This window comes from Aphelocoma coerulescens, chromosome 9, assembly GCF_041296385.1.
Source record: "Aphelocoma coerulescens isolate FSJ_1873_10779 chromosome 9, UR_Acoe_1.0, whole genome shotgun sequence".
Lineage (NCBI taxonomy): Eukaryota > Metazoa > Chordata > Aves > Passeriformes > Corvidae > Aphelocoma > Aphelocoma coerulescens.
Window position 1 is genome coordinate 25,758,037 of NC_091023.1, and position 52,784 is coordinate 25,810,820.

The 52,784-nt window shown below is 48.9% G+C and overlaps 1 protein-coding gene across 5 annotated transcripts; it reads right to left on the minus strand.

Annotated features, from left to right (window-relative positions):
* Nucleotides 1–1,274: 1,274 nt before the first annotated feature.
* Nucleotides 1,275–37,607, minus strand: LEKR1 (leucine, glutamate and lysine rich 1). 5 transcript variants are annotated; one of them, XM_069024675.1, is made up of 12 exons: nucleotides 37,448–37,607; nucleotides 28,777–28,991; nucleotides 24,659–24,778; nucleotides 24,117–24,292; nucleotides 22,333–22,518; nucleotides 12,171–12,252; nucleotides 10,583–10,660; nucleotides 10,141–10,344; nucleotides 8,900–8,993; nucleotides 6,013–6,165; nucleotides 4,758–5,057; nucleotides 1,275–3,502 (listed from the first exon to the last, which is right to left on the minus strand). In XM_069024675.1, the coding sequence occupies exons 1-12, from the start codon at nucleotides 37,493–37,495 to the stop codon at nucleotides 3,203–3,205; spliced, it is 1,956 nt and encodes a 651-aa protein (XP_068880776.1). In that variant the 5' UTR covers nucleotides 37,496–37,607; the 3' UTR covers nucleotides 1,275–3,202. The 5 variants fall into 5 exon arrangements, with proteins under 5 accessions (XP_068880776.1, XP_068880777.1, XP_068880778.1 ...); XM_069024676.1 differs by lacking the exon at nucleotides 37,448–37,607 and adding an exon at nucleotides 37,350–37,402; XM_069024677.1 differs by lacking the exon at nucleotides 37,448–37,607 and adding an exon at nucleotides 34,729–35,647.
* Between the last annotated feature and the right edge of the window lie 15,177 nt (nucleotides 37,608–52,784).

Genomic DNA, 52,784 nt, shown 5'->3' on the forward strand with positions numbered 1-52,784 from the left:
CCTGGGGGGATGCTTCACCCCCACTTTCTGCTGCCAGTGAAGTGGTGTTCAGCTGCCCTGGATGTGGGAAAAGGGATGTCGGGGAGGGCAATGCCTGTGCAGGGATGGATGGGATATTGGGAAGGAATTGTTCCCTGGGAGGGTGGGCAGGCCCTGGCACAGGGTGCCCAGAGCAGCTGGGGCTGCCCCTGGATCCCTGGCAGTGTCCCAGGCCAGGCTGGACAGGGCTGGGAGCAGCCTGGGATAGGGGGCAGGGCAGGGGACTGGTTGAGCTTTAAGGTCCTTCCGACTCAACCCAGCCGATGATGATGATGATGATGATGATGATGATGATGATGATGATGATGATGATGATGGTGAAGGACATTTGGGCAGGACAGAGTGTGACCCTCCAGCAGGAAGAAGAACTTGCTGTGTTCTGTGGCTCTCCAGGCTCCTTTCCTTTGTGCCCAGAGGTTTCTGCCAGGACTCCTTCCCCCGAGTTCAAGGCAGGTAGGTGCCAGCTGGGCATTACTCCCTGGAGTGGTGCCAGGCCAAACCAAACCACTTTCCATGTCACATAAATCAGGAGATGGAAAACACCCTTTGGGGCACTCGGTTCAGCCACTCCTGCAGCTCAGGGCTGCTCCTGACAGGACATTTTCCATGGATTTTTCCCACCCACTTAGAATGACTCAAGCAAGGGGCTCCACCACTGCCTGGGGGAGGGCATTTTCCTCTCTCTTGCACTGAGACTTTCCTTTCCCAAATGTCAGCCTTTTCCTCCCATCCCGGACCCCCTGGGTTGTTCCCCCCTTTCCCTGACATTTCCCACCCTGTGTTCATTCCGTGCCTGGCACCAGTGCCTGGGTCCTGCTGATCCTGACTAAATCCCACTGCAGGGAACAGAAGGCAGGGTGGGGCCTGGAGAAGTGGCCTCAGAGACACTGAGGGGCAAACCCCCCTCACTGGAATGGTCTCCATCCCCTGAGAGGCCTGGTGGCACCTGTGCCCATCCCTCGGTTCACTGGGAAGGAGCAGAGTCCCACCCTGGCACTGATCCCTGTCCCCACTCTGGGTGGAGCACAGAGGGATCCAGAGCCTGGAGGGCCAAGGAAAACAATCCATGGGAGCTGGCATGGAAGGTTTACCATGATCTGGGCACAGCTCCCAGGGCAGTGCCAGAGGCTCCACACAAATTATATCTCTGGTGTTAAAATCCCCTCAACATTAATCCCTGGCAGTGCCCTTTTCATCATCCCACCCAAGTGAATTCTGTGCCGTGCTGTGAGGATGACACCCCTGGATTAGGGTTTCACACCATTACGGCTGTTTGGGGGTTGTTCCTCCTCCAGCAGGACACTCTCAACCACCTGTGACCACCAAGGACAAAACCCAACATCGAATTTTCATGATGGAAATAAGGGCCTGTTTTAAATAACTAAAAATGCAGCTGTGGGGGCTTGTCTGAGAAAGGAAATTCCCTCAATTTCATTATCCTGCTCTTTTTCTGGTATTGAAAATGCACGGTACAAAGACAGTCTGATTTGTTCTGGTTAATATATTTTAATGATCTGTGGCATCAGTTTCTATTTCCATGCACTTTTAACACTGCTTAGGAACTAAGATGCTTTTTCCTGCAGTCCAATTTTTTCTTTTGTAGAAAAACTCCATCTGCAAGGCACAGTCGGGATCCCAGATCCTACACACACCTCAGAGCAAGGTCTAGTGATCATCCCAGCTTTGGTTTGTGATATCCCAGTGGGAAGGAAGTGGTATCCATGGCAAGCTGTGTATGGCCAGGGCTAATCCCATCTCCTGCGGAAGGAGCAGCAGCACCATGCGTGGGCTGGGCTCTCCACGATATTATCTGTGGAGAACATTATGTTTTGGGCAACTTTGGGTGGAAAAAGGGTGAGCCACACCGAGGCACCGACTGAGGTTCCGTGGCTTCCTCTTGTGCTGTCTCTCATTAGCTGGGAGCAGGGACAGACCCCACCATGGATCGTGTTTGGGGCTCACATGAAGGATCAGACCCATCCCCTGAGCCCCATTTTCCTGCCCACAGGAATCAGGCCTGGCACAGAGCATTGATCCTTTCTGGAAAGGTTCAGGACTGCAGGAGCTCACTCCAGAGCAGGCAGCACCCCCAGCTCTGCCACGGGCAAGCTGAAGCCTTTCCAGCAGGGAAGGACAAGACAGCCCCGTGCCATGGGATGTTTTCTCCAAGGGAAGGGCTGGAATGCTGCCCACAGCCAGCAGGGCAGGATCCACAGGGACAGGTTTGTTCCAAGCCTGGAGCTTTGTTTGGCTTTGCCTCGTGCCACGAGTCCTGGAGTGCAAGGTCCCTGACACCACTCCTACAAGAAACACTCCCTTCAGGAAGTTTGATTTCCTAAAATTTCAGGGCTATAATGAGGTGTCCACATCCTCCGTGGCACTTTGTGCTGCTGCCCTTCATCCCACCATGGAAAACACTTGGTAAACTTTCCTTGACGTGGTGAGATCCATTAAATTGTTTTCAAAGCCAGTAAAAAAGGGTCCCTGACATTTCCATATTTTGCTTATTGCTTAGCAGCAGGAGCTCTGGGTTCTGGGAGGGAGGGGGAGAAGGGAAATATTTGTTCTGGACTTGGTTTGGATCCAGGACCTGGCCACTCCCTCATGCCAGAACCATGATCCCGTTCCTGCTCCCGTTATTTTACGTGCTGTTCCTCCCTGGCCCACTCCCCTTTACTCCAGCTGCTGCTGCAGGACACAAACAGGGGGCTGTGGGTAAGAGCCCAGATTTGAAATCATGGAATCACAGACTGGTTTGGGTTGGAAGGAACCTCAAAGCTCATCCAGTTGTGCCTTCCCTTTGCCAGGCTTCTCCAAGCCCCATCCATCCTGGATCCTGTGAGGATGGGCCACTATTCCCTGCCCAGGGCCAGGGCATTGGAATGGGATGAGCTTTATGGTTCCTTCCAACCCAAACCTTCTGGGATCCAGGGATTCTCTGATTTCAATCCCACCCATTGAAGATGTGCTGCTCTTTGTGCTCCTCTTGGAGAGACTCTTTTTACTTTTCTCATCTTGAGATGCACCCAGCATTGCGCTACACCGTGAATAAATTAATGGACAGGTAAACATTATTGCATCAAAAATAAATAAAATTTTAACTGGACTTTAAGTTGTAGAAATGGACGAGCTGGAGGCTGGAATGGTTTCGCAGGTGGAGCTGTCAGAGCTGGCTCGGCCGGCGCCTCATCCCGGCAAGAACCCGGCTCCGGGGCTCGCTCAGCGAGGCCGCCCTTCCCTTGGGAGGGATGGGATCCATGGAGCCGGGGCCCCTGGCGGCCCTGGCCGTTCCGAAGTGCCCGGACAGGCGGAGCTCCCCGGCGGGGAGGGAGCGCGGCGAGGCCGGCAGGGTCCCGCTGAGCCTGCGGAGCTCCAGCACCTGCTCCCGGGCCCGGCCCAGCGCCGCCGTCAGCTCGAAGCGCTCCTCGCACTCCCGGCGCACCGTGTCCTGCAGCAGCGCATTCTGCAAAGAGAAACACCGGGAAAAGCGCCGTCCCTCCAACCCGGACACTCCCGGGACACTGCCCCTGCAAGCAGGGCATTCTGCAAAGAGAAACACCGGGAAAAGCGCCGTCCCTCCAACCCGGACACTCCCGGGACACTGCCCCTGCAAGCAGGGCATTCTGCAAAGAGAAACACCGGGAAAAGCGCCGTCCCTCCAACCTGGACACTCCCTGGAGTCCTGGACACCGAGCCGCCCTGCACCGCCCTCCTGTTCCCTCGGGAGCCGGTGGGAAATCCCAGGGAAGGGCTCAGAAGGTATTTCTGCTCTTGGGAAGGAAAGGCAAAGGACAGAGGTGCAGTGACACCGAAGGGAGTCAGAGCTGCTTTTCCCTGTACCCTCTGCAGTGGGAGAGCACAATCTGCATGGAGCCATGGAATCAGGACCAGAATCAGGTATGGAATCAGGTATGAACACTTGGAATCATGGAATCACTCATGGAAAGGCCATGGAGTCCCTCTGTTGTCCCAGCACGGCCACTGCCCCTCTACCCCGTGTCCCCACCCTGGACTGGGCACAGATCGGGCACAACCTCACTGTAATTCCACTCACAGCTTTCCCCACCTTTCCAAGGAGTAACTCAGTACCAGCCCCAGCACTAATTCACTTGGAAGAGTTTTATTTTCACTGTTGACCAATTCTTTTTCCTGCCACTTAACTACTTTGGACATTCCAGCCTAATCTTATCTGCAGTCCCTGACTCCACATTTCTCATGGAGCAGCTCTCTCCTCCCTTCCCATTATATTCCAAGCATTCAGCAAATGCTTGTGGTCAGAACATCCATCAGTCAAATTTCTCTTTGCATTTAGTTCATTTTTATGCATTCCTGAGTTAGGGAACGTGGCTGCACTGGTGGGAGCTGGGACACCAGTCCAAGGAATGAGAAATATCCATGTTTTCTACTCTAAGAACTGGGAATTCATTTTTGTTTACTCAATGTTTGGGCAGTGGGGCATGAGGCTACAGACTAAGGCAGGCCTTGCAGGACCTGAAAAATAGATAGATTTTCCTATAAAACACTAATTTAAGTGTTTGCTGAATTAAAACTTCCCATCTTTTGTGATCTACCATATTTAGGAAATGACAATGGATTTGTTTGGGAAATCTTTGCATTTCAATGGATTTTCTGGTGTGAAACACAGAACTTTGAATGATTTTAGAAATCACATGTTTCCAAGTAAAAATAACCAGGCATTTCCTGGGTCATGTTCCTACCTCCTCTTGAACTTGACTCAAACTGTGAATCAGCTGTGTCCTCTCCTGGGTTAATTTTTCCAGTTCATCTGACTTGTGCTTAATTTCTTTCCTCAGTTTATCCAGGAATGATTCATTGTTGCTCTTTTCCATGGTCAGCTGGAATTCAAGCTCACTGATGAGCCTTTTAAGGCTCTGGATTTCTTTTTCCTTGTCTCCATCTTTCTCTGCCAGTTTCATTTGGGCATCTTGGAGCTTCTTCTCCAGAATTTCCGTCTCCATCCTCAAGCTCTTGGTGGCACTAGATATTAAACCTGGGATCTGGGTGAGATCAGACAGGAATTAATCTCCACTCAGTACCTCTATATATGGAGAATTAATAGCAGACAAATGTTAACTTGAGGAAAAAACCAACAAATTTAAACTTACAGGTCCTCAGAGAGGAAAAAAAAGCTCTGAATTTACATAATACCCTCAGAGGACACCAGAGAGCTGCAAATTAATCACCCCTCATTGAGAACACAGAGATTAATTAGAGTGCTCAGGATCAAACAGAGACATTGAGGTAAAAATGGGAAAATTTAACTTCAAGATAAATTTAGTGCAAGTCGGTGTTTCCTCAGGGTTTAAAACTCATGGTTAAATATTTGTCAAGTGAACAAAGCCAACCTTATTCTCATCTCTAAACCACTGCACAATGCCCCAGATTTTAAATAACAATATAACCTCATCACATTCCTTTTAATTTTTCCAGGTTTCTCAGGAATTGTTTCAAACCTTTTGAAAACTCAGGTTGCAGGTACAGTTTCTCAATTTCTGTATAAAACTGGAGTGGGATCTGGAGTCCCCAACCCCCTGTGGTGCCAGCACCAGTCCAGCCCAGCTTTACTGGCCACTCACCCTGGAGCTGCTGGGTTCACTTGGGAAGAGGGGAAAATGTGGGTGGGCTTGTGGCACCTCACTTCACAGCCTGAAACAGTCCCAAGCTTTTAAAAAATGATGATGTCAGATTAAATATAATTAACAACTAGTCTGGGGACATAGATGGAGTTTTGGTGGTGAAAATGTGAGATGAGAAAGAACTTCCACACCAATTAACTTGGACTGGAATAGTTATTTTCAGCCTGTTCCATTAAAAAAAAATTAAATATACTAAGAGTGGGAAAAAGTACTGTATCAGCCAGATAGAGGATGATACATAGAGAAGGTTTTATTCCTTCACATTCACAGATTTATGGAATCTTCTGCCACAAGTTTTCTCTTGAGCACTGCACACCTTCTGCTGGAGCTCCTCGTGTTCTCTCTGATATTTTGTGATCAGTTCCTGCTGTTTTTGTCTCTCCAGGTCCAGCTCCACTCTGGCCTCTTCCCTGACTTTCAGAATTGCTTCTTTGTGCCGAGCCTCCCCTTTGGCCAGGTCCATTTCCAGCTGGGGGACAAGAGGCTGTCAGTGGCATTGTCACACTGGTCTGGGTTGGGAGGGACCTCAAAGCCCATCCAGTGCCACCCCTGCCATGGGCAGGGACACCTCCCACTGTCCCAGGCTGCTCCCAGCCCCAATGTCCAGCCTGGCCTTGGGCACTGCCAGGGATCCAGGGGCAGCCACAGCTGCTCTGGGAATTCCATCCCAGCCCCTGCCCACCCTCCCAGGGAAGAAGTCCCCCCCAATCTCCCATCCATCCCTGCCCTCTGGCACTGGGAAGCCATTCCCTGGCTCCTGTCCCTCCATCCCTTGTCCCCAGTCCCTCTCCAGCTCTCCCGGAGCTCCTTCAGGCACTGAAGGTCACAACAAGTTCATCCCAGACCCTTCTCCAGGCTGGAGTTTTGGGTAAAATATCCCAGTCCATACAACTTCTCCAATAATTCAGCCATAATTTCCCCAATAGAAAAGCCTGGATTCTGGAGGAAACCCTGAAGGCTGCATTTAGGAAAATGCTTTTCCTAACCCAGGATGTTCCCATTCCCTTTGTGCAGGCTGATTCTAATGGATTTAATTGCAGCAGGCTGAGAGCACAACAGGCACATTAAATGCACAACTCAAACCTCATTACTTCAAGTGATTAAAAGCACAAAAGCCCACAATGAGCTTAATTACAATTATCTAATTTCACACATTAATTATGAGCAGAAGTATAATAAATCTCCCTGAACTCTTTAGGGGGAAAAGAGAAACTGGAAATATTTTCATTATTTTTTAAACCAAAATACACCCAATTCTGGGTGTGGAAGAGATGCAAATCCCCCACTAAGGTTTAGCTTAAAATTGCTGTATTTGTAAGATGCTCAAAGTAGACTATTATTATTTTATTAATAATAATTGATTATTATTAATATTATTAATATTGATATTATTAATATTGATATTATTAATATTATTAATATTAATATTATTAATATTAAATATTGCTTATTATTATTATTTCTATATTCTTAGATGGGAGTTGGGATTCTGAACATAAATCCCCAAACTTATTAATTTTACCTATCATTATAGATCCTGATCACTTGTTGGAGGCTACTTGACTACAAAGACTACACAAATAAAGGCAATAGAGAAACCTGAGCTCATTTACACAAACATTTCACATCTAATATTTGAAATTAATGAAGCTGAGAACCAGGACAGGAAATAAAGTGGAAGCTGATGTTCCAAGAGAGCATAATGGCCACTAATTGATTTAAACCCACTTACATGCTCCTCATTAATTAATATTTGTAAAGTCCACAAAACAAATGTGTGCATGCTTCTTTCCAGGGGGAATTTCTCCATAGAAAGGGTGGTCAAGCACTGGAAGGATGGACCACACCTGGAGGTGTCCAAGGAAGGACTGGACGTGGCACTCGGGGCTCTGGGCTGGGGACAAGGTGATGGGTGCTCAGTGGAAGGTTGGGCTCGATGGTCCTGGGGGACTTTTCCAACCTCAGTAATCCTGGGATTCTCTAAATATGGTGTGTTCCAATGGAGTCATTTCTTAAATTACTTCCTAAAAGTGATTTTTTTGTTGTTCCACTATAACAACTTAAGGTTTATGTGTATTTTAGACAGAAATCTTGAGCCCTTGATACTCTGCAGTGGCACAAACCAAAGGCAATGTTGTCACTTTGTCACTTTGGTGAATTTTTTTGGCTGCTGAGCCCGGTTTTGGGGCCTTGCCACGGCTGCATTTTAATGGCTGTGACAGCAAAGCTGTTACTGCTCCTTCTCCCTCCCACTAATCTTTATCTTGTTCTCATGTCAGGTTGAAAACACTCTGTGATTATGGAGCAGCATGATCCCCTTCCCAAATTATATCCTGTGACAGGGCAGTGAAGGTGTTTTCAAAGAAATGTAACTGATCCTAATTGCTACCAGTCCCCAGATTTTCCTGGGACTAAATAAAGCTTTCAGACATTGAAACAAAAAATACAGTAATTTCAGTCACCAATTATATGAGGCTTACATCAGACAAGTCACAGTTATTGTTCAACTCTGCTTTTAAATTTTCCTTCACAGATATATACATTTGTTTTAATTTCTTATTCTTTTTAATATATAATTTTTTTTAAATATATAAATATATTTTTATTTCTTATTCAGTTCATGGTTTTTTGGTGCTCAAGGGAAAAAGCTGCAGATGAAAACACAGTTGACATGGTGCCAGCTGTTTATGGGAAACAGCTTCCCAAACCCCACAGGACGAGGCTGGCAGGAGAACTCCTTGTACAAAGGATACTTTGGACAAGTTGTGGCTGCCCCTGGATCCCTGGCAGTGCCCAAGGCCAGGCTGGACACTGGGGCTGGGAGCAGCCTGGGACAGTGGGAGGTGTCCCTGCCATGGCAGGGGTGGCACTGGATGGGCTTTAGGGTCCCTCCAACCCAAACCAGTCTGGGATCCTGTGATTCTATGAACTTCAGCAAACATTAAATGTGCTTTTAGAAATAGGAGGCTCCCCAAAACAAACCCTTCCCTCTAAATTTCTGCTTTTGAGGCCCCAGCAGACCCAGAGGTCACAGGCAAACAAGATTTGTGTGCTCCTGATAGAATTTTTGGCTGAGTGGCTTCCAAACCAGTCTTTGTATGAGTCCATGATTCCATCACATGTGGCACCTGAGGAGATCATTTCCTGCCTTCCTGTGCCCGTTGTGAAACTGCAAAGCCCCAAAGCAGAGCCCCCAGAGTCACCTTGTCCCTCCAGGAGTCCTCACTCCGCACCTTCTGCCTCAGCGCCTCCTGCAGCTGCTCCGTCCTGCTCTGCTGGGACACCAGCAGCAGCTCCCTGGAAACAAAAATTCCATGTAAAGCTGGGCTCTGCCCACACTGCTGCAATCCATTTCCTTGCACTGAAGTCCTGCTTCTCCTTCCCCATTTTGCTCAGTATTTATATTTTGTTCAGTATGTATATTTGTATATTTGCAATAAATCCCAGGAATCCTGCCCAGAGGCAGGGCAGGAATTGCCACTTGGCATCTCCACCATGCCCTCACCTGCTTCCTGAATTTCGTGTTTTAAAGAAAATACAGAACTTGGTCTGCCACTTCAAATGGTATTTTAATATTTTTTTGATATTTCTCAAGACAAATTTCAAAGAACACAGAGAAACTTAAAATATTCCAACCAGAAATTGTATTTCATGAACTTGGAATGTTAGGATCATTAATTCATAAATTGTAATGGGTTTGGAATGAAAACCCCAGAGTGCTTTCTGTTGTTCAAGGTACTGTTTGTTATGTGGGGCTTGTAGGGCACGACTCCTGGAGAGGTTAAGTTCCTGTCATTGATGTTATTAACAACTTGTCCACCACAAAAATGCCATCAGTATTCCCTCAGCCAGGGTCTTGGATAGGATCTGGTGCTTGGGGAGGTGTGAGAGCAACTCTTCACCAGTTCAGTCTGGCTCTGAAGGGTCTCAGCTATGAACAAAGCTGCCATTGTCCCTGGAACTGCTTTTGAGATGTGGAAAATAAAGCACTGGCTTTCTGAGGGCTGTTTTCCCTGGACTGGGATCGAGTTTGAGTGCCTTTGCTTTGGACTCACCAACCTGAATCCGTATTTTTTTAATTACCTACACTAGAATCTCCATATCCAGTTTTACTCCTGACAACCACGGGCTTGTTTTCAGCATTTGAAAGTGCCAGGAGGCACCAACTGTTCTGCATTTCAGGGGTTTGAACATTCCCTGCACCTTTAGCACAAAGAGCAGCTGAACAGCTGCAAGAAGTGGGATTTGGGCTCAGATTAAACTCCAGCTGAAGCCCTGCAGTCCAAGCAGAACTTTTCTACTCCTATTTTTTTATAGGACCTTTTATTTTTTTCTCTTCCACTCAAGTTTTGTCTATCCCGTAATAATTTAAAAAACCAATCCAATGACCTCCAAAATCTCCCGAATTTTCAGGAGAACCTGAGTCCAGCTCAGCTCCCTTTACCTTTCCTGCTTCAGCATCAGCAGCTCCTGCTCTGTTTGGCTCAGGAGAGCTTTCAGGGTTTCCAGCTCACTCTCTGATCTCCCAGTTCTTCTCTTCAGATCTTCTTCTTTCCTTTCTTTCTCGGCCACTTCCTCCTGTAAATGTTTGCAGACTTGTTGGCAAATGAGAAGGGATTCCTCCTTTTCCTTCAGCTCTTTTGTAAGTCTACAGATGAAATAAAGGAGTAGCAGCATTGTAGTTACTATATTCTTACTTATAGACAGGAATAAAAATGCCTGGAAAAGGAAACATCAGTCAAAACCCCCCATATCCATCATGAAGTAAAATCTAGACATTTGAAAAAAAAATTAAAAAATATTGTATAAAAATGCATTAAAAATCATAAAGTTTTTGCTGTCACTGCTCAAAAATATCTATAATGAAATATCATTTCAGCATTTACCTGGCCTCAGCAATTCCATTTTCATATTTGATCTTTTTCAGTTCATTTTGACAGACATCAAGTTCTGTTGACTTCACCCTGAAAAACATTGGAAATAAAAGGGTATTATCCAAAGAAATGAGCCCTTACTCCTGCAGCAGCCTGGACATCACTTCTGGTGCATTTTCCACCTTGCATTTTCCATTCCAGGTGAAAGGCCACAAATAGAAAGTTCTGTCAGCTCTAGCAAAGTTGTTAATAATTGGAAGTTAAACTTCCAGTGTCATCTCAGCCTGACCTGGATCACAACTGTTGCAAGCAAGAAGTGAGATCTTGCAACACTGATGACAGTTTTGAGTAATAAATGAATAAAATGGAACAAATCCCAATTTTGTAGATAAAAGGGCTGGAACCTTTGCAGGTTTCATGTCATTATGTCATCATTTCACCAATTAATAACCATGGTTAAGCTTCATATTTACATTTAAACAGATATAGAATATGTTGTTTTATTAAACTGTGCCCATATTACACTGAAATGTTAATTTACACTTGGAAAGCCCTCAGTGTTTATTTAACTGTGTTCATGACATCTTTGTTTCCCACTCAATCCTTACATTATCTCTGAAATACTTTGTTGCTAAGCATCCCAAATATTTGCAACTTGGCCATGGGCAGCCCCCCTGAATAAAGGAACTGAAACCAGAAAGTGCAGAGCAGAAAGGCAGGAATCCTTTGCTTAAATTTCGGGAACACGTGGGAAAAGAGTGATGTTGGATGGTCTTGAGCCAGGCAGTGCCAGTTCCTGACTCCTGAGCTTCACATTTGGAGCAGGGCCTGTGCCTTTCCAGCATCCCCTGGCACCCTCTGAATTCTCCTGGGGATGCTGTCCCCAAGCTGCTCCAGTGCCCACTGAGGTTTTCAGCACTTGGCTGTAGAATTTGGAATGTTTGGGTGGTGTTGGGGTGTCAGGCTCCAGCTGTGGGAGTGTTCTGAGGGGCTGTGGAGAGCTCTGGGAATGTGAGAAAATCCTGGAGTGGTTTGGGTTGGAAGGGATCCTAAAGCCCCTCTTGTTCCACCCACACCTTCCACAGACCAGGTGGTTCCAAGCCCCAATGTCCAACCTGGCCTTGGACACTCCCAGGGATCCAGGGGCAGCCACAAATTCCCTGGAAAACCTGTGCCAGGCCTCCCCACCCTCCCAGGGAACAATTCCTTCCCAATATCCCACCTAACCCTGCCCTCTGGCAGTGGGAAACCATTCCCCCTTGCTCTGTCAGTACACACTACTTCCCACACACATTTTCAGTCCTGAATTTATGTGGATTTCCCAAAATGCATCCTACACCTGTGTGTTATGTGAGGCACTGGCTCAGGCTCATTATCCCTCCTCTGCAGTTCCATTAATGCCTGCTGGAGATAGGAAGCCGTGCTCCCAGAGCCAGGCTGGCTCAGGCAGGTGCTTAGAAATAATAACATGAAGATAAAATAGTTCTTCTGTTGGCCAAAACCTTCTCAGATCATTGTGACAAACAGCACTTGCTGAAAAAAAAAAGTGGTTTATGTGTTTTTTGTGCAGTGGGAAGCAATCAAGGAACAGGATTCTTACAGTAACAGCTTCTTGTAGTGGTCCATCTCTGCTGTCACCTTCTGCAGCTGCAGGCCAGCTGTCTCCACCTGATTTGTTAAATCTGAAAACAAAAACACGAGGTTGTGTCGGTGTTTACACTAAATGAATTCACTTTAGTGGTTTGTTTCCATGCCAGACCTGCAGCTCCCTGCTCCCAGGCAGAGCAGTGCACACGAGCAGAGTGGCTTTACAGCAAAAAGCTGGGGTTTGTCTGTTTGGGGCTTTTTATCCCACCAGAAAACATCAAGTTCAATTACACTGACACATGAAATGCTTTAAATCATATGGTTTGTACATAAAGCTGAGAGCAAACACAAGCAGGAAGGTGGACCCAAAACTCACCTGGAATTTACTTCACCTGAAGTAAATTCTACCACACTAACATAGTGGTGTTACGTGCTTCTCCAAATGTTATCTGTCAGAACACACCACCTCAGCTCCAATCAGCCACTGCCTTTTCCCCAGTACATATCCCAGTTTTCTTAGTTTAATTATCTCATCTTGTTTTGTGTGCCTTTATATCATCCTTTTCTCCGTTTTTAAATCCTAAGAACAGCCATAACTTGAAGATGTGAAGCCCCATAAACTGAAACAACAGCACATGGCTCAATCTGATTTTCATCTCCATGAACATATCACAGAATCATGGAATGGGTTGGGAGGAACCTTAAGGCTCATCCAGTCCCAACTCCCTTCCACTATCCCAGGTTGCTCCAAGCCTCATCCAACCTGGCCTGGAACACTCCAGGGATGGGGCAGCCACATCAACTCGGGCATCTCTAAATAAGCTTGTGAACAAGAGCTGCCTTTCCAGAAAGCCTAAGAATTATTTAAAATCAAAGTTTCTACCAAAAAGGCAGCACCATGAACTACATGGAAAAAAATCCAATGACAAATCATTGCCACAGATCTAAAAGTGAAAGAAAAAACAAGATTTTTCCTCAGAATGCAACAGCAAACAAAGTGAGGTGACCTTGTCTCTGAAGGACAGCCCCCAAGACAGTCCTTCAAAGTTCTCTGATGTATCTTCCCAGAAGCCAAATCTGTCACTCATTTCGCCACAAATCCCTGAATTTCTGTAACTTTTCCCACATCTCTTTCAGTCATTTCTAGCAATGCTGATGGATGATCCCAGCGTGGGATTTCCCACCAGCCACACCTTATCTGGTAAATCCTACAATTGGAAGGGTTCTCTCCTTTCAGTAAAGGGAAAAGGAAAGTTGGTCATTAGACTACAACACAAAAAACCAGGGAGAGAATGATACAAGGTAAAACACACAGGGCCTGTTGGATCCATTCCCAAACTATCAGCATTTATAAACAGCTTTTTCAAGAGAAACGTATGATTTCTTTGGACTCAACTAAACCCTTGCAAAAATCATGGAAGTTAATTGTCAAAGCACCTTCTCCACCACCTGCCATGGGTGCCAAAACCAATCAAACCCATTTTTGTGTACTGCAGCTGTGGCACCAAGCGCTCAGACGTCACTGCCACGATGGAAGGTGGACTGGGTGAGCAGAGCTCCAAGCTGCGAGAACTGGTGGCACCTTCCCTTGGCTCTGAGCCACAGTGGTGGCCAAGCACCCTCTGGACACATCAGGCCACCTGCAGTCCCTTCTGGTCCCTTCACTGGGCATTCCTCAGCAGTGCATTGTCCTGCACTTTCCTAAAGCTAAAGAATCCAACTTTCATTTCCTGTCATTCATCCTGGCGTTGCCTGTCAGAATTCCTACAGAAAAGGGAGAAGCTTTGGCTTCAGCTGCCAAGCAGATGTGAGGCACAACACTGGGAACCAGCCAACCCTGACAGCAGGAACGTGACTCTGTGAAAACAGATTAAACCCAGATTAGTGTGGATGGACACCAGAAAGAGCAGAGCCCTCTCCCCATCCTTGCAGGCTGCTGTGGAGAAGATTTTCCCAAACAGCTCTTTCTGACCTTTTTAAAATTGTTATTTGAAAAGATCTCTGCCAGTAATTAATAAACATGGTATTTTTATTTCTTCCTCGATGTGGGAGCATGGACACGAGTTCTGGAATAAAGGAAAAGGAGAGGGATGATGCTTGGTTTGGTTCTGTACTTTGGGTGGTCTCTTTCAACGCTGTTTCCTCTTTCACTCAATTTGGTTTCAGAAGTTTTCATGCACACTGAGCATGGACAGGAGTTTTTCATGAGGGAATAGATGGATTTAATTATACAAATGGTTTCTGCAAGTCTTCTCTGGAGAGAATTCTCACCAAATTCAATGGGAGCTGGTGAGCACCAAGTCCCACATCCATGGAGGCAGATTTCAATGAAAAACATGGTAAAAATGAGCACACTAATAAGGAGAATGGTAATACAAATGGAAACCTGTGCTGAAAACTTGCTGAACAGAGGAAAATGTATTCAAATGCTTACGTAAAAATGTTCTCTGGTAATGAAAATAAAGCCTATTGCAAAACATGCAAAGCCAACAGAAAGAAGTCACACTTTGTAATACTGATACTGGGCTCAATGCTACAAGAACAACCACATCTTAAAGTCTCACCAGGCCAAATCCGTCTCAGTTTCATTCATGTTTAATTTTACTTACTTTTGTGACTCAGAATGGCTCTCACCATAGTCAGAAACCTTCCAGCAACCTTTCAGTGAGCCCGTGCTGTGACAAGGACAGAGACTGAGGGGCACAGCCCGAACGTGCACGAGGACTTGATGAACCACAGACACAGAAAAAAGCTGGGGACTGTTTCCTCTTCCTTGGCTGAATTACCATCACTGCAGCCCCTGGCATATGCAAAACACCCAGGAGAGCCTGCCCAGAGCTGGCTTTCAGGAATTTAACCACCCAGTTTGCATCCAAGGGCACAGTGCCCCAGCTCCTGCTTGGAAACAGCAACAACCGGTGAAGTTTTCAGTGAAAAATAAAAATAATAAGCAGCACATTGGGTAAGCAGCCACTCTGGAAGCCATCAACTCCACAGCTAATTCCTAACAGATTCCCAGTGAGATCAGACCAGAAGCACATGTGGTAGAGCTGTGTAATTTTCTGCTTTTCCTGCAAAACCTACAAAATCCAATCCAATATAATTTCTGACAATTTGGGGGTAATCTAAATAAAAACTCAGTGCTTTATACCTATGCCCAAAAAGGAAGATTATTTTCCTGTAGTTAAGACTTTATGGGAAGGTTCATAAGCACAGCTCAAATAGATCATGGAATCCCAGAATGGTTTGGGTTGGGAGGGACCTTAAATCCCATCTCATCCACTGTCCCAGGCTGCTCCAAGCCCCATCCAGCCTGGCCTTGGACACTCCCAGGGATCCAGGGGCAGCCACAGCTGCTCTGGGAATTCCATCCCAGCCCCTCCCCACCCTCCCAGGGAACAATTCCTTCCCAATGTCCCATCCAGCCCTGCCCTTTGGCACTGGGAAGCCATTCCCTGGGTCCTGGCCCTCCAGGCCCTTGTCCAGAGTCTCTCTCTGTGTCTCCTGTAGCTCCTTCAGGCCCTGGAAGGCCATAGTTAGGTCACCCTGAAGCTTCTCTTCTCCAGGCTGAACAATCCTAATTCACTCAGCCTCTCCTCACAGCAGAGGTGTCCTTCTCTCTCTCCAGACCCTCCTCTGGATTCACTCCAGCAGCTCCCTGTCCTTCCCCTGCGGGGGATCCCAGATTGGCCACTGAGGACACGCAGACCCCGTCAGCCCCTCAGCCCCCAGTGCCTCAGCAGCTGCTGGACAGAAACCCCACAGCACAGCAGGTCCAGGGCAGCCACGGCACAAACCTGTTGTGTGTCACCGAGCCTCTGGGCTGAAATGCCTGTGCCTGCCCCAGATAAATGCAGGGCTGCAAACCCCACCTGCCCCCAAGATCACAGACAAATGCAGGGCTGCAAACCCCACCTGCCCCCAAGATCACAGACAAATGCAGGGCTGCAAACCCCACCTGCCCCCAAGATCACAGATAAATGCAGGGCTGCAAACCCCACCTGCCCCCAAGATCACAGACAAATGCAGGGCTGCAAACCCCACCTGCCCCCAAGATCACAGACAAATGCAGGGCTGCAAACCCCACCTGCCCCCAAGATCACAGACAAATGCAGGGCTGCAAACCCCACCTGCCCCCAAGATCACAGACAAATGCAGGGCTGCAAACCCCACCTGCCCCCAAGATCACAGATAAATGCAGGGCTGCAAACCCCACCTGCCCCCAAGATCACAGACAAATGCAGGGCTGCAAACCCCACCTGCCCCCAAGATCACAGACAAATGCAGGGCTGCAAACCCCACCTGCCCCCAAGATCACAGACAAATGCAGGGCTGCAAACCCCACCTGCTCCCAGGGTCAGGAATGAGCCTGTGCCTCACTACCCAGCTGGGCACTGCAAACAAGAGGATCTGCTGGTGGCACCCACATCCCTGCAGCACGCAGAGAGCGGCACAGGGAGCAGTTTCATTTTCCCTTTCTTTCAGCGTGGTTTGGGGGAAGCTGGCAGGGTTTTGGTGTGAGCAGGAGCAGCTGTGAGTCACCATTCCGGGCCCTGCTGGCAGGGCAGGCCCACGGCCGCCCGCGCTGCCCCCAGCCCTGGGCCCACAGCCCCCACTGCTCTGGGACAGCAGCACACCGCACAGCTCACAGATGAAAACACGTTTTATTGCATCAGGCTTTATGAAGTTGTCATCCCAAATCAGGCATGGATTTACAGAGAGTGGCTGGAAGGGACCCCTGGGGTGCAAAGCTGATCCTTCTGCCCAAACCAGACTGGGTTACCTGGGGTTTAATTCAGCCCCAAGGCTGCAGGGGCCCCAGCTCACCAACGCTGCACCAACCTCTGCTGAAAACCTCTTCCCAATGTCACAGGATTCCAGATTGGTTTGGGTTGGGAGGGACCTTAAAGCCCATCCAGTGCCACCCCTGCCATGGGCAGGGGCACCTCCCACTGTCCCAGGCTGCTCCCAGCCCAGTGTCCAGCCTGGCCTTGGGCACTGCCTGAGGCTCAAAGCCATCTGCCATCTCCCAGGAGGGTTTGGATCCTCCACCTTCCTCTCCACTCTAGGCACTCCCAGGCTTTTGGGTCCTCTCTCAGCCATCAGGGACCAGCCTGGAAAATACTGGGAGCTCAAACCTGGAAGATGGTCAAAGAAGTGGAATAGAGAGCTCACAGATCCCTGGCCAAGGCAGACTGGAACCCAGCCCCTCTTGCTGGATTTCTGTGGTATTCTGGGCAACAGGAGGTTGCAGCAATTATTTAAAACCTACTAAATAACACACCTTGTATGGACCCTGAGTTTGGCCAATGAGCTGTGTCAAAAGGGGCAAAAATATTTCATTTTTCTCAGAACATTATTGCCAGCCCAAATTCAGATGTACACTTAACACAGTTTCCAGTACATTTATTTAAAGAGCATAGCAGACAATCTGTGAGAAATATGAAATATATCCATGAAAAATTACTGTGTTAGAGCAGGAAAACATGGCCTCACCACGTGTTTCTAAGGAGACCAAAGAAGTGAAGTAACACCCCAAGTCCCTGCACAGAACAGAACTAATTATTTGTATTTATAATATTTCATGCACTGTGTTCTCTAAGATATTTTTTTTTGTCTGCACAAGAAAGTCCTTCTTTTTATTTGTGACTCACAAAAGTCTGGAAGGAGCCCAGGGATGGACTCCAGATTTACATCCTTCTGGAGACCTCACCAGTGCCATCAGGAAGTGTCCAAATCACTAAAAGCTGCCAGGAACCGGGAGGATGTGCCAGGAAAGGAGGGACTGGGGCTTATCTCCCCCAGCATATGTTGCTGACCACTGCCAGACTGGGCTTTCTGGGCCTCTGCTCAATTCTTTTACCTTCATAGAGAAAACCAGCAGAGAAAAAGCAGAAAAAGGGACCAGATTCTAAAGAGTTTTGAGTGGCACAAATCAAGGGCAGCCTCGGTGCCCTCAACAGAATAAACCAACAACTGCAACCATGCAAACATGACAATCTCCAAGACCTTAAAAAATCTTTAAAGAGGGAACAAATGTTATCTTGGCAAAGCCTGCTCCCCTCCCAGTCCCCCAGTGACACATTACAAGCACTCCTGCATTCAGAAGGATTGGATTTGCTCACCCATGGCCAGAGTTCACACTCCAGCATCAAAGGATTGGGTCTAAAGCCTGAATTTTTCTGCCTGTATTCCTGCCTTTTTGAAGCCAAGCTATTTGGGATATGTCAAAATTCCTACAGACCTGCTTCTCCTACACATTAAAATTGCTTTGAAATACTGTCCTTACTTATTGGCTGGGAAAACTGAACAGGAAAAAAAATAGAGATTCTGACCTTAATTTTCCTTGGAGACAATTTTTTACCCTCAGTGTTTAGGCCAAGCAGACAAAACAAAATACAATAAAGACATGTCCTTTAACAGAGAATTATGGGAATTATGGTTTGGGTTGGAAGGGACCTCAAAGCCCACCCAGTGCCACCCCTGCCATGGGCAGGGACACCTCCCACTGTCCCAGGCTGCTCCCAGCCCCAATGTCCAGCCTGGCCTTGGGCACTGCCAGGGATCCAGGGGCAGCCCCAGCTGCTCTGGGCACCCTGTGCCAGGGCCTGCCCACCCTCACAAGGAACAATTCCTTCCCAACCTCCCATCCATCCCTGCCCTCTGGCACTGGGAAGCCATTCCCTGTGTCCTGTCCCTCCATGCCTTGTCCCCAGTCCCTCTCCAGCTCTCCTGGAGCCCCTTTAGGCCCTGCAAGGGGCTCTGAGCTCTCCCTGGAGCCTTCTCCTCTCCCAGCCTGGCTCCACAGGAGAACCTGGCTTCCTGCTTTTCTTCCAGAAGCAAAGTGTGGCCCTTCTCGAAGTCACACTCCAAAGCAGCCTGATCCCAACCCCTCGTGGCAGGGAACTGGGACTGTTTTCCATCCATTCTTGTGCCTCCTCCTGCACTCAGCCTGCTGAAAAGCACTAATGAGCCATTGCCTCGTCACACTCTGCTCCAACAGCAGCCCTGCATTCCCCAGCTCTCACCCTTCCAAGCCTTCCCACCGCAGCTGGAATTAATAAAAAAATACATTTCAACAGCACTTGTAGCATGAATAGGGGCTGTTTGAACTGCAGCCTACCTAAAACTGCAGGAAACTATTCCCCCTTTGCATTTTCAAAGCTCTTCAAAGTGGTCTTTAAAGTGCCACTAAATACACTTCAGGAGATGAAAACACCTCCTTTCCATGAGGAGTGCTAACATTCCCCTCTCCAGCCCCCCAGCTCTTCCAGCTGCCTGCAGTTTTCCATCATCTCCCATCAGCCTCACTATGGCAGCAGACCACGAAGTTTCTGTTTAGGGGCTGAAGTAGCCTATGGAGCAGGAGCAGCAAAAGACTGAAAATTCAGATTTCGTGAGCATCACCAGCAATTTCAACCCACCCAGAGCAAGGCCAGAGCTGTCATGGGCTAAAGAAAAACCACAAGGACTTGGGGAAGAAAAATGATTCTTTATCTGTGATTAAGTAAAGGATTTGGCTGGTAATAAAATGAAAGCAGAAATCTTTTAGGAGCATGTGCTACTGCAGCCCTGCTGCTCCCAGCACTGAGAACAGACACATTACCACCATTATTGATTTTTAATCTGGGGAGTCTGTTTGATTAGACAATTATCCTGCAGACCTTGCCCTGTGTTGAGCATTTGTCCAGACCTGTCACCTCCCTCTAACTGGGTGATGCTCTGTGAGGCTGAAAAGTGGCTTGAACCCAGCAACCAAACTGATCCCACAAATCCCCTACAAAAGGAATCTTCAGAGAGTCGCAACAAGCACGAGAACAAAAAACAACAGGAGAAACAACTGCTCGGTTCCTGCTCTTGCAAATGCCTGCTATGATGGGAAATAATCCCAACTTTAAAGTTCTGTGAGAAATATGCAAGAGAAGAATCCTCAGAATACTGGTTGCAGAAAGGAAAATCCTTTAAAGACACAGAAATCACAAATCCTGGTAGTTTTTATTGCTGCTGGAGTGTCAAACTATTTCAGTACCAAAGAGGGATGTTGGAGTAGTTTGTGGGAGGGAAAAAAGCAAAATAAAGCAAACCCCCAAGCTCCCCCCAAAACATGGACACTCTGGATGTGGCTGATTTCCTACATCCTGACTTTGGACAGTGCAAATCCATTCCCTGGGACTGATTTCCAGGAAGATGTTTGCTCCCACTCATTTATTTTAATTCAATGGGAAACTCATTTCATACTTAATGCTTGTTTCACGAGTAAAATCATGTTTGGTATTTCAAAGAGAACCATTTTTAGCTCCAGCAATGTGTTCCTGACAGCCAGACCCCTTCAAATCCTCCTGGATTTGTGTTTTACTGATCCATTCAGGAAGGGTAGAATCCAAATGCTTGAGCCAGCAGCTTTCCTGCATTGAAACCTCCTTCTGGATACCCAAATCAAACGTTTTTCTGCTTCTTAATAACTGATTTATTAGCAAGTGACTGCTATGTTTTTATTAATACATTTTAAAATGTCTCACATGAAACATCAACCAGCTTAGATGGTATTTTTACTCATCATTAAGATTTTGCAGGGTCCTAATATTCTGTATGAATTCCATACATGATGTTTTAGCTGTTTTTTCTCCATAAAATCTCTGTTATTTTATATTTCACTGCAAATTTTCAACCTGGGATAGTGGAAGGTGTCCCTGCCCAGGGCAGGGGGGGGAAATGGATGAGCTTTAAGGTCCCTCCCAACCCAAACCATTCCAGAATTCTGTGATAATTAGTTGTGATGGGCTGATGCAACATGCCAATTTAGGGAAGCAAATTCAGGTTTTGAGAAGATCCAGGAGGCCAAAAATACATGCAGGCCCTCCAGAAATACAGAACACATTGAATAATCTTAAAAAACCAAAATAAAATAGAGACTGCAAAAACCACTCTTTTAAGATAAGAACAAGGCAATTCTGCATGGAGTTAAAGGGGGGCAAAGCTGAAAATGAAAGTGTTTGTTTGCCATGTTCATGAACAAATCCTGAACTCACTGTTTGCAGGAACCTCTGGAGTAAACAGAGGGGAAAAGAGAACTCGAGCCAAGGGCAGTTTTTGTATCAGCATAAATAATACAACTGTTTGATGTTATGATGCTAACTCACTTATTTCAGTGTGAGAGATCATCTGGTGAGATTTTATGTCCACTGCTTCTTATTATTTCTACAAAGACAGAAGATGTCTTTGCTGGAGCTCTTTGACAGCATTGTTATAAAAATAAACCAATTTGATATTAATATATAAGATATTCTTATATTACTACAATATAAGAATAGATAACAGTGCACATCCTCAGCACCAGGGGTTGGTAACTCGGTGGATGGGATCTCACATCTGCTGTTTTCACTGGTACTGAAGGACCAGTGAAGTTCCCCCACCATGCCCACCACTGTGACCTGCTGCTGCTTTCCATGTGTCCCCACACTCAGCACAAGGCAGATGGGGATTGCTGTGCCAGCCTGGGGGCTCCAAACCATGCCTGAACAGCACAACCTCAAACGTGTTCCCAGGGTCTTAAAAGACCTCTGAGCCAGGGCTGTGAGCGCAAGGAAAAAGAGATCTCAGAGATACCAATATAAATAACCCTTCTGTGGTGAGTTATTCTCTGCACAGAGCTCCCAGGATATCATTTCAAGTGCTGTCACTGCTCTCACCCTTTGCAAGAGCATTCTGTGCTTCCTGAGACACAATCAAGGGTGGATCATTGGAGAGTCTCCTGTTTAGTGACTCTGAGAGAAAAGGGCCTGGCCTGGCCTGCTTTTGAGTCCTGTTCTGAGAGCCAGAAGTCCTTCCTGGTCCTGCACTCAAAATGAGACCAATTCTTTGAATTTTACCCTGAGAGCCTTGTCCCTAATGTTCTACCTAAGATGGACAATTAACAGCAGGATTGTATCCCACAACCTTCATCACTTTCCTCTTTTCCTTCATGTGCCCTCCCTGTCAGCTGCCTGGTGCTGCCAGCAGGGTTCCAGACTCCTTGGAATGACAGTCCCTCCTTCTGACTGCACAACACCCACCTTTTATTCAGGCCTGTTGAGTTTTTTCACAGTAACAACCACAACTTTGGTGCTTTTAAAAACATCTTTTTCTGCATTTTTTTTCCTTGGATTTTTGCTAGAAAGGATAAAAACTTCTCTTACCCAGAGTTTCCTTCTGTAGCTCACGGCACCGGCTCTGGAGCTCGTTCACCTGCTGAAGGGAAGTTTGGAGCTGTTGAGTTTTCAGCTCGACTGTGTCAGCCACCCCAGTGAGGTGTTTGACCTTCTCCTGGAGACACTCGTTCTCCCGCTGGGATTTTGCCAATCTTTGGTTCAATTTGGGTATTTCTGAGGAGGCAAAACAAATCCGTGTAGACTGTTGTTATTTTATGTTAATAATGAAAAAGCAATACAACAGAACATGAAAGCTTTTAACTGGCATTCACAGGCCAACAAAAGTAAGTGGGGCTAAATTGTTCTGATTTAGAAAGCTGGATTTGAGGATGGATGTGATATTCCTGGTGTGGCACTAGTCTGAAGTGGGATATGTTGGATGAGGGATACACAGCCCGTGGAAGAAAGGCTCCACTCCTGCATCCATACAGGTGCCCTGTGTATTTGGAGTACTACAGCAAACAGAACAAGGAATACTCCAGAAAAGAAGCCTTGAAATGTGTGCATCCCTCTGATGCTGAAGATGCCTGCAGGGACATGTGCTGCCATTCCCTTCAGCCAGAAGCAGACAGGGAATGAGCCCAGGAAGAGGGGAATCCTCAGGACACACAAACCTTCAACTGACACTTCAATCCACTGGTCCCACAAAGAGTGAATATCAGGGAGGGATGCTCTGGTCACACTCATCTCCAGCAGGCAGGAGCCCTTTGGGGCCCAGGGCCCCCAGCTCCCTGCTGGTGCTGTCTCAGTGGGTTCGTGCCACTCCAGGCACAGCTGCCCCCACAGTCCTTCCAGTGGGAACAAAGCAATCATTGAAAATTCCCTGCTCATGTCCCACCGGGCAGCTGCTGTGTCAGACAGCTCCAGGATTCCTGAGCTGCTCCATGCACACAGGTTTCACTGGAGCTGTGGATTTGCACCAGAACTCACAGGGACAGAGGGAGGTGGGAGATGCACATCCCCCACCCTGCCCTTAAGGCCCTTCTCCAAGGAAGGAAAGCATGACATCAGTTCACCTCCTTCTTTACTGCCTGATAACCCTGACCAAACCGATCCCCAGAGGTTAATTTGGCCAACAGTGGGGTCTTTGGGGTGTCCTGTGCATGGCCGGGAGCTGGACTTGATGCTTGTGGATCCCCTCCAACTCGGGATATTCTGTGATTTTGTGATTCTATGAAACAGCAGCTCACCCACTCATCCACACTGAACAACTACAAGGAAGGGAACATGTCTAAAGGCCTGTAAAGCTGTAGAAGTGGGCACAGGGCCAGTGGGGAAGCTCTGGATGTTGCAGTCTGTAATTGCACCACTGCACACTCTCTTGAGTGAAACCAATCTCAGCTGAGGCACAGCACAAGTGGCATTCAAGGATCAGTCTGAGTTTCAGCCTGAGGCCGGGCACGACCTCTCCTGAACAAGCCCTCGGTTGTGCCTTGCTCCCAGCTCCCCTTGCCCTGAAGGCTGCCCTTGTTGGAGCAGGAAGCAGGCTGGGGGCCAAGGGAATGATCCCCACCCAGGGGCTGCTCCGTGCCCCCTCCAGGCCCAGAGACCCCTCAGATAAGGAAGGCTGTATCTGGCAAAGTTTGTTCTTACTCAGAAATGGCAGGGGGGAGTAGTTGCTGATGTTGGGTGTGGGCCAAGGGAAGGGGTGCAGCCTGTCCAGTTTGGGAGGCAGCACTGCAGGACACTCCAGCAGCTCCCAGCAGGATGCTGGACCATCACCCTGGAGTACCCTATTTTCTCTTGCTCAAAATGGTTGCAAGGTGCTTTACCTGTCAGAGCTTCTTTGCTCATGGCTTTTATCTGCAGAGAAATTTCTTCCTTCATGGCAGCAAAGTTCTCCAGGTTGGTGGAGATGACCTCTTTAATACTGTCTAATTCACTTCTAATGAAAGGGAACAGTGAGACAGCCTTGTTCAGAGTGGAGCAGTGGTGTTCTAAGGTATTTCTGCAAGAGAGAAAAAATACCAGATGCATATTTATAAATTATTTTATAAATAAAACTTGGGAATTAGACAAAGCTTGACAACTCCTTTCCCATTCTCTGATAATTTCTACCGCATTGGGTTACAATAATTTAGTGTTTGAAAGGTGCTGTGTATTGAATGTATGTATAACAAGTTTCACCACCTAAATGTTTAGAGCTTTTATGCATAAATGAAGAAAAGTGGACAGGCAATTGTATAATCATTTTTCATTGAGAAATCAGAGTAATCATGTTTAAATGCCCATGTTTCTGGTGAATCTTTTATAAACAATATATATGTAAGAAATAGAGTATTTCCAACATCAGCATTTCTTTTTGGGTTCTCACCTGAGGACCTGTGACTGCTTGTAGGCAGCTTCCTTCTCCTCCTGGAAATACTGCAGATCAGCTTTCACAGTTTTCATCTCCTCCTGCTTGGTTTTAAGTTCCACCGTTAGGGTTTTTATCCTATAGATGTAAATACAATAATCAGAATTGTTTGCACCAATAATCAGCCTCCAACTTTGGTTTCAGCTTTTCCAGTCCTCTCCCTGGGCTCAGGGCAGGACCCAGCCCCGTGCTGGCCTCAGGCACAGCAAACACCTCCAGAACCACCCCCCCACGGTGTTCTTCGCCTCTAACATTTACCTTGGGAACTTTTCATTACAGCACCCGTTTGTTTTTCAGGCACAGCTCCCACAGTGTAAATAAACACAGTTTAAACACTGCTCTTTCAACAGTTCAGCACTTACTGCCATAATTGTCAGGAAATGAATGGAACTACACAGGAATAAAAGAGCTGAATCCAATTCCCTTCCTGTGGTACATGTGAGGGAAGAATCCCACACAGCACATCAGCCCCAGCTGTTTTCTGTAGATAACCATCCTAAAGCAGCCTTCCAGCCCCAAAAATACAACTCCAGTGACAAGCAACTGTTTAAACCAGCCCCTGCTTAAGCTTTCAACACTTACTGTTCACGCAGAGAAAATGATCCATTTGTCTACTGGTGACTCATTGCCACAAGTAAATAAATAATATTTGAATAGACAAGTATTTTACAAAACCAAAGGCTCACAGAAGCTCTACATCAGCCTTAGCTTCAATTTTAAACAGCAGAAATTGATTTCTGATGAGATTGATTTATACTAAAAATGTATATAAAAATTAAACCAAACTATGACAGTGCATTAGTTACTGTTATCACATAGATCAGCATCAAAATGCACATTTAAAAAAATATTAGTCTGGTTAAGAAACCTGGGTCTGCAGAGCTCTGACAAAATCAGAGCTGAACATCTGGGGATTAAAAAGCAAGTTTTGGGGGCTCAATTGTGATCACTGGAACAAAAAAAAAAATTAAGACATTTCTGGCATTACACTTTTAGGAAATTTTACCCATTGCTACCTGCAAATTTCCAGGAGGTGGAGGGCAGGAGGGGAGAAAATAAAATCTGTTGGATTGTGGTTGAGAGCAGAAGTGTTGCCACTCACAAGAAAATGTCCATCCCCTTAACAGCTACAGGAATTCAAATCTGTGTTCGCAGATGAGGAAAAAAGCAGTGATTTATCACTGACCAATAACAAATCCAGACTCTGGGAGTCAGGGAAAGCCAGATGCTCATTTTCCATTCTTGTTTTAGAATGGGCAGTATTTGAAGATCTTTTGGCTTAAAAAGAAACTGGTAAATAAGGAGAGATACATTTTCTTCCTCTTTCCATTCCAGAGCTGACATTAAAGGGATGTTTTCAGCATGTCCTGGTCAGTCACACACAAAAGAACTGGTGGAAAAGGCAAGAAAGTTGCACTTCACTGTCACCATCAGAAGGAAGGGAAATAAACACGTTATTTTGGGGCTTTTTAGCCGAAAGGAAAAGTTCAATGGATCATTAAGGGCTGGCATTTAGAGAATGGTGGGAACACAGCGATCTCATCCCGTCCTACAGTTCACAGCCCATCCCTACATCCAGCACGTGTTCCTGGGCAATACAGGAGGAACGGTGGGAGGTGGGTTAGGACATGTTCACTCCCAGTGCTGACAGAAGAACAGCACGAGGAAATCCAGCAGGAGCTGCAAACACCCTCATTGTCCCAAAGCAATGAGGAGCCATTCCCGTGTTGTTTCACACCACAAGAAATAATCACAAGAAATAACCCTTGCACTCCATGGCACAGGACTCCCAGTGGGATGGAGGAGCACTGGCAGCAAGGACAGGATGCACTGAGGAGCCTGGAACACACTGTCCAAATAAAGCTCCACCACAGTATTTTCACTTCCATGAAACTTTGGGAGCTGCCCAGAGCCAGGAGCTGCTCATTTTCATTTCACAGCCAGGAGCTGCTCATTTTCAGTTCAGAAAGTGATGAAGTCACCACCCCGGCAGTGCCCAAGATATGTGTGGATGTGGCACTTGAGGACATCTCTGGCATTTACACCTACTTTCCATTTCCTATACTGGACGTGGCAAGAGCTTTGCTAATTAAATTAATAATAATTCAATTAAGTATCACGACTGAAGTGATTTTAACACAGAATCAGGTTGATCAGCTGAGTGCAATCAGTGTAGTTAATTCTCCTTCTCCTGCCAGGATCCCAAAGGAGAGGTAACTAAGGATGGGTAAACTCCCAGGTGGCTTTCAAGGTTAACCACAGGTACAAATAGGATTACTTGAACCTAGAGGGAGCAGAAAACCGAAACAGTCTGCAACTGATAAGAGAGATTCAGTCCCTTTGTCTGGCAGAGATAAAAGTAAGAAAAAGGCATGTTTGGCTTCTGGGAGCAGTGATTTGTCAGCCTGGCCAGACCCAGGATGTTGAATAGTTTATGCCAAAGCACAAAGTAGTCAGAGAGGCCCAGGACAGCAAGGAGGAGATAAGAAATATTCAGGCAAGTTACTTAACAAGGCACAATGGTTGATTTATGGCTGGAACTGAAGCCTACTGCAAGTATTCCACTTGATTTCAGCAGCTTTTAAATCAAGTGGAGCCTTGGGGGGAAAAGTGCAGAGATAAAAATTTTATTAACTGTTCCAACTTTACTACAAAAGTCGGCTCAATGAAAATTTAAAGTTTAGCTCTGGCAAATGATCCTCAACAAGAAGAATGTGCTGTCAGTGCATTTGCTCACACGCTGGATTCTGCCACCAGAGCTGCCACCCAGGGTCATTAGAGGGACAAGGAGCAAACACTCTTTAAAAATAGATATTAAACCACAGAAAATATTAAATATTGGGAAGGAGAGGGTGGAAGGTGTTAAATTTTAATGAAAAAGATATTGCAAGAAACATTATGAGTAATTTACAAGATAAATGCTTTTTGTTCACTTTTGTAGGAACTTGTGCTCTAAAATGAATCTTTTATTAGTAATATTAGCAAGCAAAAGCCTAACTAAATCTATTAACAAAGTAAATGTTTAGCAGTATTTGAATGATTCTCCAAAAAAAAGCAGGTTTCCAAAGCATTTCAGTCCAATCTCAAGAGCACCTTCAGCTCTAGATCACTTGGCGTGAGTCAGCCACACAAGGAACACCCCTCCTGGGGATCCCAAAAATCAAACTGAGCTGATAATTAAAATTAGAAACTCATTCTTACAAAAAACTTCTGGCAGTTTGAGCCAGATGAGCAAGAAATTACCCAGAAGTTTCTGGCCTCGATCCATCAGTAGCAAACTTGAGCAAATGGCATTTTTCTCAAGTATCTTTTACTCGTTAATGATAAACATCAACTGTTTATAGTCCTACTGTAATCAGTTACTGGACTATAACAATAGATTCCAAAATATGAGGATGGAAAAGGACACAAACCCTGTAGGTATGAGCTGAAAGAACACACTCAAAGGTTCTAATGGTGCCCTGAAAATTCAAACGTGGCTCTGAGAGCTGTTGTTCATTACTGGAGCTCTTAAGGTACAAAACTGCCCCTTTAACTGGGGCCTTCCCAGCTGTAAGGATTTGAAACCTCCTCTTCCTGAAGCAAAATGCCCCAAGCAGTACCCAAACCATTCCTCATTGCTTTAGCATTCTGTACCAGCCCGCAGGGAGTGAACCCTGAGCTTCCCAGGGAACACTGGGAATTCTTTACCAGGTTACTGGGAGAGAGAAACCCCAAATTTCAGAGCTGTGGAACTCCCAGTCCTGTGGCATTTCATTTGGAATGTTACAGTTTTATTACAAGATGATAAGATGAAATATTTATCATTTCCCTTTGAGAGTGTGTGCAGGGGAAATCCCTCTGAGTACCTTCTGGCCCTTCCTTCACCTTCAATATGTTGATTGCTTCTAAACTACTCAGGAATTCTAAACCTGCTTCCAAAGGATACTATAAAGATGATTTAAATCAAGTATTACAGTGTATATGGGCCATCTGAGAAAAGAAAGACAAATGTTATTTGTATTTTAAGCTGCTTTGGGCTGAAATTCCCTACCACACACAGGAGAGGATCACCAGAGGAGATGATGTGCTCTGACCTTTCTGTTTTGGATTCGCTCTCAGCTCGACAGCGCTCAAGGTCATGGTGAAGAGCCTGCAATTCTGCCTGAAGCCTTTGCTCCCGTTCTAGACTTCCTTTATAAACTTTAATCTCCTTCTCCATTGCTTTTACTTTGTCTTCCATCACCTTAAACTCGTGGAGTGTCAGGTAGCTGACTCCGCAGTATTTGCACACTGTCTGCTCCCGGGGCATCTACAAAGAGAGAAAATGCTTCAGATTGTCTGTAAGAAACAAGTCCAACTAAAAAAAACCCTCAGTGACACTACAAAATAATAATAAATCCAAACAATTTAAACCATTTACTGCCTTGGAACATTTAAGATCAGATGATGTTGTTGCTTTAACAAATAAAGACAAAAATCCACATTAGCAAAATGAACCCCGGCTATAGCAGCACCTTCCCCTACTGGCAACTTCTCAAGATACATCAACTCTGGCAATTTGATATGTGGGAACTCCCACTGAAATGCTAAAGTACTTCTGAGTTAGGTTTGATGTATTCATTGAAAATGAAATGCTGTGTTTTATCAAGTTATTTCATTAATGAATCTGAATTGCCTGTGCCAGAAAAATGTTATTTCTGTGGGTTTCTGACAACCCATATCCAAGTGAAGCAGGCAAGTCGAGGGAGAGTGAGTAAGGTGATGTAATCCAGCAATCTCTACAGAAATAATTAATGACTGATGCTGATGTGGGGTCCATGGCACTGGGGTGCTGTGGAACATGTCACCCCTTCACCAAGTATGAAGGACTCAGGACAGATTAAAAAACACAGAGCATTTAACAGAGATCCAATAGACAGGCCATTTATTAAATTGGGAAACAGACTTTTCCAAGTGATCCAATTATTAACCTTGAAGCAGGGAACACGCAAGCACCTGCTCAAACAGTTTAAGTCCAATTAAGGAACTGTGTTTTACAGAACAAGAAAAAAAAAAGACATTTTGAGACACTGTGGTAAAAAGAAAGAAATCCTACTCAGAGGAAAGAAAAGAGCTTTCAAAATTTGTAAATTAAAGACTCATACAACAACCTTTAGCACTTTAAATATATATTGATATAAATGGTGTTTCAGAATGCCCTGGACAAGCTTTATTTCCCCATTTCTTAGTGTTGCCCCAGTTGAAAACCCCCCTGGTTACAGTTGCTCTGAAGGAGCTGAAAATGCAAGTTTATTTTTCCTGGCAACTGCAGTCTGTGCTTGGAAACCTGAAACTGTTGTTCAGGATAAGTACCCAGAAGTTCCAAAGCACTGAAATGACTGCATTGAAAAAGGACAAAATGAGCTGTGCAGGGAGCACAGGAGGGGTTCTTATCACAGAGAGGACACAGTGCTCTGTGCAGCACAGCCACTGCTGCTGCTCACACAAACAGCTCAGAACTTTCACTGGCTTCTCCAATCAAAAACAAGATAGAATCATCAGGGGCCTGAACTGAAAATGGTTTGTGCAAGTACCAAAACTTCTTCGTTTTCAAAGTCAGTTTTGTTACTGAATTTCAAAATAAATGAAGTCATAGAACAATAAATACTCTCTCTCTGGGCTCAGTTGGAAGTGGGTCCTGCTCTCCTTCCCATCCATTCCTCAGGAGAAAAGAACATCTGGGGGGATTTCAGATCAGGTTGGATTCTTACAGTATTTGCTATGAAGTCAAAAAATCACAGAATAGGAAATTCTGTCTAAATCAGGACCTTGCTCTGCACATTAACAACTACCCTGCAAGCACTGCAATAAGTGTACAGATTGAATAGCTTCCAAATATCCATCTTAATGTATGGAACAGTTCCCTGCCACCAGGAATGGTTTCAGCACACGTTGAGTGATGCCAACCATGATTAATTTAAACCCAGCACATCTATCCAATGTACCTGGAAAATCAACAGGGTCCAGCTGAAAGTGAATAGGGCAAGGGAGGCACTGACCTGACCTCCCACCCTAAATCTAAGGTTCCTCTCTCACGGAATCACAGAAGGGTTTGGGTTGAAGGGACATCAAACCCCATCCAGTCCCACCCCTGCCATGGGCAGGGACACCTTCCACTGTCCCAGGCTGCTCCAAGCCCCAATGTCCAACCTGGCCTTGGGCACTGCCAGGGATCCAGGGGCAGCCACAGCTGCTCTGGGCACCCTGTGCCAGGGCCTGCCCACCCTCACAGGGAAGAATTCCTGCCCAATCTCCCATCCAGCCCTGCCCTCTGGCAGCCTTATGAATAAATGGTCTTTCCAGGAGAAAAGCCCCATTAGACCTCCTCGTCTCTTAGACACCAACGTTGCCCAACCATTACACAAAAGTCTGCAGGAAACAAACTGTCATCAGTTCTTATGCTTACAAATTACCTTTTCTGGAACAATGACATTGCTGAGTAACCACTAAGGATGTGTATTAAATACAAGTTCATGGTTTCACATTCCGTATTTCACCGTTTCCATTTGATAAAAAAACTGTTGTCATCTTAACTTCAAAGCAGAAAAATATCAGGGGAAAAAGAGTTTGGAAGGAACAGAAAAGGAAACTCGCAGAGCTCTGAGTAGAAAGGGGACTTGCATGTCCTGAGCACTGAGGAGAAGCAGTGAACAGAACAAATCAATAAGGAATTAAAAAACCAATTTTGCTGAGAACAAAATGCTTGAACTGGGAAGATATTTATCCATAAGGCTTTGAGCTACAGTTGTGATGCACAGATGCTGTAAAGCATCTGGGGGAGCAGTTTCCACTCTGCAGCTGGTTTTGGAAGAAAATATTATCCCCTGGTTACAAAGATTTCTTTAGCTACCAAGGCAAGGGGAGGGCTGAGCCAAGAGGGATAATCACTCGAATTACATCTGTCTGACTCAGTTCCATCTGTAGAGCATAAGTTATAAGGGAAAAAAGAAAAAAAATGGTGGTCTGGACCATTTTTAGCCTTTTGAATGATGAGACAGGAATTTGTACCATTTGAACTTGACCAAATAACTCCAGGGTGTGTCAGCTCGTGCACCACTACCCTTCTCCTCTGGAATTTCACATTCCACCCGCAAACATCCCACAATGGAGAGACTAATTCCTGTTAAAAAAGAATGAGCTCCTCTCTCATTTGGCAGGGCTTTGGTAGTGCAGCATCCAGAGCATGGATCACTCCTCACAGAACCCTAAAATTGTTCAGGTTGGAAAAGCCCTCCCAGACCACCAAGTGCCACCATCCCACAGCCCCAAGTGCCAATCCACAGGGCTGTTCAATCCCTCCAGGGATGGGGACCCCACCACTGCCCTGGGCAGCTGTGCCAGGGCTGAACAGCCCCGTCCATTGGGAAATTCCTCACAACACCCAGTGCTCCTCGGTCCACAGCTCCCTTCGTGGATCTGTCAGGACTGAGATTGCTTCAGCAAGGACTGATCAACTAACAAAAAACTCTGTCCAAATTAAACTTGTAGCTGAATACATAAAAGTCAAGGAAAAAAAAAAAAAAGAATCCTTATGCTGCAGCTGGGTGGTCTTAAATTATTTCTGTATGTTGACTTATTCTACCTTACTACCCAATTTTACTTTCTTTTTTGTTTCACTCCTCTCCCACATTATTTTCATGTCTCTCATCCTGTCTGTCCCTCTTCTGACACACCAGTCAATCCCTCTTGCGCAAAAAGAAATCATGACTCAAACCACACCATTGATTTTCGAGGAAGAAAGGGGAGTCTCTTGCTGAATATGCAAAATGAGGAGCTACCAGATTGAAATTTATATTTGCCTTAGTCAAAGGAAGATTTTAAGTCTCAGTAGAAACTTCACTTCTTTTAAAAGAAACAAAGTGTATTATGAGCCAAGTTTTCAGTCAGCATCTACCCCAAAGCAATACAGATGGTACTGCTGAGCCATGCTGTTCACATCATTATTTGCTCCCTGCCCATAAAATCACAGTTGCAAAATAAAAATCCCTGTGCTTGCCTTGAATACATGAACAGTGGAGAACCAGGCTGGGAGTAAACCCAGAACGTTGCTTCATTCAAAACACGCCATGGGACAATCCCTGTGTCAGGACAGGAAATAGCACTGGGAGCTCAGGTAGCTGAACCCATTGCTGCCCGGGAGGAATGCTGAGCAATGACTCACAACAGCCTGGGCTGCTCTGCTCACACTCACACTCACACTCACACTCACACTCACACAGCCTGCAAACACCAGCACAGGGCCAGCAGCCCTTCCTGAGCTCCCGAGCTTCCTTGGGACGTGTCACAGCACGCTCCAGCTTAGAACTCAACCCGAGTGCTGCCACAAAGCATCTCATGACAAAACACACCAGATGCAGGATAATTTAGCCCATTGTTAACCAGACCTTTGCCTGACTAACTCTCTGCATCCGTAGGTGGGACTGTCAGGAAGCCCCTCCTGGCTGCAACCCCACGCTGCTGCGTGGGATGTGAGGACATTCCAGTTCCAAGCAGCACACTTGGACACTGGTTGCAGAAAGGGTGGAAAACCTTGAGTGTAGCGAATACAACGCTGGTTTTGTCAGAAAACCTTGGATATGGAGAATACAGTGCTGGTCTAATGAGAAAAGCTTGACTGTACTGCCTAGAGAGGGTGTGGAGTCTCCCTTACTGGAGAGAATCTGAACCATCTGGATACAATCCCTGGAAGTGCCCAAGGCCAGGCTGGACGGGGCTTGGAGCCACCTGGGATAGTGGAAGGTGTCCTGCCCATGAGACTTTAGGGTGCCTTCCAACCTAAACCACTCCAGGATTTTCTCACATTCCCAGAGCTCTCCACAGCCCCTCAGAACACTCCCACAGCTGGAGCCTGACACCCCAACACCACCCAAACATTCCAAATTCTACAGCCAAGTGCTGAAAACCTCAGTGGGCACTGGAGCAGCTTGGGGACATCATCTCCAGGAGAATTCAGAAGGTAGGTGCCAACAGGATGCTGAAAAGGGCTCTGCCATTCTACCATGCATATCTGGAGGGCACAAACTGGAATTTCTGCTTTTAAATCCCTGCTGGTAGCAATGCTGCACATCCCAAACAGAGAACTGTGCTGTTCACTCCAGCCCAGCCTGTCCTGGTGGACGGGACAGGCTCGTGGGCTCCCAAACACAGCTGGAACTGTGTGTTCCAGAACGTTTTACAAAAAACCCCAAGCCCAGGTTCAAAGACAGCAAGAAAAGCGATGGCTGACGTGCTGTGCTCATAAAGAGCCCATACTGTGCCCCATCTATAGCACACGTGGGAGAGGTGCTGAGTAGCCACTTGCTACTTGTGGTGTACACGATGCTCTGGGGACACCACAGGACGTTCTGTCCTGATGGGGAACAGCCTCAAAGTTCCTGCCTGGTGTGAGCTCTTCAGCTCCTGGGGTGAGAGAACTCTTAATCTGTAAGGGTATCTTGGCCCTATTAGTTTTATGATTTATGGTAACAAAGCTTATTTTTCTGCCAAATAAAATATGAAATTAAATATAACTTTGCTGCTGGGAGGACTTGGGTCATTCTGTTGCTGTTCTGTTTCCTGTTTCAGGGAGATCTTCAGTGCAGAGCTGCATCTTCCCTTCTACTTCCCCCCACTTCCACAGAACTTTAATAAGCTCACAGGCACAAAAAAAAGAGATTCATCTACCACTGGCAACAAACAACTACCAAGGTGAAATATAAAAGTCTTGAGGAAAAATTAAACCAAAATAAAACATTAACCAAGCAACAAAACCAGAAGTCCCCAAAAATATACATCCATGACATAGGAGTCAAGGAAACACTAACTCCTTCTGTACCCTGCTGGGATCTGTGACACCTCTCAGGCTGACTTTGATTGCAGAAACTCTACACAAATACATTAAAAATACATCAAAAATAGTCATTAAAAGCCAGTGATTTTGATCTAACAATTAGTTTCCAAGAAGTATGCAACTATAAATACAAAAGAATACTATGAACTTTAATAACGGACGTGGATGTTTTATTTACCTGTTGGTTTTGGTTTTTTCCTTTAGCACCCATCTTGCAATGAATCTGTTGTGAAACGGGTGTGAGAGCAGAAGGAATGAGAGAGAGAAGAAAGCAGGGACATGTAAAAGTTTTTACACAATTCTCTGAGGCAAATTTGATCAGAACATGAAGAACCAATGTCCCTTCCCATCCATCATTCCCTTAACAAAATGCCAAGAAATCTCCTTCCCTCTAGACTAAAACTTCCTTTAAAATAAAGCCTTGATAAGCAGCTGGTGAAGCTCCACGGAGAGGAACAAAGAGAGCTCTGCACCCTGCCCTGTGAGGCAGCTCCTGGCTCCCCTGCGAGCACCACAACCCAGCCTCCGGCATCCATCCCAAACCAGTGCCTGGCACGGGAATATCCCTCACTCTGGGCTGCAGTCACAGTGCCTGACATGCTCCCTGCACACACACGTGTCCCCTTGGCCTGCAAACCCATCTTGGGAGCACGTGCTCCGTCTGGCAGAGCAAACCACAGCTGGCACAAGTTCGGCTGTGTCAGGAGCGAGCTGAAAGAGAGATTCCAAAAGAGAGGCGATTAAATCTGAGCAGCAGAGAATGGGAAGGGACTGAGAACATGTGCACAGGAAAGACAGGAGATACAAGGACAGGAAATTGTGAGAATGACTTGTAGTATCTTGTAACGATGCTGCAGCTACAACACGAGTCAGCTGAGGAGGAGATGAGCAACAGCACAGGATGTGTAAAAAGCCGACACTTTCTCATCCCAAATCCTGGGCTGTCGTTGCCTTGGAGCTCACACGTGTCACATGGAGGATGGGACAGCAGCAGAAGTCTATCCATGTACATCTCTGGAAATTCTGTGCCTTCTGCACCAGATTTTTTATTAAACATGTACCCAGGAAGGATCTCCAGAGATTGCCGGCCCCATCCTCTACTCCGAGGGAAAAGATGATCCTACAGTCCCACTGGGAGAATTCCACAACTCCCTGGGTGAGCTGCTCCAGAGTTTCAGAGCATTCAACCAAAGCACATCTAGAAAGGTGAGGAAAAGACTCATTTTCACCTGGAAAGGAACCACCATCTCCCTCCACCTGTGAGCAGGTACTGTGCCCTCAAGTATTTTCCAGAATGAGCAAACCCAGCTCTATTATCCTCTCTAAGAAACAAGATTTTTAAGCTCCTTACTATTTTTGCTCTTTTGTAAATTCCCATCAGTCACAGTATTATTTTTAAAGCCTGCAGCTCAGAACTGAAACCTCAGCAGCCCTGAACAGCAGGACAACGAAGACCCAAGTTTCACATGCAATTCCTATTACAATTATTGATCTATTAAAACTACTAATACATTAACAGACTCCTTCTGTGTAACATCCCTTTGTTAATACTATTCTGCTTATGGCCTGATTACAGACCTCACTGTTAGGTTTGACAAGTGCCAAGGAGGTTGTTGTGGATTTTCTATCAATGCATTGGATTCATTTTAAATGCCTTATTTTTCCTAAGAATATGGAGTTTAATGCTGTTCCCAGAGTGCTCACACCCCTCCCTGACTGGCACCAGTGTATTCCTTATTGTAATCCAAGATCCTGGCTCCATTATAACCATCAGACACTGACACTGCTGCTGGCAGAATGAATGTCACTGCCTTTCTGTGCCTGGCCTGGCTGCTGCTCCCTCCTTGTGCCAGCATATGCCTAGCACATGGATCAGGAGCTGGCTGGGGAACAGATCCAAACATGAAACAGGTTCAAGTGCCACCAAACTGCAGCATTAAGTCACTAAAGGAAATATTAAGCAGTAACCAGCTCCAGGAGAATTCCCTCATCCAACAGTTTGGTACAACTGTTTCTCTGAGAAGCTTACACTGATTTTTGCTCACCACCTTACCCCGTTGGGCCTAAAAAACTAACTGCTAAATAAAAACTTACTGGGATCCTTCCTGCTACCAAAACAGCTGCTCACGAGTCCGAAAGCGTCGCAGCTTCTTCCCTTTCTCTTTCTTAAGTGTAAGTATTCTTTTTCCCTTTCTTTGTCTGTCTTACCCATCCTTGAATTCTCAGAAATTGTCTGAACAGTTTCCTGGACTAGTTCAGGGAGAATTTCTCCAGGCTGAGTACACAAAGCCTTTAAATGACTTGTCAATTATGAGCTGCAGACAGGGGAATGAGGACAGCTGGCTGTTGTACTGCCAGAGTGAAAACCTGATAGTGTTACAAAAAGTGACTGGTGTTCCACTTGAGTGGAGCCTCCTCCTAAACTGAGCCATATAAACAGCAGCACTGTTACACTGGCAATAATCTGTCTCCCAAACAAAAGAACACACAAAGATACGAGGGAAGAAGATGACGGGGAATATTCCATGCCTCTGTGTGTTGATACGCCTCTGGAACGTGTCATGCTCTGCAGTCCTTCCAGACTCCCGGCAGCAAAACATGTCAGAACAGGGGAAATCTGAGACTCACCTGCAGTGACAACACGGCACAGGGCGAGGTGTTCTCCAAGACTCACCTGCAGTGACAACACCGGCACAGACTCAGGTGCTCCTCTGCAGGGCTCCTATAGAATTACTGTAATTACACCGCACAAAGAGCGAGGAAACCCAACACCCGACCTCACCCAGGACCAAAACGTACAGATAATGGACCGGTGCTCACAGGCCTGCGCAGCATCTCTGAACCGCTGCAGGAGCTGCTCTCCGAATGTTGGGGTTTGCCATTTCCACAGCTCGTACCTTGCGGATCTCCTCGGGCAGCGCGTGGACGGGGCCGCGCCGCTCCATGGCCTCCCGCAGGCTCGGCGGCGGGGTCCGGGAGCGGAGGGGTCCGGGAGCGGAGGGGTCCGGGAGCGGCCGGGGCTCGGGGCTCAGAGCCCGCCGGGGTCCCGGGAGGGGGGACCCGTCAGGGGCGGGGGGGGGCGCGGCGGCCGCCGCCATTTTGTGGCCGCGGCGTCCGCCGTCACCGCGGCAACGGCGCGTGCGCGTCCCGGGGCTGAGGCCAGGGGGGCCAGGGGGGCGAGGGCGTGTTCAGTTCGCCCCAAAGGCCTCCCTGGCCCCCCTCGTTCAGTTCGCCCCAAAGGCCTCCCTGGCCCCCCTCGTTCAGTTCGCCCCAAAGGCCTCCTTGGCCCCCCTCGTTCAGTTCGCCCCAAAGGCCTCCCTGGCCCCCCGCGTTCAGTTCGCCCCAAAGGCCTCCCTGGCCCCCCGCGTTCAGTTCGCCCCAAAGGCCTCCCTGGCCCCCCGCGTTCAGTTCGCCCCAAAGGCCTCCCTGGCCCCCCGCGTTCAGTTCGCCCCAAAGGCCTCCTTGGCCCCCCGCGTTCAGTTCGCCCCAAAGGCCTCCCTGGCCCCCCGCGTTCAGTTCGCCCCAAAGGCCTCCTTGGCCCCCCGCGTTCAGTTCGCCCCAAAGGCCTCCTTGGCCCCCCGCGTTCAGTTCGCCCCAAAGGCCTCCTTGGCCCCCCCGTGTTCAGTTCGCCCCAAAGGCCTCCCTGGCCCCCGCGTTCAGTTCGCCCCAAAGGCCTCCCTGGCCCCCCCGCGTTCAGTTCGCCCCAAAGGCCTCCCTGGCCCCCCAAAGTCAGCCCCGCAATGCCAAAGCCCCCCTGGCTCCCCAAAGCCACTTCTGACACCCCGAAGCCGGCCCCGACGCACGAAAGCCAAACTTTGACACCCCAAATTCTGCCCTGACACCCCAAAGCCCCCCGGTACCCCAAAGCCAAACCCTGACACCTCAAAGGCAAACTCTGACATCCCATTTCCGGCCCTGGCACCCCAAAACTGTCCCCCCCAGCACCCCAAATTCATCCCTGCCACCCCAAATTTGGCCCTGCCTCCCTGAAGCTACCCCTGACATTCCAAAGCCACCCTCATGTCCCGAATTTGGCCCTGACATCCCAAACCCGTCCCTGACACCCCAAATTCTGTGCTGACACCCCAAAACCACCCCTGCCCCCCCAAGCCAGCCCTCCCAGACAGCCCAAATTTAACCCTGACACCCCAAACCTGGATCTGAGATCCCTAATTCAGCCCTTCCAGCCCAAATTCGGCTCTTAACACCCCAAAGCCACCCCTGCCACCCCCAATTAGTCCCTACCACCCCAAATCTGGCCCTGCCAGCTGGGTCATCTGCGTGTCACACCCGAGGCACGAGCTCAACCTCGGGATGAACCGTCCGCGCGCCGCCAGCTCCCGGTGAGATCCACTGGAGCGCACACACAGCCACGAAAAAAAATAAACCGGGGAAGGATGGCAGCGAGATTGGGGAGTTCCAGCGGGATTAATTCCACATTCTGCCCTTCTTTCCATCGCCGGTGGGTTCCTGTTTCTTCCAAAACCCAGTCGCTGTTCGGACTCGGCTTTATGGCACAGCATGGACCATCTGCCCAAAGCAATTCCTATATCCCCACAGCAATTCCTATATTCCCACAGCAATTCCTATATCCCCAAAGCAATTCCCACACCCACAAAAAGCAATTCCCTGCAGCCTTATCTAAAACAATACACCCCCAAAACCATAATTTAGGGACACACACACACAAAACTGGGAACAGGCCATGGCAAAAAGACAAGGTGACCTTAATTTAACTTATGCACGACTCATCTCTGAGGTGAAGCATCAGTAAGGTTGAGAGCGGAATAGGGGGATTGGATTGAAGGATCCAATTAGTAGTGAATTTTAGGGGATAGAAATGAAGGGTTTATTGGGAAAAAAAGGAAAATTGCATCAGTAAGGGGGGCTGGATTGAAGAAAATAGTGAATTTTAGGGGGAAATGGAAGAAAATTGCAGGAGTAGAGAAGCTGGATTGAAGAAAATAGTGGCTTACGTGAAAAAAGGGAAAATTTGCTTGAATAGGGGGGTTGAATAGTGAATTTTACTGGAAAAAAAAAATTACATGACTACAGGGTTGCATTGAAAACAGTGGATTTGAGGGGAAGAAGACTGCATGAGTAGAGGGGTTGAAGAGAATACTGAATTTTCAAGGGGGGGGAGGAGGGAAGGAAAATGTTCTTGGGGGGAAAAGAGGAAATTGCATTAATTCGGAGTTGGATTATAGAAAATAGTGAGTTTTATTGGGGTGGGGGGGGGATAAGTGAGGAGGTGCTGTCTCAACAGAGGGATGCAAAGCCGGGGGGACGACGGAGGGCACCGGGCGCCCGTTCGGGCGCCCGGTGCCCTCCGTCGTCCCCCCGGCTTTGCACGGCGATGCCACGCGTGTCACCGCGGGTCCCTCGCGTGTGGCCACCGTGCCCCGTCCCCCGTTGCGTGCCGAGCTCCGAGCCGCGCTAATCCCGCCTTGGCAATCGCCTCACGCCCCCGCCTCCATTTTAACCTCTTCGTGCTTCCACGCCAGGCGCGGGCGAAGCGGGAAACGCGTTGCGTGTGAAGGGCGGCTCGCCCCCCGCGGGGGTCATTAATTAAGATCTGCATTAATAGGAGCCGGCGAGGGCCCGCCTTGGCTGCGAGCGGGGTCTAGGAGAGGGGTCTGGCCGCGCCGTGCCGGCAGCTGTTCCCGCCGTGCGTGATGGCGGCGGGCGGGGGGGCGGCGGCGGGCGGCGGCTCTCACGCGATGGCAGGGCTGACGTGCCGGGCCAGGGTGTCGTGAGGCGCGGCCGTGAGCTCAGCTTGGATCACCGCGGGCGGCGAGCGGGAGGGAGCGCGGGGTAGGGCGGGGGGGTGAAGGCAGGCGGCAGCACGCAGCGAGGGATGGGGGAACGGAGCTTGCCGCAGCTCGGCTCCCCGCGGTTGTGCCCGCTGAGGAGGGGCTCAAGGGGGCTTGGCCAGAGGGACTTGAAGGAGTCCAGTCTTGGGGATCCTGTGGTTGGGGGGGGGGCTGAGGGGAGCTTGTCCCAGAGGGTTCTGAGGGGGTCAAGTCCTGGGGATCCTGTTCTTGGAGGGGGCTGAGGAGAGCCTGTCCTGAAGGAGCAGGTGAGGGGATCTAGTGCTGGGGGAAATGGAGGCGATCCTGTGCTTGGGGACCTGAAGGGAGATTGGACAAAGGGGAGCCTCTGGATGAGAAGATTCAGTCCGGGGGGGGGCTGAGGGGAGACTATCGTAGGGGAAATAAAGGAGATCCTGTCCTTAGGGTCTGAGGGGAGACTATCGTAGGGGAAATAAAGGAGATCCTGTCCTTAGGGTCTGAGGGGAGACTATCATAGGGGAAATAAAGGAGATCCTGTCCTTGGGGTCTGAGGGGAGACTATCATAGGGGAAATAAAGGAGATCCTGTTCTTGGGGTCTGAGGGGAGCTTGCACATAGGGAGCCTGTGCGACGGGATCTGCGGAGATCCTGTCTTGGAGGTGTGGAGAACCAGACAGGGCCATGCTGAGCCAGCCGAGATGCTGCCAGGCCGGGACCCTGTGGGAAGCAGAGCACGGGAGAAGCTGCTCCCACCGCACTCAGCTCTGAAGCAGCTGTTTTCCTCCCAGCAGGAAGCCCCCACAAACCCCCCACTCCTCATGGAACCCACGGCCCGCTCCACACATCGCCGGTGGCTCCGGGCTGCGGTGGGCTCAGAGGGGTCCGTCAGCCCCTGCCCGAGGCCTGGAGCTCCGGCCGTGTCTGTCCCCATGGCACGGTGCCGGTGTTCGTGCCAGCCCCAGCGCCCGGCACCGCTCGGGATCAGGTTCCAGGCGGCGCGAGCAGCTCCAAGGACAAACCAACGGGCAAGAAGAGTGCGTGACACGCAGCAGTCATAAGGCAGCTATTTCCATTGTTTTCCGGCAGGCTTTGTACCTTCTCAAACACACGTGGAAAGCCTCCCGCTGCTTAGAAATCCCAGCCCGGAGGAGCAAAGTCCGTGCCAGTGGGCAGCTGGAGAAAAAGGCAATAAACACCAACACCCTCTTCGCACAAAGCGGGACCGGCCGAGGGGCTGGGAGGGTGAATAGGTGTGTCCACACCTGCAGCATTCCCTGGACAATGAGAAATCCGACTTTTATCCCAGCCTTCTCGCTTTAGGCTGCCCTTTTATTTGCTCAGTACAAAGAGCGGCGCGGGGAAGCGGTTTTGCAGCGTTGTCTGCAAACAGCTCCTCTGGGAAGCTCCGGTTGTTTTCCTAAGGAGGAGCAGAGCTCGGTTATCGCTCCGTAGGTACACGGGGGATTTGGGGAGGAGCGGGGGGTCCCGTGCCGGGCCCGCAGCGCGGAGCAGACGTGCGGCAGGAGGGGTCAGGCGAAGGACAGGGCTCGGAAGGCAGCGAGGTTATTCCCGGTGCTCCCTGCACATCGCGTTAGTTCCCCTTTTCCAGCGGTATTTGCTGGATTTGTTTGGTTTGCTCTGCTTGCCCCCTCTTTGCAAATGTCACGAGGACGAGAGCGTGGGGGGAGAGGGGCCTCAGTGGAAGGATGTTTGGAGAAGGGATCTGAGCGCCAGGGCTACCTGGGAGTCAAGGTCAGGCAGGTCGCTCTGCACAAAGAACAGAAACTCTGCAAAGCAGCAGGGAAATGATAAAATCGGGAAAAGCGGGGTGGAGCAGGGTGCCGGTGGTGTGTGCGGGAAGGCAGAGAGGAGGCGATGGTCCCGCTCTCCAGAGGCACCGATGCCGGCCCAGAGCAGAGCACAGAGGAGCATGCTGGTGACAGTGGGACATGCGGGGCAGCAATGGGATCCCGAGGGATGTGCTCCTGCCGTGACATTGCCAAATCAAAGTCAAGCTCTTGGCTGCAAGAGCACATGAGGTGACTCAGAGAAAGAAACCATATGATTAAGCAGCAGCTGAGTGCCAGAAGTGAAGAGCTGTCAAGGATAATATCAGGAGTGTGTGTGTGGAGGACAGTGGGTTTATTTGCCACGATAGGAAAGGATTTGAAAGGGAATACAAGACGCTTGTACTGAGTCTGACTTGGCAGCAAGAGAACTTGGGAAGGGTGCCAGGAAAAGCATCACAGACACAGGGCTGGAGAGAGGAGGGAATGCAGAGCACACAGGCAGCTCCAGCAGTCAGGAACGGGCACAGAGGGCCAGAGGGCACGGAGCAGTCAGCAGGATGGGATTTGGGGAGGGAATCACAGAATAATTAGAACTGGAAAAAATCTCCAGGGTTGAGTCCAACCTTTGACTGACCAAATACAACCAGTCCAGAGCCCTGAGTGCCACATCCGGTCATTCCTTGGACACCTCCAGGGATGGGGACTCCACCACCTCCTTGGGCAATGCTGAACAACCCTTTCCATGGAGAAATTCCTCCTGATGTCTAACCTGAACCTCCTCTTGTCCTGTCAAAACGTCCAAGCAAAAGCCCAACCCCCTGGGAAATGGTGCAGAGGGGTTGGAGGTTTTGTTCTCTATTTTTAGGCATTCAAGGGCATATCCATAAGATCTCCTAATGCTCCTGGATGACAGTGATGGTGGCACTCCTGATACCTCCTTAGGCAAAACAGAACTGTTACCATGAGGGTGAGGTTCATCCGTGCAGGACTCAGCAGTTTCCCAGGAGCCTGCCAGGGAACTCCCATGGGATTGCAGAAACCCCATCAATCTTCCCTGTTCCCCCCAGCCACCAGCAATCTGCTCTTTCCTAATTTAAACACAGGAGCTGGAGGGAGGGCAATATTTCTACTGCTGGCTTTAAAAAAACCCAAACCTGAAAATCCTGCCAAAACAGAAACTGCACACCAAGACCTCCCCGCTAGAAGGGGACAGGGATGGATGAAACAAGACAGATGTTGCAGCCTTGGTGAGCTACTGGAAGAAGCACCAGGCAGTGATGAAGGAACCATGGAGTCACTGTAAGACAGGAAAAGATAAAGAGAAAACACAACTGAAGGAAGCCGGGACGTTTAGAGCATGGAGCATCCCAAGGAGGATGGTGGGGCTGACTTGAATCCAGGAGGCAAGATCAGTGCGTGTGTGCATCATTCTGAGACCCAGCATGCAAAAACAATCCCTGGGTCTCCCAGCCAACAGCGAAGGGAGTGGGATTAGCCACACAAATGAGGAATAGTGAGGAGAGTCTTTGCAAGCCCTGAGATTGTGTTATGATACCTACTGCTGACAGGGTTCTGGAGCATTGCTTGGGCTCCCCTCCATCCCCTCTGAAATACTTTTAAACAGCAGCATATAGTGCTTGGCAGGAGCTCAGGCTGCTCCTTCCTCCACCTCACTTCAGTGCCCAACTCCTGCTTTGCAATTGCCCTGTAGTGTCCTGGCACATCCTGAGAGGAAAATGCAAATGTTGCATTTCCATGGCATGGCCCGACAATTTAAATTTATCTCCCACAAAGAGATAACAGCACATGTGTGTTGATTGCAGGCTGTTGCTACAACAGACTTGTAAAAAAGCAGCCCTACCTTTATATGTGCGGAACTGGGATGAAAATAAGGTGGAATAAGATTTTTCTTGCTTTGCTTTAGAACCCATTTCCTCATCTGTCAAACCCATTTACTTCAAAAGGAGTAAGGGCAAGACCCCCAGCTAACATCCAAATATAGATGATGTTTACTGAAGTGCAAAAATGGTTATTTCTGGCATCTAAAGGTGAATACTGGGAGGGGGTGATGGCCAGAGGAGTTGGACTTGACTCTGCCTCTGTACTGTCCTGACCAAGAGCTCGGCCATCATGGCCTAAGGCCACCTGAGGTGACCTGTGGCTCTGATGCTGGGTGAGCTGGCAGCTTGTGGAGCTCAGAGAGGTGCAGGGGCTGTGGCAGTCACCAGCTCACTGTGCTGGCTGGTCTCTGAGGGGTCTGCACCAGAACCCTGCACAAGGAGCTGCAGACCCCTCAGGGTGGTTGTTTTGGGTTTCCTCTAGCACTACTCAGCATCACAAACTTTGCCCCCATTCCTGTGAATCTGTCAGCAAGTGGTAGTTTCCATAAGCTGCTTGCTATTTGAAAGTATCCTAAATGGTTTAAGAAAGGAGACTTTAGATAAAATTGCTTTAAAAGCTTTAGGTTTCTTTGTGATTTATCCAGAATAAAAGCTATTGATGACCTTGGCACAGCTGCCAGCAGAAGGCCCAGAATTGTTGAGATGTTTGGGAGCAAGAGTGGGGACTCCCTGGCAGGGGTCCCTGAGCTTTAAGGTCCTTTCCAGCCCGAGCAGCTGTGATTCTGTGTTGTCAGAGGCACACAAAGAGGTGTCCGTGGCTCCTGGAGAAAGCAAACCGTGTTTGTGACCCGAGAGAGGCCGGGGAGGCTTGTGAAACGGGACAGTGTTTCCCGATCACTATGGAGTCACCGAGGGAACAGGCAGATTTTCTTCCTGTTTACACAACATGTCACCAGCAGCTTTGTCCCCATCCCTGGTGACCATTTCGAAGCCGTGTTGACACACCATGGTGATAACACTTTGCCAGAGGGTTTCTGTGGGCTGAAGAGCACAGAGCCCGGCCCTGCCGCGGGATGCTGCGGTGCAGGAGGGCTGGGAGGAGATTCAGCCACAGCCTGCCCTTTGCCAAAGGCCCCCGGAGCCTGCAGCCACCAGGGTAGGAGGGAGGGCACACCAAAGGTGGCCCAGGTATGTTACAGGGGTGAAATTGCTCCCCAGGGAATCACAACAGTGACCCACATCCAGAGTCAGTCCTGTGAGGCAGGCTGAGAGAGCTGGGAAAGGGGCTCAGCCTGGAGCAAAGGAGGCTCAGGGGGGACCTTGTGGCTCTGCACAAGTCCCTGACAGGAGGGGGCAGCCGGGGGGGTCGGGCTCTGCTGCCAGGGAACAGGGACAGGAGGAGAGGGAACGGCCTCAGGCTGGGCCAGGGGAGGGGCAGGGTGGACATGAGGAGGAATTTAGTAATGGAAAGGGTTAAACATTGGCAGGGGCTGCCCAGGGAGGTGTGGAGTCCCTATCCCTGGAGGTGTCCAAGGAAGGCCTGGACACTCAGTGCTCAGGGCTGGGAACAAGGTGGGGATCGGGCACAGCTTGGACTCGATGGTCTGGGAAGGCTTTTCCAGCCCCAGGGATTCTGTGATCTCATCACTGTGCAAGACCAAGCCTTACTGGGAAGTCAGGCTGGACCTGGGGTTCCTACAGGGACTCAGGGTGCTGCCACGCTCTGTGGGTCCCTCTTCAAGTGCAGCAGCTGATGGCTTAAAACCAAAGGTTTCACTCAGGACCCCACACCCCCATCACACCACGCAGGGACAGTGCACTACAGAATTCACCATTTTTTCACAATGCTGTGAATAAACTAAAAGTGAATTTATTCCCAGCGGTTGTGGCAAGTGCTTTCGTGAGCCTCCATTTCATGGCAGAAAATTCCATTCCCAAAGAGTTTTGCTGTCGTGTGGTGATGGTGAGAAGCGACAGAGTCCCCAGCTGCACCAGCAGAGCAGCAGGCGCCACGCACGGGCTGTCACAGGGCATCAGTCACGGCTGCGCCACGGGAAACCCACACACAGCAACCAACCTGGCAGCCCACACTGCAGCCTCCTCTCACGAGCACTGTTTGTCTTCCCTGCAGAATCCAGAGTTACACACAAACCTAAGCTCCCTGACCTTTATGTGCTGGCCTTTCTTCCAAGGGTGAGAGGACGGGCCGTGGGTTGTTCTGCAAGGTGTGCGGGGTGAGAGCCACGTCCCCCAGCAGGATTTGGGGTGCTCAGCGCTGGGATCAGCTCACGGGGACACAACGTGTCCCACTGTCCCTGCACTCTTCCTTCTCCCCATTCCTCTGTGGGAGGGCACCACACTTAGCCCCTCTTTTTGGGGAGAGAACCTCCCTTTCCAGATCCAAGTCAGATCTGACACCAAGCCTGCAATTTTGGGAGCTCTGCCGCGTGTCACCAGGTGACCTGGGCTCGGTGCCTGCAGAACAAAAGCTCTCCCTGCTGCTGTTTGCTCTTTGTGCAATATCCCTCTGAGTACACTTCCCATATCTGGGCTGATATGGTGGGAGATACTCACTATAGTATCTTGCACTCACAAAGGGAGGATTGGCACTTCCTGCTGGGGGTACAGCGCTCCCCACCCCGAGACTAAGGGCACATTCAATATTTATTGAGCTGTCACACCTTGAGGCCCTGTCAGGATTAAGCTCCATGGTACCTGGTGCTCTGAAACCCTGATAAGAGCCAGTCCCATTCCCCCCATGCTGTGTGTGTCCCTGCTCACCACCAGTGTCACAGTGCCCGGAGCTGCCACCCCGTTTATTTTAAGATGGCAATGACTCCACACAGGTGTCACCTTTCAGAACTCTCAAAAATAGAACTTAGAAACTGCTTAATGTGACCCTTACCCTGTAAAGCCTCCCCAGTGGAGAGGAAGGGACCAGCCAGAGCAGCAGCAGGACATGGGAGTTTTGGGAATTAACTCGGATCCAGAGAGAAGTGTAATTCTAGGTTATATTTACAGAGCCTTTCTCCTTCACAGACTGCACAGAAAGTGGATTGAACCCTAGAATCACAGAGTCATTGAGGTTGGAAAAGCCCTCCAAGACCGAATCCAACCTGTACCCAATCCCCACCTTGTCACCAGCCCAGAGCACTGAGTGCCATGCCAGGCTTTCCTTGGGCACCTCCAGGGATGGTGAAACAGATAAATTGGCAGAATAATCCTCATTTTCCACTGAAAGAGAAGTTTGCTCAGACAGGCCAAGCTGAAAGAGCATGCAGATCTCTGGATTATAGAATCATGGAATGGTTTGGGTTGGGAGAGACATTAAAGTTCATCTCATTCCACCCTGCCATGGGCAGGGACACCTTCCACCATCCCAGGTTGCTGCAAGCCCCATCCCGCCTGGCCTTGGACACTCTCAGGGATTGTTCCATTGATTTCAGCCCACTGGATTACAGCTTTCCTGCTTTGTAATAAATCTATGATCAATAAAAGGTTAAGGGCAATCAGACAGGATTGATCACTTATGTTTGCAAACGTGTGAAGCTCCCTGTGGAAGTGCCTTTTGGCAGTTCTTTATGGGGATCAGAAAACAGTCCCATCCCCGATTCCCTGAAAACCAGTGTTTCCCAGCCGTGTGTGTCCCCAGTGAATCAGAAGCAAATCCTGTCTCTGGTTTCCAGGCCAGCCTCCCCTGTTCCATGGCACTACAGAACGTGTCAGGACACCAGCACAGCTGATCTGGCACGTCACTGCTGCACAAGAAAATGAAAATAAATACAGATTTATGAAGGAAGGCCCATTTCTGGCACCAGGCACGGATTTCCTGGCTGACTGCTAATACCAAAGTGCAGATCCTCTATTTTATATCAGCCAGGGGAAAACCCAGCAATTCATGCCACAGCATTAAAACACACGGTTCTAAAAATAGCATTACAGAGCTGGGCTGGAAACAGCAGTAAAAACAAGAAAGGAAACCTTGTCCTTTTGTGCACTTGGTTTTTTGAAAGCAAGGATGTTAAATTCAACCCCGAGAGCTCATTCGAAACAACAGGGCTTGGAAGGTGAGCTGGGAATATCAAAATAGCTACTGCACGGGACATTTCTCTGTTTAAATCCTACATTTATTTAAGATTTCCAAAACGTGCCTGTAAAAAGGAGGGCATTTCCCAACCTCCGTGTTCTCCATCAAAGTTCTGTCATTCCTGTTCAACCATGTTCATTTATCCCATGATCCTGATAATTAAGCCACAAGGACAGATTTGGAATTCAGATATTTCACTGTTTGACCTGCAAATTCACACTCTGATGCAACCCAGGTCCCTCGTGCCGTTACACCCCCTCAAACTCACAGGGAGAAGAGGAAAGAGGGAAGGATCTTTCCTGCCTGAGGGCCCCTTGGTCTCCCACACAGGAAAACACATCTCACTATCCCACCACAACGTGGGAAAAATCAAACATCCCTAGGTCAGGGAAGTGATGTCAGAGGCTGTAGGTTTCTCACAGTTGAATTAAATACACAACACCCACAAAAATCCCAGCTCACTTGGATGGAGGATGGTTGGGACTCACAGTTATCCCAGGAAATCAGCAATCCTTGCAGCATTGCTGACCCCAGGAGATCCTCTGGGCCTTCGCCCGTGTGTGACTCCCTTGCAAACGCCTCTTTGGCAGGTTGGGAAAGCAAAGTTTCTGAGAATTTCTTGTGGTTTTCCCTTGGAAATAGAGTTTCCCAGGAATTATGCTGTCCAAGAGGAAGAGGTCAGTGGGATATTTATACAGCTGGCTGATCAGGTTTTCTTGGTATGGATTTTCCAGAGTTCTGGTTACTTATGGACCTGCCAATCCATTCCCAAACCTGACTCATGAAATTCACTCAGTAAGCACTTCAGTATGCCACAGCCAGCATTGCTTTTCCATATTTTTTAGCATTCTTACTAAGCCATAGAACTTAGCAACTTGGAATGAAAACCACAGGAAGAAAGAGCTAATGAGCTCCTCCTGTAAGAGTCTGTTTATACAACTCCCATTAATGTTAATTGGCCTTACAGAGACACAGCAAAAGGAAAACAGACCCTGGAAGATGGAAAAAATCAACTTATTTGTGCAACCAGGTACTGATCTCCTTTCCACAGCCTTGCTCAGTCCAACAGCCACAGCTATTCTGGCTTTACCCCCCCTCAAAAGCCTCGAGACACGCTGCAGATGACCAGATTGCCAAAGGCGCTCAGTCACATTATTTATGCTGTCACATCACATGATTTAATAGGAAAAGAGGAATAAAATCCAAACCCCCAACAGTATCAGGAGAGTACTTGAATTTCAGCATGTATTTGATTTGTAAGTAAGATTTAAATTCTGAACAACGTGGTCTGGGGAACGTGTCCCTGCCCAGGGCAGGGAGGGAACAGGAGGAGCTTTAAGGTCGCTCCCAACCCAAACCAGGCTGGGGTTTCTGATCCTGACTCAGCCCTCGAGGAGTGATGAGATCAGAACAAATCCCAGCTGCTGCTGGAGGAGGCTGGAGGGTGCTGGTGCCCATGGTTGGCGTGCAGACCGAGGTGTCCCTGCCACCGCGGCTGCTCGGGGCGGGCGCGCGGTGTCAGGAGCGATCAGGGGCTCCACAGGGATGTGGCATCTCCCCCCTGGGCCTGTGCCCCCGGCAGAGCTAATCTGAGCAATCTGCTGTGCTCCCCAGCTAATCCTGCCCCTGCTCACACCTGAGAGTGCTGCTCTCAGCTGGACCCTGAGCCTCTTAGAGCCGGGATGATCCATCCAGTGCTTCCAGAGCTGCTCCAGCACTGCCAGGACGGGGCTGGAGCCAAACCAAGCCCTCAGCTGAAACTTGTTCCCATAACTATTCAAATAAAGCATTTCCATAACCACAACCACCAACTGCCAGCAGTTTCTGAGGTGACAAAGAAAGGCTTTCTCAAATAAGTTTCATGAGAAGGAAGGTGAAAATGTGGATGAGAGGTTTTGTTTGGGGCCACATGAAGCTGGCTTTCATTAGCTGATGTTGTGGGAATCATAGGATGTGATCAGATAGAATATGCTGGGATGTTGGGATTGTCCTGTGCAGGGCCAGGAGCTGGACTCAATGATGCTTGTGAGTCCCTTCCAACTCGGGATGTTCTGTGATCCTGTAAAACCTGTACTCATGACACATGTCAAACCTGAGGCATCAAAAGCCTTTTACATGAAGCCCACAACAAGATTTCATGTATAGATAAGGCACATTTAAAATAAATCAGGTTTGGGGTGGTTTTTGGTTATTATTGTAACTACACAGCAACAAGCATCAATTCCTCTGTCCTCCCATCCCACTGGGATGTCAGCAGTGGACATGGCACTGAGCTACCACTCGTCAGCCTCATAAAGGAAATCATTTCAACTCACTGTCAATTAAAGCTCAAGCACCGTGGAGGTGCCTGCCCAGCCCGGGGGGGCTCTGGGATCCCCGGCAGTGGCCGGAGCCTCCAGACCTCCCTCCCAGCCCATCCATTGCATCACTCCGTGTCCCGAGGCAGCATCTGCGTTTTCCCACGTGGGCCAGATGGGACGTTAAACAGAAAAATGAACTGGTGTTTCCCGAGGAGAAGAGCTCCCTGGCAAAGTGCTGATTCTGGGAATTCTGAGGGACGAAGGGCTCTGACAAGAGGAGGGGAAGAGCAAAGGCTCCTTCCCAGCCCTGCCAGGAGGGTGCCAGGCACACACACGCACACACATCTGTGTTTCTGGGCCTTCTCCAGCTGTGTTTTGGAGAATGCTAGACAGGAAATTGGTGCCACAGGGCAAATATTCATTCTTCCCGACTTCCCTCCCAAAGCAAGCCCAGATTTGCCCTGGCTAGACTGGCTTCCTGCGGAGCACGGAGCACCGCGGCCTCCCCGGAGCATCCCCAGCAGAAACGACGAAAATGTGTGTGAGGTGGAAAAACAAACAAACAGCAGCCTGCCAGATGTTTGCAACACCAACCCAGGAGCACGGCGCTCACAGGAGCAGCTGATGCTCATGTGGCCCTTCCAAGCCAGGCTTGGAGAAGCTGCCAATTCCAACCTTCGACCGGGTACCCCCATTCCCACTAAACCGCATCTCCAAGTGCCACATCTTGAACACTTCCAGGGATGGTGGATGCTCCTGGAGCAGGAGTGGGGTGTTTGGTGCTGCATCCCTGAGAGTCAGGGAGATGCATCCTGCCTTTTCCCTGCTTGCATCCTGGCATTGTCCACTGGAGATGATGAGGATTTTGGAGGCATCACGGTGTCCCACAGCTCCTCGGTGCCTCACCACATTCTCTGCCTGTGACTGGGACACTCAGAGGAGTTCAGGCTGAGCTTTGCTCCCCGGGGCTGTGGAGGGACCGCTTCTGCCGGGGAGCTTAGCCTGGACCCCCGCTGGCACCTTATTCCCGTTTTCCCAAGGTTTGCGTCCGACTGGTGTGCCCCTGGCCGAGGCTGCGGCCAGCCCGTGCCCTGGGCAGCCCGTGCCGTGCAGAGGTCGCGGCTGAGAACAAACACTCGCAGGGTTTGTACATCCAGTGCTGCTCTGGCGGTGTTATCGCAGCCTTATCAGTGACAAATGAGCCATTAGAGCTCCTCAGCTGTGGTGCCGCCCCTCGGGAGAGCCCGGCGGGCTGCAGGGAGAGGCTGCGAGTGCGTGGAGAGGGGAAGGATACGGGGAACAGCCTGGGAAGAGCAGCCAGCGCTCCCTGGAAGGCTCAGCCCCGGTGATGGAGCGAGGCAGCTCCGTCTGATCCCACCCAGCCCGGCCGATTGCAGCTCATGGAGCAACAGCAGACACGGATAAACCCTGAGTATCAGCAGGAACAATCGGAACAACTCACACGCCACGTCCTGGTGTTGCAACAGCCCCCACGAGCAGGAAGGGACACGGCTGGGAGGGCCCAGGGGATGCTCCCGGAGCTCTGCCGGCTCCTTCCTCCCCAAGGTCGCTCCACACACGAGCTGGAGCCGCCGGGGTTAAAGCAGAGTCCGCAGCAGGTCCCTGCCAGTGCCGGGGTCACAGCAAACTCTGCCTGGGTGCAGCAATTCCCGTCTCCCTTCAGGATGGGTTTTAGCACCAGCTCACAAGAAAGCTTCAAACCTCTGTTCCTCACACCCAGGGAAGCGAACAGGAGCACTCGGGAGCATTTTGGTGCTTCTGTTCCCAGCTAAAGCTGTTGCTGGTTCCTCATTCCCCCCACGTCTCCCCACGGTGCTCTCAGCAGGTGCCACAAACTCGGGCTGGGGCAGCCACCACTGCCATGTCCCACACCTCATCACCAGCCTGGGCAGGGACACCGACCCCTTCCAAGGGGGTGCAGATCGATCCCAGGGCAAGTGAAACCAGGAAATGTTGGGAGAAGGGAAGTGGGAGCAGTGAGAGCCTTGGGATGTGCAGAGGGAAGAGCAGGAACCCTCTCCCAGGCGCGGCCAGGTGTGCAGGGCTCACCCGGCCGCAGCAGCACAGCTCCGGTACAGCTCTGGCTGACACCAGCCCGCGGGGGCGGCTCAGGAGAGCTCCCGCCGCCGTTCCAGGCCCAGATCCATCCCTCTCCGAGCCAGACACAGATCCCGGGTGAGCCCGGCTTCCCAGCCCCCGCAGGAGCCTCCTGCTCCCCGTGCTGAGGGTGGGGAGGGGTCGGGGCCGTGTCCCCCCGGGAGGAGCCGCCCCGTCCCTCCCTGCCCGGGCAGGAGATGACAAGGAACAACTGGTTCCAGAGCACAGCAGTCACCCCCGGCTCAGGAAAGCGCCTGTCTTTGCACGTCCTTTCCTCTCCATGCATTTTGTGGGTGCTGACAGAGG

Bases quoted from the DNA above. Each gene is read 5' to 3' on its own strand.
- LEKR1 (XM_069024675.1), bottom strand. From the start codon at position 37,495: ATGGAGCGGCGCGGCCCCGTCCACGCGCTGCCCGAGGAGATCCGCAAG. The intron at 12,253-22,332 runs GTAAGAGAAGTT...TTTTGTTTTCAG, and splicing joins GCTACAGAAGGAAACTCTGG to ATTTAACAAATCAGGTGGAG. The intron at 10,345-10,582 runs GTAAATGCTGAA...TTTCATCTGTAG, and splicing joins AATGGAATTGCTGAGGCCAG to ACTTACAAAAGAGCTGAAGG.